The sequence below is a fragment of the Nuphar pumila genome, chromosome 4, assembly GCF_984573655.1.
Source record: "Nuphar pumila chromosome 4, dmNupPumi1.hap1.1, whole genome shotgun sequence".
Classification (NCBI taxonomy): domain Eukaryota; kingdom Viridiplantae; phylum Streptophyta; class Magnoliopsida; order Nymphaeales; family Nymphaeaceae; genus Nuphar; species Nuphar pumila.
Window position 1 is genome coordinate 38,945,398 of NC_143252.1, and position 72,089 is coordinate 39,017,486.

Here is a 72,089-nt window from a genome sequence, read left to right on the forward strand (position 1 = left end):
AAAATAGAATGGAGCTCGAAAATCTAATTTTTTTGTATTTTTAAATATGGAAATTCAAATAAAAACCCTAAATTTCATGATTTTTGCCTAAAATATTGATTCTAAAGGAGATTTAGGATATCAAACTTCCATAAAAATTTCCCAAATTTTATGGGATGATAGAGGACAGTAAGACAAGGATTTGTTCCTTTGACACTTTCTGGTTTTGACCTATGGTCGGAGCTGTACCACTCCGGCAAGTCGGATCGGAATCCGGCGACTCTAGTAAATGAAGGAAACAGATAGGTTTTGGTAGAAAATGTGGTAAAAATGGCAGAAAGATGGGAAAATGGCTGAAATTGTGGGAAAATGTCCCTGACAAACAGAGAAAGATTTGATATTTTGACACTATTAGGATTTGGGTTACGGTTTGGAAAAAGCCATACTGTTATCAGAGACCTAAATCTCTGAGATTTCTGGACATTGGAATCTGTTAGACAGAAATAGAAAATCCGGGAAAAATACTGGAACAGATCTAAAAATTCCCAAATTTTGGGAAATGACAGGAAATCATGTTAGGCACAATTTTCATGTTGAAAGTTTTTGCAGAAGGACTACAGATTTGGAGGAGTCGGTGCATTAAGATCTGTCTATATCCTGACAAAAGAAAATCGAGATTTTCCCAGGGGTCTGAGAAATCCGATTTTTTACAGAGGTCAAGACTGACTGGAAAAACCTCAAAATTTCCAAATCATTAGTAGATTCAATCATGAATCTACTGTGATTTTTGGAGGACGATTTGGATTTCTCATGAGGGTGGTGCTGGAGGTTCTTGTCTGCTAAAGCGCAAACTGGAAATTTAAAAAGACAGAAAACCCGATATAGGGTTTGATTTGTTTAATGGGGATGTAAAGCTCAAATGGATTTCAATTTTTTGCAGGATATTACAGACAGATAATTGTAACTATCACAAAAATTTTAGGATTTTTGAACGAAAAGTTTTATATGAAATCATAGCTAAAGTGGATATCTAAAATAAAACATGATGAACTATCAATTAAATTGAGCTAAATAACAAGAAACGGAGAAATGAGACTAAATGCAATACATAAAACATAAAATTTATCTAAAACATGGAATGAAACATGAAAAATTCAAGGAGACACAAATCATATTTATTTTTATGGCTATGAGAAGGGAGGATCTGGTCCATTGATTGGACGGATCATTTTCCCTCAATAGCAACAACATGAAACAAGGAAATCAAATGAAAATAATAATAATAAAAAAAACAAAAACAAAATGAATATCTTACCTTGGGTTAGTTTGGATCAATTGAAGGAAGATGACACCAACTGAAAAGGGATGCTTCCTTGTATATGCTGGACCAGCTATTGGGCGTGAAGGTGGTTGAAGTTGGGTAGGGGTCCGGCTAGAGGAGCTCTTGGAAGAGGTGGCTGTTGCAAGATGAAGTTCGATGATGGCTGCTGTGGAGGTGGCTGGAACCGATTGCAGAGAAGGCTTCCAAAGTGCTGGGGGTGTTGAAGCTGTGGTGGAGATGTTGGAGCTGCTATGCTGCTGTGGAGGTGGAGCAATGGAGGTTGATGTTGATAGCTCAAATCCGAAGGAGCTGCCAAGGAAGCACCGGCTGGGAAAGATGGGGGTGAAGGAGGAAGCTTGGTTGCTGTGGTGGCTGAAGCTAAGGTGCTGCTGGAGGTTGGAAGGCTGCTGTGGCTGTAGCAGCCAAGGAGAGAAGAAGATAGCTAAAGGGAGAGAGAGAGAGAGAGAGAGAGAGAGAGAGAGAGAGGGAGATGGGTTAGAAAGATGGGGGCAGCCGTATGGCTTTTTTCCTTCTTTTTTTCTTTTTGTTTTTAGAACTTAGGTTTTAATTCCTTCCATACTTAGGTCTTTCTAGGTTTAATGAAAAGAAATCTCAAAGAGGTTTACGTGAATGGCTGGGCAAGAGGGAAAGGAAGGGAGGAATGAAGGGAAGAAGGAAAGAAGAAAGGGAAGAAAAGAAAGGAAAGGAAGAAGAAAAAGAAAAGGAAAGAAAGGAAGAAGAAAGGGAAAGAGAAAGGGGAAAAGAAAAAGGAAAGGAAGGAAAGGAGAGAGGGCTGGAGGTTTGGGTGACCACCTTGTGGGTCCCACCTCCTCTCTAAAAAAATAAAAATAAAAATAAAAATAAAAAAAAATAAATAAAAATCAATAAAAACAACAATAAACAAATAAAAAGAAGCATTTTTTTTTAATAAAATAAAAATGCAAATGAATGGGCCATCTCAGAGCGGGTCCAAATTTTGATTTTGAAATTCATTTTGACGATTTGAGGGGTAAAATAGTCTTTTTAGAAAATTTCCAGATGAAACGAGCTATTTTTGGCAGTTTTTGAAACGAGCTCCGATTTTAAAGTTCAATACCTCGTTGCGAAGCAAATCCAATGTAGAATTTGAAAATGTAATTTTGAAAGAAATCCAAATTGTTTTTCTCGAGAAAATGCTTCCAACAAAATGAGCTATTTTTGGCAGTTTTTGAAACGAGCTCAGATTTTGAAGTTCAATAGCTCATTGCGAAGCAAATCCAGTGTAAAACTTGAAAATTTGATTTTGAAAGAAATCCAGATTATTTTTCTTGAGAAAATATTTCCAAATTTAGACTCCCGGGGTGAAAATGTCAATTTTGGAAACCCGAGGTTTGAAATTGATTTCTGAAAACTTTTAAAACTCAATCTGGATTGAAATTTATAAAACTGGAGTTCTGGACTTCGAAAATGAAATGAAATGTGATGAAATGTTATGAAATGCTAAGAAATGATATGAAATGATGAGAAATGACATGCGAAATGCAGACCCTGAATGGAGAATTTTAGATGTTAGACCCCGATTGGCAGCTGTACCAGTTTAAAAAGCATTAAAATTGATAAAATTTGCAAAATAGCTCAAGAAATGGTTTTCGGGACTCTACTGGATCAGAGTGACACTGAAAATTGAGGTTCGAGCTGGATTGAACTGAAATGAGCTGGATTGAGCTGAGTTTTAGAGTTTCAGAACTCAAATGAACTGACCAGGCACTGACTCAACTGACCTTTCCGACTGAATTTTCAAGAAAAGCTGTCATTTTTAGAGAAATGGTACGGAATGGTCACTGGAGTGAAGTGAATTACGAACTTGAGCTGACTTTGAGCTAAAAAAAAAGGTCAATAATACTGACATGAACTAAAATCGAAGCTCGAACACTAGCTCAATTGGCTGAACTCAGCTCAATTTCAGCTGAAAGAGCTGAAATGGACTAAAATGGGATCCTAGACACTTGGAAAGGCTTTTGAACTGAAATTGGAGCGCTTGAACTCGTGGTGAGCTCAAGTTAGACTCTGGGGAATATGACTGACTATGAATGACTGACTCAGAGACAATTGGCCTGGATTTGAGTGAGAAGTAAGCTCATTTCTGAAGAAATGATCCCATTTTGGCAGGAATGGTCAGAAATGAAAATGGTTTATTCATTATGAGCTCAGATGAGTTTGAAATGATTGATATTCTAGATGTTCTGAACTAACCAATGAGCTTGGTTGACTCCGACTGACTGGGGTCCGGGATGACCTAGGGGTAAATTGGTAATTTTTCCTAAAAAAATGGGTAAAATGGTGATTTTCTAAAACTGACTCAGGGTTTGACTCCTACACTGACCTAACAGGGTTGGCACTGCACGAGGAGGGTTATTTAAGAATGGATGAGGAAATTTTGGGGTGTTTACAGATGCCCCTCTTTGCTACTAAGCCGGCTTGAAGACGAGCTTAGTGGCAAAGAAAAACACACCAAATTTGGGCTATAAAAATGCCCCAGTTAGAAGGATCTGACTGGGTATAAAGAAATTAGCCTTAATGAAAATGGTAGATATGAAATGGAGAATAAAGAAGAAAAAAAAAAAATTTGCCTCAAAAGAAGTGAGATTCAGGTTTTTACCCTTAACCTGGATGAGACAGGAAATACCTCGTGTAGAAACGAAGCTCAGGTTTAACCCTTAACCTGATCGGGAAAATGAAATACCTCATCAAAGGAGGCTCAGGTTTGTACCCTTATCCTGATTAGGAGGAAAATGAAATACCTCATCAAAGGAGGCTCAGGTTTGTACCCTTATCCTGATTGGGCAGAAAATGAAATACCTCATCAAAGGAGGCTCAGGTTTGTACCCTTATCCTGATTGGGTAGAAAATGAAATACCTCATCAAAGGAGGCTCAGGTTTGTACCCTTATCCTGATTGGGTAGAAAAATGAAATACCTCATCAAAGGAGGCTCAGGTTTATACCCTTATCCTGATTGGGCAGAAAATGAAATACCTCATCAAAGGAGGCTCAGGTTTGTACCCTTATCCTGATTGGGAAGAAAATGAAATACCTCATCAAAGGAGGCTCAGGTTTGTACCCTTATCCTGATTGGGCGGAAAATGAAATACCTCATCAAAGGAGGCTCAGGTTTATACCCTTATCCTGATTGGACAGAAAATGAAATACCTCATCAAAGGAGGCTCAGGTTTGTACCCTTATCCTGATTGGGCATAAAAATGAAATACCTCATCAAAGGAGGCCCAGGTTTATACCCTTAACCTGATCGGGTAATAAAATACCTCATCAGAATGAAGCTCAGGTTTGTACCCTTATCCTGATTGGGCGGAAAATGAAATACCTCATCAAAGGAGGCTCAGGTTTGTACCCTTATCCTGATTGGGCGAAAAATGAAATACCTCATCAAAGGAGGCTCAGGTTTGTATCCTTATCCTGATTGGGTATAAAATGAACGGAATCCTCGAAAGAAGAGACCGTGATGGCACCTTCGGATTTCCGCACAATGAATCCGATAGGGGTTTTGCAAAAAGAAGGAAATTGGGGTCCCTAAAGTTTGAAAAGGGATTGATTTTGGGCGTCTCATTGCTGAGACTAAATAACTTTTGAAATTGCCTTTTGCTGAAATTGGTGGCTTAACCTCAAGCCGAAATTGGACTGTCTATGGTGGGACAGTGGGGACACAGGGAAGTGTGCGAATCTGAGAGCCCGTGCGCTCAGATTATACCAAAGAAGGGAAGAAATCTTGACAACTCCCGTTATCAAGTCCTAAAAGGGATAACAACTGATGTCAGGATGTGCCAAAGATGAACCTCAAGCTCTCGCTTCACGCCAGGATAGCTAGAAAATATTGTCAAAATGTTGAAAATTGTTGTTGATTCAAAATAATTGAAAATGATGCACATTGTTTTGAAAGTATCCCTCTTTTCTACCTGAAGTATTATCTCCGATTGGACTTAACTTCGTAAAATCAAGATTCGAATTCAAATTGCTTGCAATTGGCTTTCTTTCAAGGAAGCTATCAATTTCCCTGATATGAGCAGAAAAGAGAGTATTCTTGATATTGTGAAAGCAATTTGTGAAAGAATATTGATAATAGAATTTCACAAAATTTAAAGAGGATTCTTTGGCAGATTTGGCAGTCTGATATCCTGGAATTCTTTCTCATGACGATCTTTCTGCCTACTATATTTTTTTTTGGCAGAATTAGAGCTCTCTTGGGTTTTTGGAGATTACATCATCCTTCATTTTGGAGATGTCTTGACTTTTCTCTCTCTTTTTTTTTTGGAAGGGTACGTCACAAACTCCTTCATCTTGGAGATGTTCCGATCCTTCTTTTTCTCTCAGGGATTATATCGACGGTTATTGGCTCATTGGTTGGAAATCTCTTGATGATAGCGGAAATTAAATATCCTTTAGGGTTTGTCGGGAGGCTCATCGCAGTCGCCTTCATCTTGACGGTGCTCTGAACTTTCCCTGGAAGGATCCGTCACAAACTCCATCATCTTGGAGATGATTCAAATCTTCTTTGGCCCCGGGGGTCTACTCGCCTAATTCGCCTTCATCTTGACGACAGTTGAGAGATCCCTTTTGCAGATATTTAATTGCAGCTTTAGGTGATTGAGGAGATATAGGGATTGAATGGATTTTCCTGTATCACCCAGGATATTTCGACTGGTTTATTTTCCAAGAATGATCTTTAAAAATGTGCCATTGACTGCGATCAATACCGATCACTTATGGCTTTGCAACAATATTGAATTTCCTTTGCTGGCCATATCGGGGATTTATTCTTCATCCTTTTGGTTGGCCAATAGAAAGAATTTGAATTTTGAATCCTTCTTTGCGAAAGCTTTGTCCTTTCGAAAGTAATACTGAAGGTATTCTGAAGTAATGTTTTTGTACAATAAAAATTTTGAAATCAACAAATATTTAATGACAAATTGGCAAAATGTTCTTGAAATCCTTGGTGAGAGCGAGCATCTGAAGTACAACGCAACGCACCCATGACAAAAATTTTCTTCTCCTTTCCCCAAAGAAGAAGATTCAGAAATTGGAAATAGGAATTACTCCTCTCTTCCCTGAAGAGGAGGTGTTTGCAAAACGAACTTTCGAAGAGAAATTAAGCTTTCGTCAAAACTTCCTAACATTAGGCTTCTCTTATGGAAAGGGGGCCAGAATTGGTGAGGTTGGTAAATTGGTCATGAAGGAACGAGTTCATCACACTCTCCCTGAAAAGAGGGTCCTTCATGATGAAATGGCCTAGTACGAAATTATGGTCACAAGGAAAGCGAACTTCCGTCGAAGCTCTCCCTGAACTAAGGGTTCCTTGTATGAAATTGGAATTTTGTTTTGCAAACGGTTCACAAAGACACGAGTCCCTTCAAACTCTCCCTGAAAAGGGGCTAAGTGAACGAATTGGATAGCATGCGAAAAGAACGAGCTCCCTCGAACTCTCCCTATAAAAAGGGTCTCTTGCAAGAGAAATTTATTGGAATTGGTATTGGATGACCAAAAGGGTCAAATTTTGGAAATTGGAATTTTGAAATTTGATATTTGAAATTGGAAATTGGAAATTGGAAATTGGAAATTGGAAATTGATAATTGGAAATTGGAAATTGGAAATTGGAAATTGGAAATTGGAAATTGGAAATTGGAAATTGGAAATTGGAAATTGGAAATTGGAAATTGGAAATTGGAAATTGGAAATTGGAAATTGATTGGCTAAAAAGGTCAAAATTGTGAATTGGTTTACTGAGAATGACATGGGTTCTATAGGGATTCCTCCTAAGAACGACATTGGTTCTATTGAGAACGGCATTGGTTTCGCAGGGGTTCGACCTGGGTTCAATAGGGATTCAGCCTAAGAACGACATTGGTTCAATTGAGAACGACATTGGTTCACTAGGAACGACATGGGTTCGATAGGGATTCAGCCTAAGAACGACATTGGTTCAATTGAGAACGACATTGGTTCACTAGGAACGACATGGGTTCGATAGGTATTCAGCCTACGAACAACATTGGTTTAATTAAGAACGACATTGGTTCACTAGGAACGACATGGGTTCGATAGGTATTAAGCCTACGAACGACATTGGTTCAATTAAGAACGACATTGGTTCACTAGGAACAACATGGGTTCGATAGGTATTCAGCCTACAAACAACATTGGTTCAATTGAGAACGACATTGGTTCACTAGGAACGACATGGGTTCGATAGGTATTCAGCCTACGAACGACATTGGTTCAATTAAGAACGACATTGGTTCACTAGGAACGACATGGGTTCGATAGGTATTCAGCCTACGAACGTCATTGGTTCAATTAAGAACGAGAACTATTATATAGACTTGGATTGCTTCTATGAACGGTTTCAGGATTATCCCCTTATCCTGAACGGGGATAGAAATTGGATGACTTGGCGGTCGAAATTGAGAATTTTGGTAATTTGAAAATTGGAAATTGGATGACCCGGAGGTCGAAATTAAAGAATTATGGAAAATGATTCAGGTTTATCCCTTAACCTGAAGGGGAAGTTCAGGTTTATCCCTTAACCTGAAAGGGAAATTCAGGTTTATCCCTTAACCTGAAGGGGAAGTGAATTTGATGCAAATGAATGTAAATGGATGCAAATGAATGCATGTAAATGTAAATGAATGCAAATGTATGCAAAATGATGTAAATGAATGCACATGTATGCAAAATGAGAGATTTGTTTGATCCTGCCTGCATACAGAATGTTTTGAAGACAAATTTTCAAAATAATGCCCCAGTGTAACTGGGAAAGAAGGATTTGACCATTATTGAGGAAAATATATTGAGGAATTACAAAGGATGGAATAGAGGATTTAAGTATAGAAAATTTTCACATGTTGAGCATTGATGGGGTCTGATAATTCCACACCATCGGCATTGATGAGCAGATATGAATTGTGAGGTAATGCTTCCTCGACAATATAGGGCCCTTCCCAATTCGATGACCATTTGCCACCCGGGCGGTGCTTGAGATAGGTCGTTGATCTGATCACTAGATCATTGACTCAGAATTTCCTTTGAATGACAAATTTTGCATATTGCCTGGCTATCCTCTGACGATATGATTGAGCATGCTCTACTGCTCTGAGTCTTCTTTCATTGAGCAAATCAAGTTGTACCAGTCGCTGCTGCTAATACTGATCAAGCGGTAACTCCAGCAGTGATGCGAAATTCAAGGTAGGTTTCTGAACATGTAGAGGCAGCACTACTTCAGTTCCGTAGACAAGTTCTGACGAAGTAGCATTAGTTGGATTTCGAATGATGATTTTGTATGCTCACAATGCATCATGGATCTTCTCATGCCAGTCACGAACTGTTTTTAAAGTTCGCTCCAAGATTCTAATAAGAATCTTACTGGTGGCCTCTGCTTGACCATTCCCTTGAGGATAATAAAGAGCGAAGAAATTATGATGGATTCTGATTTTTGAGCAAAATGTCCTCATTCTCTCATTCTTGAAATAACTGTCATTGTCTGACACGATATTGTGCGGTATGCCGAAACGACATAGGATATTCCTATGGATGAATGAGACCACATGTCGACCTTCTACTGTGCGTAGAGTGACTGCTTCTACCCATTTAGTAAAATATTTTGTTGCAGCAAGAAAATATTTATGGCCATTTGAAGCAGAAGGAGTAATGGGGCCAACAACATCAAAAGCCCACATAGAAAATGGCCATGGTGAGACGACAGATTGCAAATATGTCGCTGGCGCATGAATGGAAGGTGCATGCATCTGACATTGAACGCACTTCTTCACAAAACGATAACAATCTTGTTGCATAGTTCTCCAGTAATATCCTGCTCGGATGATTTGTTTGACAAGAGTTTGGTAGCCGACGTGACCATCGCAAATGTCTTCGTGTACCTCCCGCATGACTTCTTTGGCTTCATCTTGATCTAGGCATCTGGCATATTTAGAACTGAATCCACGATGATAGAGGACATCGGCAATAATAAAATATCGGGCAGACACATGCCAAATCGCTCGTTACTCTTACCAGTGATATTCTAAGAGAAGGAGACAGATGTCTTCTTTTTTATGGGAGCCTTTCTGAAACAGTCCTTAGCTTGCTCAGACATCATCCTAATCATCATTTTCTTGAACATCTGATATGTAGTAGGATCAATGTCATCCCTATCATTCAAACTCTGTCTTCTGGCAAATCTTGGAGAATCCATTTCTTCTTGCCTGCTTCTAAAATCACTGATGCCCTGATACAGTGGTGTCTTCTTGCTTGATCTGATCTGAACCACTTGGGAATACTGATGCTCTTTGTAGAATGGATGATTAAATTTCGATGATGAAGATTCAAGATAGAAATGAATATAATAAAAATATTTGATGAGAATTTGATAGATAATTGAAAGAACATCCCATTACTAGGGATTGGGTCGCCGCTGGAGTCACGACAATTATGTTGTCATTCTTTACAAGGAGAACGAACAACTACAAATATGCCTTGTCACCTAGGCGAGGTTATCAAACCATGATAGAATGAAAATTGAAGGATTTTTTTTTTTCTTTATTGAAGGAAAAATATGATTGCATCAATAGTGGACTTGAGAAAGAGGGAGTATATAGACAGTCTGTCACCACTCTTAACGATCAACAGAGACACGAGGACCAAGGAAAAGAGTGAGAATGATGAAAGAATCCCAGCCATATATGGCAGAATGGTATGCTCCGGACCACTGTGCTGATGTAAGGTCGAACTCTGGCACGACTCCAGATAGCAGCCGCATCTCTATGTGCTTCTGTCTCTGAGAAAACTGTCGAACACACCGCTCCGGATGATAGTAAGCACAGAAGAATGGACCAAGCAACTTGAATCTCTTGCCATATGCATAGGTGTATCTGGGAGGCGATAATTCTCGATCAAAATAGTCTCACACCACTTCTTCTTCCTGCAGATAGTCGATCAGGAATCGGTACCGCGCAACTGGAAGGAGCTCCTTACCGTTGTATCTGAATGAACTAGCTCTGGTTGGTACATGCTGAACGAACCAAGATTGAAGAGCATAAGTACATCCCTCGACTAAGATGGACTCTCCAAGTGTGAAGCGGGTCAGTCCTCTGTATAGAAAAGCAAGCGCAGCCATGGCTATCGAGAGACGGCTGGTCTGTCGACTTCCTCATCTTCTCAAAAGCTGAACTATTCTGACATCCACTTAATTCTGTCCATCTGGAAAGAAAGCAAGTCCCACAGTACATAGAACCATCGCATGTTGAATTCTCTCTTGAGCTGTTCTGGACAGCGAGTTGACTTCTGCAAATTTTCCATGCTGTCGGTAGATCTCGATCAGGCTCACGTACTCATTCTCGTTTTCTTCAATCAGTGGCAAAGACTTGCCCCCTGTCATGCGAGCTACGACATCTTTGGGGTCCAGACCCTTGACATTGATCAGAAATTACTGCTCTAATGGATCTCCAGGCTGATCGACTGGCTCGGGCAGTCCCACAATCTCTGAAAATTCATCCATCAGTATTGTCATCTTGCCCCACGGGAACCAGAACGTGCAAGTGCGCGGATTCCACCGCTCCGCCAGTGCATGAATCAGATTGCCGTTGACTGTCAACTTTCCCACTGCAGATGCCAATTCCAACCCACAATCGCTCAAGTGGTCCGGAAACATACGAGAGAAATTTTTGAACCAGACATAATACCACCGGGGGAAGAAGGGTCCGGTGCTAAGAGATTGATGCTCAGGAAGACTTTGTCGCACCTCATAGGAGATGTGACCCTCAGGAAAAACAGAATCGAGCTGACTGGATGCCATTGGACTGAAAGACAAGAAGACTGGAATTAGACTTTGGAAAAATATAAGAAATTTGAAAATTGCAGGCAGGATAAAATGAAAGCTGGAAATTCGAAGTTCAGAGGAACGAAAGAATGGAAAATTTCCTGGAGTTTTGAAGGAAAAGGTGGATAATTTAGAAAAATCATCCAGGGTTTTTGAGAAAAAGGAGATATTTCATAAAAGATGAAAAATGAGGTATTTTGGAAAATTGTTTGGTATTTTGGAAAACTTGGGAAAAATATGAGAAAATAAGGCGAAAATGAATATCATATATACAATTACAAACAATTATGCACATACAGCAATCCCTAGGAAGCCAACTCTAAATGCATTGATTTTGAAAGAGCTTTAGGACCCTAATCCTGACTCTAGGCTTAGATCAACTGTGTCCAATCATGCTATGCCGATATACTCGAGCCGAGGCTCGATGTACGTGGCATAAAACTCATCTCCGGGTCTAGGCTTGTGTTTTCCCAACATCCTTGAGCGCCTGCCGATATACGTTGGACTATGGCCCTTGGTACGTGGCAGGGGGGCGTTAGCCCAAATAAGTGGCCCAGTTGTGAGGCTCTGTCCCGAACTATGGTTCTGGAAGAGAGCCCAGCAACGTGAAGACCGGGTAGACATAGGTGGGGTGGTTTTTGAAATATGATCACATGCAGGCAAACAGAGGGCTCTAAGTCCTAAAGAGATAGAATTTTGAAAACTTTTGAAGAAGCAAACATTGTTTTCATACAAGTCCTAGATTGAGGAGTGTTGTATTTCAGACCTAAGTCTATGTGAGCATGCATAATTCTCCTCAATATGGTCATACCAAACCATGCCTAGTCTACATGCAATCCATGTCAGCTGGGTTCAAGTCTAGGCTCCTAGGTTCACATGATATCAGAAATTAAAGCTGACATTTCATAGAACATAATTTTGACAATTGGGCTAAGTTAAAGCACATAATTGATCAGGCGAGGACAGTTCCCATCTCGGTCGCCAAACCTGTTATCATCGCAAAAATTTTTCCCCTCCCTTGCGAGAGAGAAACGAATTTGCGAGTCAAACTCGACCAAAGTTTTGAAAATTGTTTTGAAAATTTACTCGCCTCCGTTTTGAAAATTTGCGGGAAAATTCCATGGAATGGGATCCGCCTGTCGGTACGAGGTTCAACCGTTCCTGGCACCTTTACCAGGGGTAATTGAACCAAGGATCAATTATGTGCTCTAACTTGATTCAAGTATCTAAATTATGCTCTATTTTTCCTAGAATGCACAAAGAATCAGGCTTGTGCTATGGATTTTTAAAAAAATGCAAGTTTAAAAAATATGATGTTTGCTTTGAAAAATTGAAATATGCTTGAAAATTGATTGAAAAAGTACTTGAGAATTGTATTCCTGGGAAAATCATTGAATTTCATTGGAAATCAGAAATTTGCATTGGAAAGTGATTTCTCAGGAAAACTGGGTTCTCAGGAAAATAGGAAGTCTGAGAAAATCGATTTTTTTGAAAACTTGGGATTTTGAAATTTGAGAATTTTAAAACATTGGAAAATCTTGGTTTAAACTTGGGAAATGCTTTGAAATCTCTTTTGAAAACTCAGGATTTTGAGAAAATCAGATCATGAGAAAGACTTGAAAATTCTTGAGAAAGCTGAATTTTCTGAAATTGAAATTGGAAAATGAATTTGAGAATAATACAATTTGAATGATATGAATGAATGAATATGAATTTGAAAAGGGAATTTCAATTAAGAAATTGAGAAATCCTTTTGAAACTTTGAAAAATGCAGTGCATTTTGAAGTTAGCCTAAGTGTGTAGGCTCAATGTGGCTAATACGAAGATCATAAATCTTGGTTTTCTTCGTATTCTGACTATGGCCATAAATACAAATCCCACCGAGTTTATAAACTCCATAAGAGCTTGTGCACGTGCCATTCGTGTAAACCATAGTGAATTTGAAATAATGTGCATGAATCATACATCACATATTAAAATTTTGCAGAAATTTAACTATATGCAATGCAACCCTATTCTAAGCAGAAATGTAACTCTTATTCCAAATTATTACATTTGATGTTACATTGAATTGAAATAAAAAGAAAAATAAAATCTAAGTCTTCTTCTTGAATGTTCCTGCAAAACTAGAAAACAAGGTTAGCACAAAAATGTAGGTTTTTCTGAATTTATCCGAAAATATGGGAAATTGTCGGACATTATTCAGATATAAACCCAAAATCATACTCCCTTTGATATAAACATGAGAAATAATGAATAAATTTTGAAAATAAACTTGAAAATTCGAAATTGGGGTCAAAATGACCAAAATACCCCTGATGACCTTGAAATCAGGGTTTTCTGAAAGAATTTTTGTAAATTTTGGAAATTTGAAAATCAAATGAAATAAATCAAACATAATATGATGAAATATGATGATATTCATGAAATTTTGGGAGAATTAGAAATTGAAATTTCGAAATTTAGGTCAAAATGACCAAAATACCCCCAATAACAAGACTATGGCCTTGAAACCGCAAAATTGAAAAATATGAAATGCAAAGGAGATTAAAATTAACCCTAATATGATTCTACATGCTTATGTACATTATAAAAACCCTAAAATGGCGAAAATATCATAAAATATCGAATTTAACCTGATTTTCGCTTGATTTTCGCTTCTGAATTTAAAGATAAACTAACACATGAAGCAAATGAACTTGGAATTAAACCAAATTTGGCATGGACACCTAAAATAACCGTAAAAATAGAATGGAGCTCGAAAATCTAATTTTTTTGTATTTTTAAATATGGAAATTCAAATAAAAACCCTAAATTTCATGATTTTTGCCTAAAATATTGATTCTAAAGGAGATTTAGGATAACAAACTTCCATAAAAATTTCCCAAATTTTATGGGATGACAGAGGACAGTAAGACAAGGATTTGTTCCTTTGACACTTTCTGGTTTTGACCTATGGTCGGAGCTGTACCACTCCGGCAAGTCGGATCGGAATCCGGCGACTCTAGTAAATGAAGGAAACAGATAGGTTTTGGTAGAAAATGTGGTAAAAATGGCAGACAGATGGGAAAATGGCTGAAATTGTGGGAAAATGTCCCTGACAAACAGAGAAAGATTTGATATTTTGACACTATTGGGATTCGGGTTACGGTTTGGAAAAGGCCATACTGTTATCAGAGACCTAAATCTTTGAGATTTCTGGACATTGGAATCTGTTAGACAGAAATAGAAAATCCGGGAAAAATACTGTAACAGATCTAAAAATTCCCAAATTTTGGGAAATGACAGGAAATCATGTTAGGAACAACTTTCATGTTGAAAGTTTTTGCAGAAGGACTACAGATTTGGAGGAGTCGGTGCATTAAAATCTGTCTATATCCTGACAAAAGAAAATCGAGATTTTCCCAGGGGTCTGAGAAATCCGATTTTTTACAGAGGTCAAAACTGACTGGAAAAACCTCAAAATTTCCAGATCATTAGTAGATTCAATCATAAATCTACTGTGATTTTTGGAGGACGATTTGGATTTCCCATGAGGGTGGTGCTGGAGGTTCTTGTCTGCTAAAGCGCAAACTGGAAATTTAAAAAGACAGAAAACCCGATATAGGGTTTGATTTGTTTAATGGGGATGTAAAGCTCAAATGGATTTCAATTTTTTGCAGGATATCACAGACAGATAATTGTAACTATCACAAAAATTTTAGGATTTTTGAACGAAAAGTTTTATATGAAATTATAGCTAAAGTGGATATCTAAAATAAAACATGATGAACTATCAATTAAATTGAGCTAAATAACAAGAAACGGAGAAATGAGACTAAATGCAATACATAAAACATAAAATTTATCTAAAACATGGAATGAAACATGAAAAATTCAAGGAGACACAAATCATATTTATTTTTATGGCTATGAGAAGGGAGGATCTGGTCCATTGATTGGACGGATCATTTTCCCTCAATAGCAACAACATGAAACAAGGAAATCAAATGAAAATAATAATAATAAAAAAAACAAAAACAAAATGAATATCTTACCTTGGGTTAGTTTGGATCAATTGAAGGAAGATGACACCAACTGAAAAGGGATGCTTCCTTGTATATGCTGGACCAGCTATTGGGCGTGAAGGTGGTTGAAGTTGGGTAGGGGTCCGGCTAGAGGAGCTCTTGGAAGAGGTGGCTGTTGCAAGATGAAGTTCGATGATGGCTGCTGTGGAGGTGGCTGGAACCGATTGCAGAGAAGGCTTCCAAAGTGCTGGGGGTGTTTAAGCTGTGGTGGAGATGTTGGAGCTGCTATGCTGCTGTGGAGGTGGTGAAGGTGGAGCAATGGAGGTTGATGTTGATAGCTCAAATCCGAAGGAGCTGCCAAGGAAGCACCGGCTGGGAAAGATGGGGGTGAAGGAGGAAGCTTGGTTGCTGTGGTGGCTGAAGCTAAGGTGCTGCTGGAGGTTGGAAGGCTGCTGTGGCTGTAGCAGCCAAGGAGAGAAGAAGATAGCTAAAGGGAGAGAGAGAGAGAGAGAGAGAGAGAGAGAGAGAGAGAGAGGGAGATGGGTTAGAAAGATGGGGGCAGCCGTATGGCTTTTTTCCTTCTTTTTTTCTTTTTGTTTTTAGAACTTAGGTTTTAATTCCTTCCATACTTAGGTCTTTCTAGGTTTAATGAAAAGAAATCTCCAAGAGGTTTACGTGAATGGCTGGGCAAGAGGGAAAGGAAGGGAGGAAGGAAGGGAAGAAGGAAAGAAGAAAGGGAAGAAAAGAAAGGAAAGGAAGAAGAAAAAGAAAAGGAAAGAAAGGAAGAAGAAAGGGAAAGAGAAAGGGGAAAAGAAAAAGGAAAGGAAGGAAAGGAGAGAGGGCTGGAGGTTTGGGTGACCACCTTGTGGGTCCCACCTCCTATCTAAAAAAATAAAAATAAAAATAAAAATAAAAAAAAATAAATAAAAATCAATAAAAACAACAATAAACAAATAAAAAGAAGCATCTTTTTTTTTTTTAATAAAATAAAAATGCAAATGAATGGGCCATCTCAGAGCGGGTCCAAATTTTGATTTTGAAATTCATTTTGACGATTTGAGGGGTAAAATAGTCTTTTTAGAAAATTTCCAGACGAAACGAGCTATTTTTGGCAGTTTTTGAAACGAGCTCCGATTTTAAAGTTCAATACCTCGTTGCGAAGCAAATCCAATGTAGAATTTGAAAATGTAATTTTGAAAGAAATCCAAATTGTTTTTCTCGAGAAAATGCTTACAACAAAACGAGCTATTTTTGGCAGTTTTTGAAACGAGCTCAGATTTTGAAGTTCAATAGCTCATTACGAAGCAAATCCAGTGTAAAACTTGAAAATTTGATTTTGAAAGAAATCCAGATTATTTTTCTTGAGAAAATATTTCCAAATTTAGACTCCCGGGGTGAAAATGTCAATTTTGGAAACCCGAGGTTTGAAATTGATTTCTGAAAACTTTTAAAACTCAATCTGGATTGAAATTTATAAAACTGGAGTTCTGGACTTCGAAAATGAAATGAAATGTGATGAAATGTTATGAAATGCTAAGAAATGATATGAAATGATGAGAAATGACATGCGAAATGCAAACCCTGAATGGAGAATTTTAGATGTTAGACCCCGATTGGCAGCTGTACCAGTTTAAAAAGCATTAAAATTGATAAAATTTGCAAAATAGCTCAAGAAATGGTTTTCGGGACTCTACTGGATCAGAGTGACACTGAAAATTGAGGTTCGAGCTGGATTGAACTGAAATGAGCTGGATTGAGCTGAGTTTTAGAGTTTCAGAACTCAAATGAACTGACCAGGCACTGACTCAACTGACCTTTCCGACTGAATTTTCAAGAAAAGCTGTCATTTTTAGAGAAATGGTACGGAATGGTCACTGGAGTGAAGTGAATTACGAACTTGAGCTGACTTTGAGCTAAAAAAAAAGGTCAATAATACTGACATGAACTAAAATCGAAGCTCGAACACTAGCTCAATTGGCTGAACTCAGCTCAATTTCAGCTGAAAGAGCTGAAATGGACTAAAATGGGCTCCTAGACACTTGGAAAGGCTTTTGAACTGAAATTGGAGCGCTTGAACTCGTGGTGAGCTCAAGTTAGACTCTGGGGAATATGACTGACTATGAATGACTGACTCAGAGACAATTGGCCTGGATTTGAGTGAGAAGTAAGCTCATTTCTGAAGAAATGATCCCATTTTGGCAGGAATGGTCAGAAATGAAAATGGTTTATTCATTATGAGCTCAGATGAGTTTGAAATGATTGGTATTCTAGATGTTCTGAACTAACCAATGAGCTTGGTTGACTCCGACTGACTGGGGTCCGGGATGACCTAGGGGTAAATTGGTAATTTTTCCTAAAAAAATGGGTAAAATGGTGATTTTCTAAAACTGACTCAGGGTTTGACTCCTACACTGACCTAACAGGGTTGGCACTGCACGAGGAGGGTTATTTAAGAATGGATGAGGAAAATTTGGGGTGTTTACATCCCAGTAGAGCAGATAAACCAGGCTGAGCAAAAGAAGAAGCCCTGGTATCATGATATCAAAAATTTCATTAAAACTGGCGAATTTCCTCCAGAATTATCAAAGAGAGAGCAGCGAGCAATTCAACGCATGTTTGCTCGATATTTTATTCTTGCTGACGTCCTTTATCGTCGTGGATTCAGTTCTGAGTATTCCAGATGTTTGGACGAAGAAGAAGCCGAAGAAGTTGTGCAAGAAGCACATGAAGGCATTTGCGGTGGTCATGTTGGCTATCAGACTCTCGTCAAACAAATCATCCGAGCAGGATATTATTGGAGAACTATGCAACAAGATTGCTATCGTTTTGTGAAGAAATGCGTTCAATGTCAGATGCATGCGCCTTCCATTCATGCGCCAGCGACATACTTGCAATCTGTCGTCTCGCCATGGCCATTTTCCATGTGGGCTTTCGATGTTGTAGGCCCCATCACTCCTTCAGCCTCCAATGGTCATAAATATTTTCTTGCCGCAACAGAATATTTTACTAAATGGGTAGAAGCAGTCACTCTACGCACAGTAGAAGGTCGACACGTGGTTTCTTTCATCCATAAGAATATCCTTTGCCGTTTCGGTATACCACATGATATTGTGTCGGATAATGGTAGTCATTTCAAGAATGAGAGAATGAGGACATTCTGCTCAAAGTTCAAAATTCATCATCATTTTTTCGCTCCTTATTATCCTCAAGGGAATGGTCAGGCAGAGGCCACCAACAAGATTCTGATCCGAATCCTGGAGCGAACTTTAGAAACGGGCCGTGACTGGCATGAAAAGATTCATGATGCATTATGGGCATACAGAACCACCATTCGAACTCCAACGAATGCTACTCCGTCAGAACTTGTCTACGGAACTGAAGTAGTACTGCCTCTACATGTTCAGAAACCTGCTCTGAAATTTGCATCACTTTTAGAATTACCTCTTGATCAGTATCAACAACAGCGACTGGTACAGCTTGATTTGCTTGATGAAAGAAGGCTCTGAGCAGCAGAGCATGCTCAATCCTATCGCCAGAGGATAACCCGACAATATGCAAAATCTGTCATTGAGAGAAAATTTCGGGTCAATGATCTAGTGCTCAGATCAACAGCTTATCTCAGGCACAGCCCAGGTGGCAAATGGTCGCCAAATTGGGAAGGTCCTAATGTTGTCAAAGAGGCACTACCTTGCAATTCATATCGGCTCATCAATGCTGATGGAATAGAATTACCAGATCCCATCAATGCTCGACATTTGAAAAAAATCTATACTTGAACAATTTCCTATTCTTTGTAACTCTTCCAAATTTTCTTCAATAATGATCAAAATTCTTTTTTCCAGTTACACTGGGGCATTTTAAAATTTTGTTTTTATCTACAAATATCCCGTATGCAGGCAGGATAAACAAATCTCTTATTTCACGCACTTGTGCATTCATGTGCATCAATTTGTATTCATTTGCATTCAATCGCATTAATAACGATCTCGTCAGTATTGAGATTTCTACTATCAATCCCATCACAATTCCTAACGATTCAAGATTGAAAGACAATCACCAGAACTGAACCAAAATCCAGTATCCAAACTGGTACATTTTTAAACCGGTATGCATACCGGTATCCTTTCAAAATTGAGCACTCGTGTTAGTGTTCCACTGAATGGTCATGTCAGTCGACCTCTTGAGCTCAGTCTTCGTGCTGATCACTCATCCAATTCCCAATTTCCAATTTCCAAATATCAATCTCCAAATTCCAAAATTCCCAATTTCCAATTTCCAATTTCCAATTTCCAATTTCCAATTTCCAATTTCCAATTTCCAATTTCCAATTTCCAATTTCCAATTTCCAATTTCCAATTTCCAATTTCCAATTTCCAATTTCCAATTTCCAATTTCCAATTTTCAAATATCAATCTCCAAATTCCAAAATTCCCAATTTCCAATTTCCAATTTCCAAATATCAATCTCCAAATTCCAAAATTCCCAATTCCCAATTCCCAATTCCCAATTTCCAAATATCAATCTCCAAATTCCAAAATTCCCAATTCCCAATTCCCAATTTCCAATTTCCAAATATCAATCTCCAAATTCCAAAATTCCCAATTCCCAATTTCCAATTTCCAATTTCCAATTTCCAATTTCCAATTTCCAAATATCAATTTCCAAATTCCAAAATTCCCAATTTCTAATTTCCAATTTCCGAATATCAAATTCCAAATTCCAAATTCCAAATTCCAAACTTCCAATTTCTAATTTCAAATATCAAAATTCCAATTTCAATTTCAAAAATTCAAAATTCAAAATTCCAAATTTCGACCTTTTGGTCACCCAATACCCAATTCCAAAAAAAAAAAAATTCTCTTGCGAGAGACCCTTTTTATAGGGAGAGTTCGAGGGAGCTCGCTCTTTTCGCATGCTATCCAATTCGTTCACTTAGCCCCTTTTTAAGGAGAGTTTGAAGGGACTCGTGCCTTTGTGAACCGTTTGCAAAACAAAATTCCAATTTCATACAAGGAACCCTTAGGTCAGGGAGAGCTTCGATGGAAGTTCGTTTTCCTTGTAACCATAATTTCAGACTAGGTCATTTCATCATGAAGGACCCTCTTTTCAGGGAGAGTGTGATGAACTCGTTCCTTCATGGCCAATTTACCAACCTCACCAATTTCGGCCCCCTTTCCATAAGAGAAGCCTAATGATAGGAAGTTTTGACGAAAGCTTAATTTCTCTTAGAAAGTTCGTTTTGCAAACACCTCCTCTTCAGGGAAGAGAGGAGTAATTCCCAAATTCCAATTTCTGAATCTTCTCCTTTGGGGAAAGGAGAAGAGAATTTCTGTCATGGATGTGTTGCGTTGTGCTTCAAATGCTTGCTTTCACAAAAGGATTTCAAGAAAGTTTTGCCAATTTGTCATTAAATATTTGTTGATTTCAAAAATCTTTATTGCACAAAATTATTACTTCAGAATACCTCCACTATTACTTCCGAAAGGACAATGCTTTCGCGAAAAAGGATTCAAAATTCAAAATCTTTCTATTGGCCAACCAAAAGGATGAAGAATAAATCCGCGATATGGCCAGCAAAGAGAATTCAATGTTGTTGCAAAGCCGTGAGTGATTGATATTGATCGCAGTCAATGGCACATTTTTAAAGACCATTCTTGAAAAATAAAGCAATCGAAATATCCTGGGTGATACAGAAAAAATCCACTCAATTTCCATATCTCCTCAATCACCTAAGCTGCAATTAAATATCTGCAAAAGGGATCTCTCAATTGTCGTCAAGATGAAGGCGAATTAAGCGAGCCGACCCCCGGGGCCAAAGAAGATTTGGATCATCTCCAAGATGACGGAGTTTGTGACGGATCCTTCCAGGAAAAGTTCAGATCACCGACGAGATGAAGGCGAGTGTGATGAGCCTACCGACAAATCCTAAAAGATATTTAATTCTAGCTATCATCAAGAGATTTCCTACCAAAGAGCCAATAACTATCATGATAATCCCTGAGAGAAAAGAAGGATCGGAACATCTCTAAGATGAAGGAGTTTGTGACGTACCCTTCCAAAAAAAAAAAAAGAGAGACAAGTAAGGACATCTCCAAAATGAAGGATGATGTAATTCCCGAAAAATCCAAGAGAGCTCCAATCTGCTAAAAAAAAAAGAGTGCAGAAAGATCATCATGAGAAAAGAATCCCAGGATATCAGACTTCCAAATCTATCAAGAATCTTCTTTAATTTTGTGAAATTTTTTTATCAATATTCTTTCACCAATAGCTCTCGCAATATCAAGAATACTTTCTTTTCGGTCCATATCAAGGAAATTGATAGCTTCCTTGAAAGAAAGCCAATCGCAAGCAATTTGAATTTGAATCTTGATTCTACGGAGTTAAGCCCAGTCGGAGGTAATACTTCAGGTAGAAAAGAAGGAATACTTTCAAAACAGTATGCATCATTTTCAATTATTTTGAATCAACAACAATTTTTCAACATTTTGATAATATTTTCTAGCTATCCTGGCATGAAGCGAGAGCTTGAGGTTCATCTTTGGCGCATCCTGACACCATCCCTTTTTAAGGACTTGATAACGGGAGTTTTCAAGATTCCTTCCCTTTTTTGGTATAATCTGAGCGCACGGGCTCTCAGATTCGCACACTTCCCTGTGTCCCCACTGTCCCACCATAGACAGTCCAATTTCGGCTTGAGGTTAAGCCACCAATTCCAGTAAAAGGCAATTTCAAAAGTTAATTAGTCTCAGCAATGAGACGCCCAAAATCAATCCCTTTTCAAACTTTAGGGACCCCAATTTCCTTCCTTTTGCAAAACCCCTATCGGATTCATTGTGCGGAAATCCGAAGGTTCCATCACGGTCTCTTCTTTCGAGGATTTTGTCCATTTTCATTGCCCAATCAGGATAAGGGTACAAACCTGGGCCTCCTTTGATGAGGTATTTCATTTTCTGCCCGATCAGGTTAAGGGTATAAACCTGAGCCTCCTTTGATGAGGTATTTCATTGCCCAATCAGGATAAGGGTACAAACCTGGGCCTCCTTTGATGAGGTATTTCATTTTCCGCCCGATCAGGTTAAGGGTTAAACCTGAGCTTCACTTTGATGAGGTATTTCATTTCCCGGTCAGGTTAAGGGTTAAACCTGAGCTTCATTTCTACACGAGGTATTTTCTGTCCCATCCAGGTTAAGGGCAAAACCTGAATCTCACTTCTTTTCGAAGTAAAATTTTCTCCTTATTCTTCATTTCATATCTATCATCATCACTTGAACTAATTCTTTCATACCCAGTCAGATTCATCTAACTGGGGCATTTTTATAATTCAAATTTGGTGTGTTTTCTTTGCCACTAAGCTCGGCTTTCAACCGGCTTAGCAGCAAAGAGGGGCATCTGTAAACACCCCAAATTTTCACCCTCATCCAGTGTTTGTCCATTTCATGTGTCATTGCAAGTATTCTGCATATCATTCCATCGCATTGCATAGCATTTCATGTCATTGCATTTCATTTTTGAGATCCAGCACTCCTATTTCAAAACATTCAATCCAGATTTGAATTTTAAAGCTTTTATTTCAAAATCAATTTCAAAACCTGGGTTTTTATTCAATATTCTCTCATTTTCCAACCCCAGGACTTTATATTTCGAAATATTTTCTCAAGGAAACAATCTGGATTCATTTCAAATTCAAATTTTAGTCGATTTCAATTCACAGATGAGACCCATTGAGGTGGTGTCGCTTCTGAATTCCTCTATTCATCAAATTTCTCAAAGTTTTGAAAGTTTCAGTCTGATCAGGACTCTGTGTTAGAGTCCTAATCCGGTCAGGAGTCTATTTTGAAATCTGTTTTACTTCCATTTTCAGTCTTTTTCGATTATTGTCAAAATTTAGGTCATTTTACAGAGTCTAGTTAGTTCAAAACTCTATTTTAGAGTTCGGTCGAGTTAGGAGTCTAACCCTGACTGTGTTTTCTGACTTATTTCATCATTTCTTGGTAAAATCTTTCAAAAATTTTTACATTTGAATTCTAAAATTTAAAATCCCAGAGTCCTAAGAGTTCAGGACTCTAACTCGGAGTTCCAGTTCGCTTGAGACCCTATTTTCAAAGATCTTGAATTTCAAATGTCGATTTTAACCCTTTTTCAAAGCCATTTTTAGTGTTTATTTCAAAATTCTTCAAAATTCGATGTGGGCCCACTCAGTTGGCACCATATCCAGAGGAGTTCTGACTTGGTTAGAACCCTATGCCATTTCAAAAATTCTAATTTTAAGATTGCTTTTGAAAATCCTTTTGAAAACTCCTTCAATTTCAAGTTTTAAAATCGCTTTTTGAAAAACTCAAGTAGGGCCCACTCGGGGTGGTGCCATATTCGAGTCAGTCAGGGCTAGACTAGGGTTAGTTGATGTCTTGGTTAGTGTTAGAGGTTTAGAAGAGTCAAAACCATTTTGAAAAACTCGTTTTTGAAAGTTAGTTTTTAAAACTAGTGTTTTTAAAGGTGTTTTAAAAAGCCAAATGTAGAAAATGCCAAGTGGCATTACATTTGGGGATTTTTTAGGAAAGTCTAGGGGTTAATTAGGCACCAGTTTAGATAATTTAGGCTAGGGGTAGTTAGGTCTTTCCACCCAAAAATCGCCCCCCCTTGTTAGAATCCAAAAAATTCAAAATTCCCAATTTTTAAACCTAAAAAAAATCTATAAATAGTCTCCATAGGGGGTCGATTTTTCCAACTTTCTTTCCTTGGGATTCTTGGAGCTTCTCTCTCCTCTCCAGCCCTTCTTCCATTGCAACCACCACAAGGTAATTATTTTGTTTAATTTTTAGCTTTTATTTCATGTTTTTAATAGTTTTAAATCAATTTTAGCCATTAATACCTCCTATTTCATGGATTCAACCATGGTTTCACCTCAAGAACCATCAAGAATCAGCAAGAACGATCCAAGAAGGTGATCTAACCCTGTTTTGGGTGATTTACAGGGATTTTAATCCATTAGAATTGATTTTAATATGATTCTTTACATTATTAACCAATAAAATATATGATTTACCCTTTTAATGGGTTAAATCTATGTTTTAAAGGTGATCTCAAATTCCAGCCATTGATTTCCTGTTTTTATTTTATTTTCATGGTTTATTCATGTTTGTTTTACGTTCTATAGCATAGAAATAATTTTTATTTACTGTTTTATGGTTTATTTTATTGATTTACATTAGTTAATGCATGGTTTTCCAAGTTTCTTAAATTTCTGTGTGTTTTAGGTTTAGAACAGTAAAGATAATGTTATTTCGGATTGAAGTACTCATTGTTTATTTCTGATTTTTTTATATGTGGTGCATGCATGAGTTATTGAGTTACTGTAGAAAAATCAGAGGTTTTGGATCTCGGGAACTCTGTCAAAAAAATCAGACATCAAATCGGGTTTTTAAAGCTTTAAAATCGTGGTTAAAATCAAGAAGGTAACTTGCTGTTATGATATTTCTCTCATCTTATATCCGATTTTAGATCTGTAAAGTGCTATGGATTCACATTGAGTAGATATGTCTGATGTGAAATGTTCGGATTTTTTTATTACTGTTTAGTATTTTTCCCCTTTCAGAGAATCTGTTTTTAAATTTAAAACTCATTAGGGTTTACCAAAACCCTAATCAGACTTGTGTTAGTCATAAATCCCAAACCACAGATCCGATTCATGATTTGTAAAAGATGAGTATTGTTATTTTTTTGTCTACTGTTCACCACTAAAATGTCAGAGATTTTTGTTTAGGATTGCTATTTATGTCTGTATTTTCAATCTGAAGTAGCCGTTTTAATCCCTGTTAAAAGTGATATATTTTAGCTCAGATTGCCGGAAGGGTTTCTCCCTAATCGGAGATGATTTTTCCAATCTGTAAATTGGAAAATCTCTGTTTTTCTTATTAGTTAGTCTCTGTAAAATTTCATAAATTTCCATGGAGATTTGACCCCTGGTTTAGGTCTTGGAATGAGACTGGTTGGTGAATTAGGTCGAAAATAGCATAGTTTTAGATTTTAATGCAATTTTCGGATTAATTCAATGTCAAAAAATTATTTTTATAATTCCAATTCGACATTAGGGTTATAACAAGTGCAGGTACCAATTTTTATGGATTTTGGAATTCATTTGATCTCTGAATTAATAAAATTGCAAAACCGGGTTCCTGAAAGATCCAAAAACACTGCTAAAATCACAGTTTTTGTGATATTATTGGATTTTCGTGCATAAGCATATATTTTTAGGGTTTAATCATGTTCATAATCATATTAGGATGCTTGAGGTTTAATTTTGTGCTCATTTGATTTCATTTAGTGCATAAAACCTAAGTTTTTACCAAAATCTATTTCTAAAAACCCTGATTTCAAGGCCATAGTCTTGCTATCAGGGGCAATTTGGTCATTTGACCTAAATTTCGAAATCCCTAACCCTAATTTTCACATATTTAAGCATGTCACATCATATTTAGATTAGTTTATTCCATTCAAATTTCAAAACTTGCATTTTATCAAAATATCTTTCATTTTGACCCCAATTTCGAAATTTCATATCTTCTCTTCCTTATTTATTCCAGTTTATTTCATACTTTATCACTTTTGATTTAAGGGAATCATGGAAAAAAAAGGCTTATATCTAGCAAAATCCAACAATTTCCTGATATTGTTGGATAAATCTAGAAAAGCCAACATATATTCATTAACAAGTTTTCTAGTTTTGCAGGTACATTGAAGACTTTATTTTTCATGTATTTAAATTTCAATAGTGATGTAACTTGTAATTAAACTTTGGAATAAGAATTTACATTTCCTGCTTAGCTTAGGATGCATTGCATATAGTTTATTTTTTCTAATAATGTTAATGTGTGATGGATGATGATTCATGCATATTCAAACTCACTATGGTCTACACGAATGGCACATACACTAGCTTCTATGAAGTTTATAAACTTGGTGGAATTTGTATTTATGGCCATAGTCAGAATACGAATGATACTTAGATTTATGATCTTCACATTAGCCACATTCAGCCTACACTCTTAGGCTAACTTCAAAAATGCACTGCATTTCTCAAAAAAATACAAAAAGTATTTCTCAATTCCATATTCATTCATTTCATGCATTTGCCAATTCCAATCTCAATTCAAAGAAGTTCATTTTCTCAAAATCTCCTAAGTCTTATAGCAAAATCGATTTTCCCAAAAGCATTGAATTTCAAAGAATATTTCAAGTGTTTTTTCAAGCTCATAAACTCAATTTTCCAAGTTATGCAGTCAATTTCAAAGTTTGAAGTTAGAGAAATCAAAATCTTTCTAAGTCTTATTCAAAAATCAATTTTCTCAAAATATGGATTTGCCAAAGAATATTTCAAGTATTTCCCAAGTTCCAAATTCAAATTTTCTAAGTTAGAATTTCAATTTCAAAGTTTAAATTCAGAGAAACCCAGTTTCTCATAATCGATTTTCACCAAATGTCAAGGATTCCTCAAAATCGATTTTTATTTCTTTCAGAAGTACATTTCAAATCCCAATTCACGATTTTCCAAGATTTATATTTTCTAAATATTTCAATCATTCAAAGCAAACATCATGTTTTCAAAATGTGCATGTTCTGAAAATTCATAGCACATGCTTGATTCTTTGTGCATTTAGAAATTAGAATATGATTTAGACAAGTTGAATAGAGTAGAGCATAAGATTGATCCTTGGTTCAATTACCCCTGTTAAAGGTGGCAGGAACGGTTGAACCTCGTACCGACAGGCGAGTCCCATTCTACGGAATTCTCCCGCATTTTAAAAACGGAGGCGAGTTATTTTCAAAAACTATTTCAAAGGTCAGTTTGACTCGCAAAACTAAAAATTTTGCGATGATAACAATCCTGAAGAAGAATGAATAAAGGTTGATATGAATTGAAGAGTTTATGGGAAGTAGTTCAGGTTTTTATCCCTTAACCTGAAAGGGATGTAAAATAAAAGATCGATAAAATTTAAAAGTTTGATAAAAACTTGACAAAATCATAAAAATGGATAAGAAATCGATGAAAATTCAATTAAATCGGAAAATGAAATAGATGCAATTTAAATAAAAATAGATTAACTGAAAAATTGATAAGTTTTTCATAAAAAGAGTTCGTCTAATCCTGCCTGCATATGACGAAGGAAGACAAGTATAGATCAAAATAAAATGCCCCAGTATCAGGGAGAAAATGTGAGAATGTAATAGAAGATCATTGCTTTATTGAAGAAGACATTTTGAAGAGTACAAAAAGGCTCAGAATGAACAGTTTAAGTGAAAAATCTCTTCAAATGTAAAGCATTAATAGGATCTGGCAGCTCCACTCCATCTGCGTTGATCAGACGATAGGAATTACGAGGCAACGCTTCCTTAACCACATAAGGGCCTTCCCAATTAGGTGACCACTTGCCCTTCGGCCGATGCTTGAAATGAGCTGTTGATCTGAGCACAAGATCATTAACTCGAAACCTTCTCTCAATAACTGACTTGGCGTAATGTCGAGCTATCCTCTGACGATAAGCTTGAGCGTGCTCTGCTGCCTTGAGTCTTTTCTCGTCTAATAGATCCAGTTGCACCAATCTCTGCTGTTGATACTAATCAAGCGAAAGTTCAATTAGTGACGCAAACTTGAGTGCGGGCTTCTGAACGTGTAGAGGTAATACTACCTCTGTCCCATAAACAAGCTCTGAAGGCGTAGCATTGGTTGGGGTTCGAATGGTGGTTCGGTACGCCCAAAGTGCATCGTGCATCTTCTCGTGCCAATCACGGCCTGTCTCCACAGTTCTTTCCAGAACGCGGATCAAAATCTTGTTGGTGGCCTCTGCTTGGCCGTTTCCTTGGGGATAGTAAGAAGCTGAGAAATGGTGATGAATCCTGAATTTCGAGCAGAAAGTCTTCATCTTCTCATTCTTGAAATGGCTGCCATTATCTGACACAATATCATGTGGGACGCCGAAGCGGCAAAGAAGATTTTTATGAATAAACGAAACCACGTGTCGGCCTTCTACTGTTTGCAGAGTTACAACCTCGACCCATTTGGTGAAGTATTCTGTAGCTGCGAGGAAGTATTTGTGGCCATTAGATGCAAAAGGAGTGATCAAACCCACCACGTCGAAGGCCCACATTGAGAAGGGCCAAGGAGAGACAACGGATTGCAAGTATGCTGCTGGCGCATGAATGGAAGGTGCGTGCATTTGACATTTGACGCACTTCCTTACGAATTGATGGCAATTCTGCTGCATAGTTTTCCAGTAATATCCTGCACGAAAAATCTGCTTGACGAGTGTTTGGTAGCCGACGTGGCCACCACAAATTCCCTCGTGTGCCTCTTGGACAACTTCCATGGCTTCGTCCTTATCTAAGCATCTAGCATACTCAGAACTGAACCCACGACGGTAGAGAGTATTGGCAAGGATGAAATAGCGAACTGACATGCGTTGAATTGCACGTTGCTCCCTTCTTGGCATGTCTAGTGGGAATTCACCAGTTTCGATAAAGCTTTTGATGTCTTGATACCAAGGCTTTTCCTTCTGAGCGGCCTGGTTCACTTGCTCAATTGGAATGTAGGCAGGTTGATCAAGTCTGCCGATCTCGAAGGAACGACAGGACTCACTATCCTTGAAAGACAGAATAGAGCCTAAACAGGCTAGGCCATCTGCTATGTGATTGTATTCCCTCTTGACATGATTGAGCTGAAATTCTTCAAAGTCGCCTATGAGAGCCAAGGCGATCTTCTGATAGGGAATTAACTTTGAGTCTTTTACTTGTCATTCTACATTAACTTGGTTAACAACAAGCAAGGAATCGCCAAAGGCGTGTACTCTCTTGACATCAAAGTCTTGCAAAATCTTGAGGCCTTGTATTAGAGCTTCATACTCAGCCATGTTGTGAGTACATTGAAAATTGAGCTTGAGGGAATAAGGGAGCATCTCATTTTCAGGAGTGATCAACAAGATCCCAATCCCTATACCAGACATATTTCTGGCTCCATCAAAGAATAGAGTCCAGACTGGAGATTCCTGAATACTGCAAATTTGATCGTCAGGAAAATCATCTTCCGCCTTGATTTCTTTTGTCAACGGGAAATCTGCCAACTGATCTGCGATGGACTGACCCTTGACTGATTTCTGAGAAACGTACTCCAAATCATACTGCATCAGGAGGACTTTCCATTTCGCAACCCGTCCAGTAAGGAAAGGTTGCTCAAGGATGTACTTGAGAGGGTTAAGTCTTGACAGAATTTTGATCTCTGAGGCCATCAGATAATGCCTCAGCTTCTGGCACATCCATACTAAAGCTAGACATGTCTTTTCCATCTGAGAATATATCTTCTCATAATCGATGAAAGTCTTGCAGATGTAGTAGATGGCATGCTCTATCCGGCTGCCTTCCTCATACTGCGCAAGAAATCCGCCACAAGCATTGTGGTTGACGGAAATATATAAAAGGAGCGGTTTTCCAAGTTCTGGTGGCTTCAGAACAGGTGGATTGAGAAGATACTGCTTGATGCGCTTAAATGAGAGTTGGCATTCTGGTCCCCATTCAAATTTCACTTCTTTTCTTAATAAGTGATTGAAGGGCTCGCATCTCATGGCCAAATTTGAGACGAAACGTCGAATAGACTGAATGCGCCCCTGAAGGTTCCTTAATTCTTTGAGGTTGGTGGGAGGCGACATATCAATGATCGCCTTTGCCTTGGCAGGATCCACTTCTATGCCTTTCTTGCTGATCATGTAGCCAAGTAACATGCCTGACTCTACCCCGAAGACACATTTCTGCGGATTGAGCCTCAACTTGTAGAGAATAAGTCTTTCGAAGACTTGGCCGAGAGCATCAAGATGATCCTCTCCTTCTTTTGATTTGACCAGGATGTCATCTACATAGGCATCCATGTTCTTGTGCATCTGGTCATGGAAGATAACTGCCATTGCTCTCTGATAGGTTGCCCCAGCATTCTTGAGTCCAAACGGCATGACTGTATAGCAAAATGTACCCCAAGGCGTAGTAAAGAAAGTTTTGGATTGGTCACGAGCGGCCAATTTGATTTGATTGTAGCCTGAGTATCCATCCATAAAGGAAAACATGGCGTGTCCCGTCGTGCTATCGATCAGAAGATCGATGTTGGGGAGTGGATAATTATCCTTTGGGGTGGCTTTGTTCAGATCTCTGAAATCAATATAAATCTGAACTTTGCCATTCTTTTTGGGAACTGCCATGATGTTCGCCAACCAATCTGGGTATTCGATGGTCCGAATGAACCCTGCTTTTAATAACTCTTCAAGTCCTTCTTTAACTTGTGGTGCCACTCGAGGATCCATTTTTCTGAGTTTTTGTTTGATTGGTTTGCAATCCGGCTTCAACACAAGACGATGCTCGACTAACTTGGAGTCTAAGCCTGGCATATCCTCATAAGTCCAAGCGAAGACTTCCTGATGTTGTTTGAGGAAGTAGATGAGCTTTTCCTTCTCATCCAGACTTAGGCTGGAACCAATTTTGAGGATTCTTGGATCGTCTTCCGAACCAATATTGACATCCTCTGTCGGATCCTGAACCAACGGCGATGGTTCACCCTGCTTCTGAACACTGGTAAATTCTGGCAATTCTTGAATTGCTGGATCGAATTCTGCTATTTCTCTGATCTGCCCTGTCACTTTGCTGACTTTTGTTCCTGCCTTCGCCTTGCATGTTCTGGCCGGTTTGTTTTAAAAAAGGTTGGTATTGATAATGAGCCTTTTGAACAATTTAGGAGCCATGATTCCAGCAATCCTGACAGTGAAAAGAAGGCCTTTGAGAAAAAGGTAAAATGTTCGAAAAATAGCCTTTTGTACAGCAACAGAAAATGACAACATAGACAAGAATATAAGCAAAGAATTCGTGTACACCAAGATGAATAGAGCAAACAAACTATTCATTGATTAAGCAAACTTTTGATATTTACAAGCGATTGTTGAAGAAAAGAAAGAAACTGGGGCGGATCTTGCCCTTACAAGATGACAGAAAGGAAAGAAAACAGAAAACACTGGCATTGTCTTCATCACTGGGCTCCCTTGACGAAGATGGTCTTTCTGCCGGATGACTGACCTGTGAAACCCAAGTCTGTGCCGGTGACATGTTGAGCAGGGATGATCGGCTCTAGGATGTTGTCTTCATCTTTGCCCAGGCCCCTGAAGGGCTGATACCCGTGCTTCATCAGAAGATCAAACCCCTTCTTAGCTTTTGAAAACTGAGGAAACAGAGGGTGATCTTTGAATGAAGTGCAATCGAGGCGTCCTCCTAGCTTGAAGAAGCGAGGTCCCTGCCACTGAACTACTGCAGTGACATTTTCTATTGGCTGGACTTCTTTCAAATTTAGCATATCCAGACTTTCACTCAGATCAATTTCTTCGGCTTCCCGGATGCTCGGGATGTCGGCAGTGAAAGTAGGACGGGGAATCATCGGCTGCGGGAGTCGTTCTTCCGGGTCCTCTCCTAGGACCGTAGTGATCATGCCTCCCTTCGACCACTTGATGCATTGGTGCAAGGTTGATGGAATGGCATTGGCATTGTGAATCCAAGTGCGTCCAAGCAATAGATTGTATGTTGGCGGTACATTGACCACATGGAAGAGTACAGTATGCACCGAATAGTTGATGAAGATCTCGAGAAATATCTTCCCCTTGGTTGTCTGCCCATGGTTATCAAAACTGTAGATCGTGATCGGATCCGGGGTATATTCCTCTTCTTTTAGGCCCAATGCCTTGGCCGTCATCTCAGGACAGATATTGAGGCTGCTGCCTCCATCAACGAGCACATGAGGGACTGTCATGCCCCTGGTTCGCACGACTATGTAAAGTGTATTGTTGTGGAATGAATGAGGTTTTGGCAAATCGTCATCCGAAAAGGTAATTGGCGCATTCGTCATTGCTTGATTGACGATCTGAGCCATGTCTTGCAGTGTTGTGCTAGGTTTGACTTTGATCTTTCTGAGCAGATCTTCTAGCACTTGCTGGTGCTCAGGTGAAGCGTGGGTCAGGTCTAAAATAAAAACATTGGATAAAGCAGTGATCGGCTTCTGAACTGACCCTGAAGCTTCTTCTTTCTTCGAAGCTACCTTGATAAAGCGCTTCGGGATTCTGGGGACCATCTTGGCCATTTCTGATGTTGCCTTTGTTGGTTTACTGGAAAATGCGGTGACATCCGCCCTCTTGGCAAAAGACTGTGCTTGGCGAAGGACTAGGACCTGATGTTGATCCTGAATGTCCTGCCTAGAACATGGCTGGATACTGCCTTGCAGAGAAAATACTCGCTCTGTAACGACTGAAGCTGAATGTTTAGGAAATGGTTTGGACAAGATTTCTGGCTGTTGCTCATCCTCGTCCTCAATTAGCATGTTTTTGTCAATACAATCCTGAATGATGTTCTTGAGGACAAAACAGTGTTCAGTGTCGTGTCCGACAGTCTGATGGAATTTGCAGAATTTATCAGTCCATTCACTCATAGCGACGGGAGGATCTGTCACCTTGGGGAGTTTGATCATTCCTTTCGACATCATATATTCTAAGATGTCTTCACGGGACTGTTCTAAAGCTGAAAACTCTCGATCATAACTCCAACCCTCGTGCTTTGGCTTATCTGACTACTTTGCTTCAGGCTGAGGCACTGATTGAACAGGCTGTGGCTTAACAAATTTTCCTTTCTGGGCTGCAGAGTTTGTTCTTTCGGCCCTGGGATGCCCTGAGTTCTTGCTGTGGCTCTTCTTGTTCTTCTTTCTGCCGGAACTGCTGCTGCCCTGATTTGTCAATTCTGCGGCATAGGCGACGTGCGCCTTTTTCTTTTGGTCAGGATTTCCTCTGACAAAAGGATATCCTTCGTACAGACCATTGTCTAGGCCGGTCTCGAGCCACTCGGCTCTCTCAATCAATTTGATGAATGACTTGGCAGGCGAAGTGGAAATGAGGTTCCTCAGAGGCTGGGCGAAATTATTCAGAATAATCTGCAGGGTGTGCTCCTCTGGGATGGGAACCTTCATTCTGTTACAGGTGCTCCTCCACCTGTGGATGAACTTGCTGGCTTTCTCATTCTCCATCTGTTTTAAATTGTACAAATGATTAAGGGTTGGTGAGGCTTCGACGTTAAACATGAAGCGCTCAATAAACAAGTTCACGACCTTATCGAACTCTCGTAGTTTGATAGGATTAATGTGGTTTGCATACCACCTGGCTGCTACCCCTTCTAAGCTGCGAGGAAAGCAGATGAATAATGCCCGGTTGTCTTTCCTGAAACGGCCGCATTCGGCATAAAAGGTGGCCAAATGAGCCTTAGGGTTGCTAGTTCCGTCAAATTTAAGGAACTTGCGGGGGAGATTTTCTAGATTGTCATCCCCGTCCAGACCATGATAAAAATCTTCGCCAGAGTAGGTCTGCTTGCCCTTGCTTTTAGCCTGGATATCTTTGATAGCCCGATTAATTTCTTTCATCTGTTCTTGCATTGGGTCATTAGCCGGAACGGGCTTGTTTATCGATTTGGGCTCTGCAGCGGTCTTTGCAAACAGCAGCAGAGGATTCTGATGATAAACAAACTGCTCTTCCTTTTCTGACTCCTCTTCTACTGACTCTATTTCTTCAGAAGTGGTGTCGGACTGGACTTTCTTCTTGACGATCCTGATTGGCCTTTTCACAGCTTTCTTCTTTGGCTTGCTTTTTGGAGCAACTTCTTTCTGACTGGCCTCCGCCTGTTCTGACATCATTTTGGTCATCATCTTTTTGAATAGGTTGTAGATCGCGGGGTCTATATCATCAGCCTGATTCCTATTCTGCCCTCTGACTGACTTAGGAGAGCTGACCGCTTCGACTTCACTGTCGCTGTGGTGAGGAGCAGTCTCTTTTCCAGCTCTGGTTTGCACCATTTTCGACAATGCCAGATGATTTCTGTGAAAGTAGAACGGTTAGAGCCTGGAGGAGTTTTTTTGAAAAATGCGACTTTTTAAGAAAAAGACATGAAAGAAGGAATTGATAGACAATTTAGATAAGTTCACCCCATCACCAGGGATCACAAATTTTTGCAATGATTGTGTCACCCATTTGTGGCAACGAAAATGCGCCTTATGACCTAGGCGAGGTCGTCCATCATGACGAGAGATAATCAAAGAAAGAATATATAAAATGGGTCTCATAATTGGGGATGAATTCGTAACAAAAATAAGATTTGGCCATAAAAAAGCTTTTTATCAGAACAAAAGTTTGCATTTTCATTGATAACAAAATTTAAATACAAAGAGAAGGGGGCAGATAGTTTGCCACCATTCTCGATACTCTGATGATACATTAGGACCAGGAAATATAGACAAAGGAATGAAAGAGTCCCAAGTGTATTTGGCGACGTGGTATGCTCCAGATCACTGATCCGACCGTAGATCGAACTCTGGCATACGGCCTGTCGGGAAGCGAGTGTTGACACGAATTTGCCGCTGTGAGAACTGTCGAAGACACCTCTCTGGCTGATAGTCGACGCAGAAGAAAGGGCCGAGCAATCTGTAGCGCTTGTCACGAGCATAGGTCTATCGAGGAATGGTCTCTCTTCTGTCGAAGAAGTCCCAAATGATTTCTTCCTGATGCAGTTTCTCAATCAAGGCTTGATACTGAATGGCTGACTTTGGCTGCTTACTGCTGAATCTGAAAGAACTGGCTTTTGACGGCACATGTCGCAGGAACCACGACTGTAAGGCATACGTGCATCCTTCTACCAAAATGGTTTCTCCGAGGGCGAAACGAGTTAAACCTCTGTAGAGAAAGGCTAGAGCTGCCATGGATACTGAAAGCTGACGGGTCTGCTACTTCCCCATCTTCGAAAAAGTTGGGCGACTCTGACATCGATGAAATTCTGACCATCCTGAAAGAACGACAGCCCCACTGTGCATAGGACCATGGCATGCTGAATTCTTTCTTTTGCTGCCTGGGACAAGGTATCGACTTCTTCATAGGATCCATACTTGTTGTAAAGTTCGAACAAATCGATGAACTGACTCCCGTTGATCTCCGTGAGAGGCCAGGATCTGCTCCCTGTAGCTCTAGCCAATGCTTCTTGAATATCTATCCCTTTGACATTGATCAAGAATTGCTGCTCGACCGGGTCGTCTGGCTGACCGGCTGGTTCTGGCAACCCCATGATGTCACTGAATTCGTCCATTAGCAGAGTCATCTCTCCCCATGGAAACCAAAATGTGCAGGTACGTGGATTCCACCGCTCTGCCATAGCTTGGATCAGACTGTCGTTGATGGTTCGCTTGCCCACTGCCGATGCCATCTCCAATCCACAATCATCCAAGTGGTCTGGGAACATACGCGAGAAGGCAGTGAACCAAGAATAGTACCACCGAGGGAAGAAGGTACGAGACTGGATGACCCGATGATCTGCGGTTTCATCCCTTATTTGATAGAAGACATGATCCCAAGGAAAGATAGCATCGAGAGATTCAGATGCCATTTGGAATGATACTGAGGCAAGAGAGGAAAAAGAGTCAGATAGAATGCAGGACTTACGGATAGACTTTTGATGAAAGAAGAGAGATAGACATAATTTCCTGGAATTTTTTGGAAAAGACAAGGAATTCTGAAAAAGACTTTCCAGGGTTTTTAAGGAAAGTTTTTGACACACAAAAAGAGAAAGAATGTAGGTAAAGGAAAAATATACACCTGGTGTTTTTTTTTTTAAAAAAAATAGAGGAAAATTTTGAATAGTATACACCCAAAGTTTTGAAAAAAAGGTTCGACATATATAAGAGAATACAATAAAAAATTACACAATCATAGTTGCACAAACAAGGATGCGCACACAGCACTCCTCTAAAGGCTGACTCTATACGCAATATTTGAAATAGCTTGTAGGACCTTAATGTTGAGAAACTCTGTTTTGATGTCACATAATATGATACACTGTCTCATTTGATTTTATATGATATGATAATATGTCCTCTTGAAAAATGTTATATTATGACTGAATATGTTTTGCCATAAATCTAACGAGTATTTGATGCAAGGATATCTCACCCAATAAGGATGGAGACTTCTTGTTCAAGTACAACTATGGTGCAATCATACTCCTTGAAGAAAAAGCTTGATGAGTCATGCATTCCTAAAGTTCAAATAAAGAGACCGGCTACCTCAAGATGAAGACTTTTTTCTTCTTTAGAGTCATATGTAACAGAACCTTCAGGAACTTGCATATTGCATATTACATACTCATTCATAAACACTATATCATAAAAGTATACGATAGTTTCAAAAAGCTCTTTTTTGAAAACCAATAATTGTACCTTCTTACAACCCTTTATGTAAAAGATATTTTGTCATGTAATAATTGTACCTTACACTATATACAAGACAATATGAAAAAGAAATGTAGGAAAAAGACAAAAACATAAAATCGGCTACATAAGAAAAACAAATATAATATGTTTTTGAAAAGACTTTAGTTACCTTCTTTAAAGAAATGTTTTTTAATATAAGAAGAAGACAAAAACATAAATCGGCTACACAAAAGAAAAACAAATAAAATATGTTTTGAAAGGACTCTAGTTACCTTTTTAGAAAACCATAGAATGTCGACTTACTTGAAGTCACCATTCTCTTTACAAAGCATTAAATACCTCCTGTAACAAATCCTTGTTAATATCCTTCTCAAAAAATGTCGACCTTCTTTTGGTCCTCATTCTCTCTGAAGACTTTGTAAAACACAACATAAAGAAAACACTTGACATGACTATGTACAAATAAATATCTCAAAGCACTCATTGTACTTACACTCATTTAAAGTAAAGAAGTACTTATGTACCTCAAATCATTAATTAGAATAAAGACAAAACTACAACCCAACGTTCAATGTACTATTGTAAGAAATAGACTTTTTACATAAAATATGTATTACCTAAAAATTTACAACGACTAGTGTACCCTCTATTTTACTTTTATGGAAAAAGGCATTCTCGAACTTCTCTAAAAGATATTTTTGAAATGACATAACATTTCACATTTCAAAAAGTTACAATTCCAAAATGTAACGACTACTTTTTAAAAGCTATATAAACACACTCAAATAAACTATTCAAACAATGGAATGGAATAGACGTGTGAGCTTACAACGAGAAAAATTCCTATTCGATATTTGAAAAGAGAGCCTTGAAAAAGAAAGAGAAAAAGAAAAGAAAGAAAAGAGAAAAAGTCAAGTCCAGCTCTTTGACAAAGAGTATCCTCTGAGTGACAAACAGAACATTCTGAGAATCCTTCATTCGTGCATTCATATCATTCTGAAGGTTCTATAGGAAGTATTGTAACTCTGTTATTCACTGTATTCCTTCTTTGTTGAAAGAAGTAGACCTCTGTGAAAGAGGGTGTTGCCCTTCTCTATTGAGAGAAGAAGACCTCTGTGAAAGAGGGTGTTGCCCTTCTCTGTTGAGAGAAAAAGACCTCTGTGGAAGAGGGTGTGCCCCTTCTCTGTTGAGAGAAGAAGACCTCTGAGGAAGAGGGTGTTGTACTATTTATCCGGTGACTCGGATGTTATAGTGGAAAGCTCAAGTGGTTTGCTTGGGGACTGGATGTAGGTTTGGATACTGACCGAACCAGTATAAATTCTGTGTTTTATGTGTTGTGCCTTATTGCCTGATTATTTTATTTTATCGATCTTTATCGTATTTCACTATTCACCCCCCTCTAGTGGAATTTTATTTGGTATCAGAGCAGGTTTGCTGGTTTCGACGTAACAAGTCTTCCAGCACAAATGGCATCTACCTCCTATGCTCGTGATATTGAAGGTCAACACGCATCTTGTCCACCTTTCTTCAATGGCTTCAACTATGGATACTGGAAGTGCAGAATGGCTATATTTCTCAAATCCATAGATTTTGCTGTATGGAAAATTGTTGAGCATCCATACACATCTCCATCCGCAGACTATAGCTTATGGTCTGATGAAGAAAAGAAAATGGCAAACCTAAATGCAAAGGCTATGAATGCCTTATATTGTGCCATTGATCAAAATGAATTCAATAGAATATCTATATGTGAATCTGCATATGATATTTGGCACTCTTTGGAAGTTATTCATGAAGGAACCAACAAAGTGAAAGAAGCCAAAATTTCATCTCTTGTTAGAAAATATGAGTTGTTCAAAATGAACAAAGATGAACCCATCACAGAGATGTTTACCAGATTCACCAACATCACCAACGATCTGAAATCTCTAGGTGTAACATATTCCCAGACTGAAAAGGTGAAGAAAATCTTGAGATCTCTCACAACTGATTGGGAGAAAAAGACTACTGCTATTGAAGAAGCTCAAGATTTATCTAAGCTTACTTTGGACGACTTAATAGGCAATCTTATGGCCTATGAAGTCCACATGAAAGAAAGAAGGGAAGAAGAGCAACCAGTAAAGAAAACTCTAGCTTTCCCAGCCCTATCTGAGAATGAAGACTCAGATAAAGAATCCGAAATTGCGCTACTTACCAGAAAATTCCAGCGCTTCATGAGAAGGAACCGGCTTCCAAACAGGCACAAGGAAAGAAAAGATCCTAAAGAAGATCCCATGTGCTTTCAGTGTAATAAGTCAGGCCACTTAAGACGTGACTGTCCCCTTCTCAAAAGAAAGTCCAAGACTGAGGAACCAAAGAAGAGGTTCTTCAAGAAAAAGGCTTTGCATGCTCAATGGGATGATTCAGAACCATCCACTAGTGAAGAATCAAGTGATGATGAAGCCGAAACTGCAAATATGTGCTTCATGGCAAACGAAAGTTCGGCTCCAAAGAAGAAGAACAGATGGATACTAGATAGTGGATGTTCAAAGCACATGACAGGACATCCAGACCTTTTTGCTGTTCTTCATCATAAAGAAGGAGGAACCGTCACCTTTGGAGATAACAACAAAGGTTTGATAATTGGTATTGGAAATATTGGTAACATAGATAAACCTCTTATCAAAGACGTTCTCCTTGTTAAAGGCTTAAAACATAACCTACTAAGTATCAGTCAAATGTGTGACACAGGTTATAATGTTAGCTTTAATCATGATGCATGCCTCATAGCAGACACCAATGAAAACATCATCTTAAAAGGTATAAGAAAGAATAATATATATGAACTATACCTAGAAAACATCACAGAACATTGTCTTATAGCTAATAATGACTCTCAACATTTATGGCACTTGAGAATGGGTCATGTAAATTCTAAGTACATGTCTAAATTAGCTAAAAATAAGTTAGTACGTGGGTTACCCAAAATTTCTTTTAAAAAGGATTACTTTTGTGATGCATGTCAATTAGGAAAATTATCAAAATCATCTTTCAAATCAAAAAATATCATTTCAAGTAAAAGACCTTTAGAGCTTCTCCACCTGGATCTTTTTGGTCCTTCTAGAGTAGCTAGTCATAATCACAATAAATACGTTTTTGTTATTGTAGATGACTACTCAAGATTTACTTGGGTAATATTTTTGAAAAACAAAAGTGACACGTTTTGTCAATTTGAAATCTTATGTAAAAAATTACAAAACGAAAAATCTTGTTCTATTGTTAAAATCCGTAGTGACCATGGAGGAGAATTTGAAAATGAACTTTTTGAAAATTTTTGTAACTTGCATGGTATTTCTCATAACTTTGCCTTTCCTAGAGCTGCACCTCAAAATGGTGTAGTAGAAAGAAAGAATAGAACCCTTCAGGAATCTGCCAGGACTATGCTCCAACACAATAATCTTGCTAAATCTTTTTGGGCAGAAGCTGTTAATACTGCATGCTACATAACAAATAGAGTTCTCATTAGACCCTTATTAAATAAAACTCCCTATGAACTATTCTATGACAGAACTCCAAGAATAGACTATTTCAAAGTCTTTGGATGTAAATGCTTTATCCTAAACACAAAAGATAGTCTGGATAAGTTTGATGATAAATCTGTTGAAGGCATATTCTTAGGATATTCGAGTCATAGTAAAGCATACAGAGTTTTCAATAAGAGTCATAATACTATTAAAGAATCTATGCATGTTAGTTTTTGTGAATCTATTGATCAATTTGTTCATAAACAAACTAATGATGATGATGTTGAAAGTACAGATTTATTTTTAGATAACACAGCTAAGTCTAATGAAGATGATCATCAAAGAACCTTTGTCGATATCAAAGATCATCCTCAAAAGCAGATTTTGGGAGAACTAACAAAGGGGGTTCAAACTAGAGCTCGGCTAGAACGGATTGCAAACATGGCATTCATTTCTCAACTTGAACCAAAGAAGATTGATGAAGCCATCATTGATGAGTTCTGGATGCTAGCCATGACTGAAGAACTGAATCAATTCCAAAGAAATGATGTTTGGGATCTTGTACCTAGACCAAAGGATCATCCAATCATTGGGACAAGATGGATCTTCAGAAACAAGCTAGACGAAACAGGTAATGTTATAAGAAACAAGGCCAGACTAGTAGCTCAATGATACAACCAGGAGGAAGGTATTGATTTTGATGAAACATTTGCTCCTGTTGCTAGACTTGAATCTATTAGAATGTTTTTAGCATATGCAAGCTATATGGATTTCAAATTATATCAAATGGATGTTAAAAGTGCTTTCTTAAATGGTTTTATAAATAAAGAAGTTTATGTAAAACAACCTCCAGGATTTGAAAATGAACAATACCCAGATCATGTTTTTAAACTCAAACGTGCTTTATATGGTTTAAAACAAGCACCTCGTGCTTGGTATGATAGACTTAAAACCTTTCTATTAAAAACTGGTTTTTCTGTTGGCAAAGCAGACTCTACATTATTTGTTAAAGTAGTGAATAATCATACCCTAATTGTTCAAATATATGTCGACAATATCATCTTTGGATCTTCTAACAGCACTCTTTGTGAAGAATTTTCTAAGTCCATGCAGAAAGAATTTGAAATGAGTATGATGGGAGAACTCACCTACTTTTTTGGACTGCATATTAAGCAAACCAAGGATGGAGTTTTCATCAATCAATCTAAGTATGCTCGTGAACTTCTGAAGAGGTTCAACATGAACTCAACTGCTTCAAAATCTACTCCTATGAGCACTACTACTGTGTTGGACAAAGATGAAGATGGTAAGTCTGTTGATACAAAGGTATACCGAGGTATGATAGGATCACTTCTTTATTTAACTGCTAGTCGTCCAGATATTATGTTCAGTGTTTGCTTGTGTGCTAGATTTCAGTCAAATCCAAAAGAAACACATCTTAAAGTTGTAAAAAGAATAATGAGATATTTAAAAGACAGTTGATTTTGGATTATTCTATTCAAAATCCTCTACATTTGATCTAATCTCATACAGCGATGCTGACTTTGCTGGAAGTAAATCTGACAGAAAAAGCACAAGTGGAACATGTCATATGCTAGGGCACTCACTAGTATCATGGTTCAGTAAGAAACAAAACTGTGTATCCTTATCAACTACTGAAGCCGAATACATTGCTGCTAGCCTAGCTTGTACACAAGTTATCTGGATGAAACAAACCTTAAAAGATTTTGGTTTAAATTTTGAAAATACAACTATTTTCTGTGATAATACGAGTGCTATAAACTTATCTAAGAATCCTATTTTACACTCACGAACTAAGCACATTCAAATAAGACACCACTTCTTAAGAGAACAAGTCTTAAACAACATAATTAAACTAGAATTCATACCCACTAATCAACAGTTAGCAGACATATTCACTAAACCATTGAAACATGAAGACTTTACACGAATTAGAAGAGAACTAGGAATATGCAAACTAAGTGACTTATAAATTAATCACACTTATTATAATACTTCTTATAAGTTTTGTTAAAATCTTATTTTAAATAGCTTTTCTTCTTATCGATTTTTGTTAGTCAAACTAGGTTTCCATATTCACGTATACATTAAACTCTTATAAGACACATTCTTTATGTCTTTCAACTTGTCATCTTTCAAGTACACATCCATTATGACTCCTTGTCCTATCTTCTTTCACTCATATCCATAAAAACTAATTATATTAAAAGCTATCACAACATCTCATAACTCCTTTATTATTTTTGTCCTTTTGTGAAAACTTCTCTTACGATAAATTGTTTCACCTTTCTACTTGATAACATATTAGTTTATGAGATCTCATGCTTTTCATTAGTTAAAATCGAATGATTATTTTTTGGTTCTTTTACCTTTTTCTAAAAAATCTAGTTGCTATGTTCTCACGTAAATTTTTTACTATATCATTTGTTATATCATAGATTACGTACACTATATTATATCTCACGTAAATTTTTACTATATCATCTTCTATATCATAGTCTAACGAACTATCTATTATCATCTCTTCATGATTTACATCTTTTACAAAAAGTATCATAAAAACACTTGTACTCCACCCATTAGTACATTTTATATCACCTTTTTTATCTATCTATCTCTTTTTATATTATACGTAGCTCCTTCTCATGTATTATATCTCTCTCCAATCGAGTTTCTTTAAAAATATGTTTATCAAATAAACATTAATTCATGTCAATCATAACTTTATTTTATGTCTTTCATCTCATATCAGTCATGAATTTTTCTCTTGTTTTTATTCCTATCCTACTCGAAAATCCATATATGTCATCTCACTTTTCTTTATGTCTACTTTTACTCCTTCCACGCATATCCATAAAAATACTTCCTATAAAAAGAATTATTACTCTTCACTCATGAATATCTTTTTGTCTCATCATCTCTCTTACCACTATTCAAAGTCAAAGTGTGTCTTTCTCATATTTACGTATACTCATAAAAAAAAAATTACAAATATGAAAACACATTAATCATGACACATTTTTTTAAGTCATTATTTTCTTTCAAAATGTCATATCTTTCAAAGTACACATCACATGATCGCCCTATGACCTATTTCCATAAAAACTATTTCTATATTAAATAAGCAATCATGACTTTTCTTTCCATCAGTGACCATGCCTCTCTCTTATATTGTATATCTCTCTAAAATCGAGTATCATTAAAGTCTTGTCTCCAAGCAAAACTTTATTTATTCTAACTCTACTTTATGTCATATCTAAATCAAGTAAATGTTGTCCTTTATAACCAATCTCTCTTCTTATCTACGCAATTTTTTCTTCGCTTCCGATAAACTGGTCATCCATTCTTTTCGACCTTTTTATTCGTTATCAAAAATTCGAGCCTCTTCTTTTTGGGTGTTTCATAACTCCCATTCTCAAATACTTCAAAGTACCCCTTCACAACGAAGTCATCCTCCGTCCCTCTCAAGTCCTCGATGATACCACCTTCAATCTAAGGTCCCTACACATGCTCGGCTCTGATGAAGCAGATCCAACATCCTCCTTCAATTACTTTTCTGCTATGATGGATATCGAGCACTCTCAGGATCGTATCCTTCGTAATCAAGCCCTGTTGCAGCAGACTCGCAAGCGGAATCGTGCCGACCGAAAACATTCACCTCCTCCACCTTCGAGATAAACTCTTTTTTTTTTGGTCTGTAATAACTTTTAATTACTTTTGGACTGTAATATTTGGTCTGTAATAACTCTTTTACTCTGATCCCTTCCTTTTTGTCCATAACAAAGGGGGAGAAAACCTGTCTCCATTATTGGAGAAATACTCTCTTTAAACATTTTTTTCAAATTTTTTATCATATTATTATTTCTATGCATAATGTCTTTTTGACAGAGGGAGCATATTTTGTCATCATCAAAAAGGGGGAGAATGTTGAGAAACTCTGTTTTGATGTCACATAATATGATACACTGTCTCATTTGATTTTATATGATATGATAATATGTCCTCTTGAAAAATGTTATATTATGACTGAATATGTTTTGCCATAAATCTAACGAGTATTTGATGCAAGGATATCTCACCCAATAAGGATGGAGACTTCCTGTTCAAGTACAACTATGGTGCAATCATACTCCTTGAAGAAAAAGCTTGATGAGCCATGCATTCCTAAAGTTCAAATAAAGAGATCGGCTACCTCAAGATGAAGACTTTTTTCTTCTTTAGAGTCATATGTAACAGAACCTTCAGGAACTTGCATATTGCATATTACATACTCATTCATAAACACTATATCATAAAAGTATACGATAGTTTCAAAAAGCTCCTTTTTGAAAACCAATAATTGTACCTTCTTACAACCCTTTATGTAAAAGATATTTTGTCATGTAATAATTGTACCTTACACTATATACAAGACAACATGAAAAAGAAATGTAGGAAAAAGACAAAAACATAAAATCGGCTACATAAGAAAAACAAATATAATATGTTTTTGAAAAGACTTTAGTTACCTTCTTTAAAGAAATGTTTTTTAATATAAGAAGAAGACAAAAACATAAATCGGCTACACAAAAGAAAAACAAATAAAATATGTTTTGAAAGGACTCTAGTTACCTTTTTACAAAACCATAGAATATCGACTTACTTGAAGTCATCATTCTCTTTACAAAGCATTAAATACCTCCTGTAACAAATCCTTGTTAATATCCTTCTCAAAAAATGTCGACCTTCTTTTGGTCCTCATTCTCTCTGAAGACTTTGTAAAACACAACATAAAGAAAACACTTGACATGACTATGTACAAATAAATATCTCAAAGCACTCATTGTACTTACACTCATTTAAAGTAAAGAAGTACTTATGTACCTCAAATCATTAATTAGAATAAAGACAAAACTACAACCCAACGTTCAATGTACTATTGTAAGAAATAGACTTTTTACATAAAATATGTATTACCTAAAAATTTACAACGACTAGTGTACCCTCTATTTTACTTTTATGGAAAAAGGCATTCTCGAACTTCTCTAAAAGATATTTTTGAAATGACATAACATTTCACATTTCAAAAAGTTACAATTCCAAAGTGTAACGACTACTTTTTAAAAGCTATATAAACACACTCAAATAAACTATTCAAACAATCGAATGGAATAGACGTGTGAGCTTACAACGAGAAAAATTCCTATTCGATATTTGAAAAGAGAGCCTTGAAAAAGAAAGAGAAAAAGAAAAGAAAGAAAAGAGAAAAAGTCAAGTCCAGCTCTTTGACAAAGAGTATCCTCTGAGTGACAAACAGAACATTCTGAGAATCCTTCATTCGTGCATTCATATCATTCTGAAGGTTCTATAGGAAGTATTGTAACTCTGTTATTCACTGTATTCCTTCTTTGTTGAGAGAAGTAGACCTCTGTGAAAGAGGGTGTTGCCCTTCTCTGTTGAGAGAAGAAGACCTCTGTGGAAGAGGGTGTTCCCCTTCTCTGTTGAGAGAAGAAGATCTCTGAGGAAGAGGGTGTTGTACTATTTATCCGGTGACTCGGATGTTATAGTGGAAAGCTCAAGTGGTTTGCTTGGGGACTGGATGTAGGTCTGGATACTGACCGAACCAGTATAAATTCTGTGTTTTATGTGTTGTGCCTTATTGCCTGATTATTTTATTTTATCGATCTTTATCGTATTTCACTATTCACCCCCCCTCTAGTGGAATTTCACTTAATTCTAACTCTATGGTTCAGATCATCTGATTCCAATCAAGGTATGCCGATATACTCAAGTCGAAGCTCGAAGTACGTGGCATAAAAGATATCTCTCCGGTTCTAAGGTAAGGCTTCTCAACATCCTTGAGCACCTACCGATATACCTCGGACTATGGCCCTTAGGTACGTGGTAGGGGGGCGCAAACCCAAATAAGTGGTCCAGTTGTGAGGCTCTCTCCTGAACTATGGTTCAGTGAGACAGCCCAGCAACGTGAAGACTGGGACAATATAGGTAGGGATGTTTTCAAAATATGATCAATCATGCAATAAAATCAGAAGGCTCTAATGCAAGTCCTAAAGAGATAGATTTAAAATAAAGAGAAGCATACACTTGCATACATTGTTTTGCATTCAATCCCTAAAATTGAGGAGAGTTGTATTTAAGACCTAAGTCTAATGTGAACATGGATATAATCTCCTCAATATGGTCCTACCAAACCATACTTAGATCCTATATGCAATGATGTCAGCTTTAGGACAAAATCTAGGCTCGTAAGGTTTGCATGGAAAATATAGCTGACATATGTTAGAATAAAGACTTAGATTATATAGAAGCAAAGCAAAGGCATAAATTCAATCGAACGAAGACAAGGTTCCATCACGGTCGCCAAACCTGTGATCATCGCAAAATTTTTCTTCTTTATAATATTCTCTCTCTTCCTTCTCTTTTCCTTTTCCAACCTTTATTTTCCTCCTTTTTGAAGGGAGAAAAATAAAAGAGAGAAAAAGAAGAGAGAAGAGAAGAGGAATTATTTTGCGGGTCTCACTTGACCTTAATTTTGAAAAGTATTTGAAATAACTCGCCTCCGTTTTGAAATATTTGCGGGAAAACTGGGAGACGGGATCCGCTCGTCGATACGAGGTTCGACCATTCCTGGCACCTTTACCAGGGGTAATCGAACCAAGGGTCGAATTTATGGCTTTTGTTTTGCAAAGAATTTATCTAAGTATTTATCCTAAGTCTAAATGCACAATGAATCATGATTGTGCAAATGCAAAGATGTATGCTCCTTTTGAAAAATGTTTTGAAAAAATTCCAAGTGAATCTAATAAAGTGAAGAAATGATTTCTAACTTAGAACTTAAGATTAAAGTTCTAAGTCTTTAGAATAATCATGAGCTTGGGAAAATAAATCTTGATTTTGGAAAATGATTTTGAAGTTTTGAGATAAAAGAAATTTTCAAAGTCATAAATGGACTTTGAATAGAAATGAAAAATGGAATTAAATCAGAAGGAAAGATAGAATTGGGAAATTTGAACAAAATTGAGAAATGGAATTGATTTAAAAGTTGGATTTTCAAGATGAAATCCGAATCCAATATCTAGATTCTGGATAGAATGCAAAGTTGAATTTTGAATTTAGGATCTGAAATGAGAACCTGATTTGAAATCTGGAAATGAAATGGAATTGGTTTTAAGGATTGGGATTTAAAATGGAACTTTGGATTTGGAATTTGGAATGGAATTAGATTCAAGATTTGGAATCCAAGATGATATTTGGATCCGAAATTTGAGATCCAAGATAGGGTTGGACTCTGGATCCTAAGAATTGGAATTTGGATCTGAATCTGAGATCCAAAGTAGAATTGGATTTTGGATCCTAGAATGGAGTTGGATTTAAAGTCTGAGATCCGAGGTGAATTGGGTTCTGGATCCTAAAATGGATTTGGATCTAAAGTCTGAAATCCAAAGTAGAGTTGAATTCTGGGTCCTAAGAATTGGAATTTGGATCTGAATCTGAGATCCAAAGTAGAATGAGGATCTGGATCTTAAATGGAATTTGGATCTGTAATTGGAGATCCAAAGTAGAACTAGGTTCTGGATTCTAAGGAGGATTTGGATCTGAAGTCTGAGATCCAAAGTAGCATTGTATTCAGAAAACTGGATCCAAGTTGATCCAACTTTTGATTTGGATTTTGAAAGTCCAAATGGGACTTTTGAAGATGGATCTCGGTTTTGAAAACCCAAATTGAACTTAGGAATGTTTGGATTTTGAGATTCAAAATCAATCTCAACTTTGGTTTAAAACTTGAAGAAAACTTGATTTTGAATCAGAGGATGAATCAGAAATTTCAAAGTTAAATTGAACTTTGAAATTGGATTTTGAATTGAGTTGGAATTTTGGAATTTCAAAATTGATTTGAGAATTTGAATTTATAGATGAACTTCAAAGTCAACTTTGAATTTTGAAGCTTGAATTTGGAATGAATAAAGATTGAATTTTGAAATTTCAAAGTCAAATTGGACTCTGAACTTGGAATTTAAATCTTTAAACTAAGATAGAAGAATGAATTAAACTATAGACTTAAGAAAGATATTCGAGATCACTTGGGGTTTTGAAAAAGAATTTTGAAAATATGATGCAATTCTACCCTAAATGATGAATGAATTTGAATAAGTTTGAAATTGGATTTTGAAAATCATATTTCATTCTTCAAACGAATTTAAATAGGATTAATGATATAATACACTCCTGACTATGATCATTGAACGTATTATATAATAGTCATATCTAATTTCAAATGAAGGATAAAATACCCTTTTAGTGCTTTTATAGAATTTAAAATGAAATTAACCCTCAATATACCCTGACTATGGCCATTGGTATATATATGGAGTTAATTTTAGGTTAAATTCTGATAAAAGAAAAATATTTAAGAAAATATGATGAATTTTGAAAATGGATCCAGTGCGGATCCAGTGTTATTTCATAAAAGATAAAAATACTAAGTCTTGTTTACACCCCGACTATGGCCGTTGGTGTAAATCATCAACTTAGAATTAACTTACCTCTTATGAAAAAGTGCACGTGCCATTCATGTTTTACCATTGTGAGAATTTGAGAAAAGAAAAAAAATGCATGAAAACAAGCAATTCATGATATTTGCAATGCTCATTCATTCTACCTAAAGCAAGAAATGTAAATTCTCATTAGAGTCTAACTATTTACAATACACAAATTTGAATTTACAACTCCCAATGATGACATTTTCCACATATTTCCTGCAAAAACACTTGATTAGTATAAAAATAAAAGGAAAAATGGCACATATATGCAAATATATACGTACACATATATACATATATATATATTTATATATATATATATATATATATATATATATATATATATATGTATGTATGTATCACATAGAACATGTGCTTAATGTAGATAAATGAGAATGTTCTCAACAAGTACAGCCAACTGAGTTTGCAGTAAGCTTGATTCGTGATTTACAGCAATGAGGCTGTAGCCACATCAGGGAGTTGCTGTGGGTGCAGAGGGATCATTGAAATGATGATTGTTTTCGGTAGATGAAAGGAAGTTGCAACACTGCTGGGTGCTGAATGGGAAGTGAAGGGATATGACACATATGACATAGGTAAATGCATGTAGGTGATATTTACAGAAAATGCAAGAAAACATCATTCAGCATGTGCACTGTGTAGGAGTGGATGATTACATGGAGATGCAATGCTGAAAAGTGTAGGCAATGGTGGAGATGTGTATAGGGATTGGGAGCTACAGCAGGAAATGGAGGTATAGTGGGGTTTTGGAAGACGAACTACAGCAATGCCTTAGCACTGTTGCACAACAGTGCCAGGCACTGTTATGGATGCAGGGGAAAATATTGGCAGCAATGTGTTGGCACTGCTGTAATCTATGAAAGGCTACAGCAGTGCCAAGAGCTGTTGTATGTGAAGGCACCTGCAGGCTATAATGTAGATGAAAGGGGAGGTGAAGACAACAACATGATTGTTGTATGTTGGTGTCGTGGCTACTACGACTTGGTGTTTTTGTGGCTGTTTAGCAGCAAGGGCCGTGAGCATGAGGTTAGGCCGACTACCATGGCATGCCTATATGACAATGACTGATGAAGGTGAGTAATGCTTTCAACAAATGTGCACAGCAGGACTTATGTTGTGTAGGTATGAACCCGATGAGATGTATCGAGCAACTGTTGTATGTAAATGAAGACACTTACGGGAAATGATGTTTGTAGGGTACTGTGAAGGTGGCTGTATGAAACTGTTCAGTATGTTGGTAGATGCTGCAGTGAGAGAAGGTGTGAGATTGAAGACAGTTGAGACCTGTAATGGAGAAAGATGGCCAACAAATGAATGTTGGGCCACCTAGGTGTTATGGATGGTCAGCACCCCCACGGATGCCTGGGAGTGACGCTACAGCAGTGCCTAAGCACTGCTGTAAATACTAAAGAGGGGAGGAATGTGACAAGTAACGTGGGACATATTACAAGGGATATGCATAAAAAAATGTAAAAGCTATAAGAAAGGGGATGACAAGTAGAGAGATGCAGAGTGAAGTACTCCATCTATGATAACCCTACAGGGTATGGTTACGAATGAGCTATCAGCGACAGGTTAGTTTTTGTAAAAACGAATCTGGTGGCCATGAGATCTGATAACGTCTATCAAATGATTTTCAGCAACAATGTGCTGAGACGATAATGTATCACAAGGTGATTTTATACAGTCAATGCAGAAAAAAAAATTTGCGGTGATGCTGAGTGACATGATATGGTCTAACTACAGCAAATAGTGGAGAGATAGAGGAATGTAGTGGAAGCGTAACAGAATGCCACAGTGTGTATGTGCATTAGCTCCATCATTGTTCAAATGCCTACGAATTAACTCATATATTGGCAATAACCATGTAATCACATATCATCAGAACCCATCCTTGAGGACCGCATCTTTTCAAAGAATTCCTGGTATCTCCACGAATCTGCCCTACTGAGAGCATTCAGATTTGTGATATAACATCTTGCTGAGGAAGGTGGTCAGGGATAGCTTCATCTTGAGCTCAGATTTCCAAACATTAGAGCTTATTGGCAGAAACTTGTCTCCACCAAACCTCCATAGTGAGCAACCTTCAACCGGGGACAATGTATGGATTTATTCCATTGAGTGAGCAATGATTCCATCTCTCTGAATCCCATGGATTCTTGTACCAAAACACAAAATTAAGCAAAATTTCCTATAGCATTATGATAAGTTGATTATCTTTGAACAAGCTATATAATGAAGATTAACCAGGTTTTATTGAGATAGGACCATCATGCTGTAAGCACCAAGTGGCCAAAATTGTAGAGAAACATCAAATGCATAGAACGCAAGAGCTTAACAACGAGCTTCTGCAACCAACCCTTTTCCCCTTTTTTTTATCAGAATTAAAAAAAGAATCAGTCCCCTTTCTGGCCAGACAGAAAGCAAGATAGATGATTATCTAACAACTTACCTGGACTGGAGGTCTGATGATGCAGGAGCGATAAGCAGAAACAAAGCGAACTGCTGCTATGATCATTTTGACGAAAAATGTACATATGGAAACATTTCTTCAAAGAGAAGCAGAGATATAGTAGTAGCAACCAGAAAATTAAAAAGAAAATGAAGAATCAGGATACGATGATTTATCAAGAAAAAAAAAATGGGATCACAAACAATGAAGAATAAACTATTCATGATAGGGCAATAAATCAGAACATAATGAACAACCGAAAAACTGATAGATGATCAAGTGATGTAAGAGATGCTACAACGGAACAACAAAAGAGAAATCAACAGGATTATAATGTTATAAACAGATCATAAAGAATACTAATTAAGAACAAATGCTAGCAACAGTTGGAAATATATTACAGATTCTGGAAATGGCAAGGAAATGTTTGAATCTAATTGTGCATGCAGATGTTCAAAGCAAGAAGAAACCAGCAAAAAGAAAAAGAATAGAAACGGAAGAAAAAAAATGAAAATAATAAAATAGAAGAAAAAGAAATTGTCGGAACATGATTGTCCCTCTTGCTATAGCACGGGGATGGGTTGGTGTTGCACAGGCAACTCAACACCATCCCTGGTGCGTAACTGGGGCCATGACTAAATCAGAAGAGATAAAGTGGAGGGTTTACAGAAAATAATTGAGGTTACGAGACTTACCGAAGCGTTGCGAGGGTCCTGGACGAAGGAGGTAGTTGGAGGCAGAAACAGGGTAATCCGGAGGTAGGTCGAACTTCGGATGTGATACTCCCAAGTTAAAGATGGGCGACCTCTTGCAAAGGAAATGCTTCAGAGAAGAGCTGCTTCGTAATGTCTTGCAGGGGATGCTCGAAATAAAGAAGTAGATGATTGTAAATGGGTTTTTGGCAGAGAAACTCAGTGATGAAGATGTTGATGGATGGCTGAAGATGGATTGCAAAAATGGATCGTTAAAGAAAAAGGTCGGATCGTCAAAGAGAGCGAAGAGGATGCTGGGGTGAGGATGGATGTTGCTCGAGGAAAATCTGATCCCCTTCTTCCTTTCCTGTGTGTGTTCTTATAGGAAAGCAAACGAAGGCTCGAGAAGGGTGCGGTCGTTGAGGATGAGTTGCGCGAGGGTTTTGGAGGAAGATTGCACATGGGGGCGTTTGGTGGAAGCTTCGTGAAGGAGGGCTTCTGTTGCAGATCAATGGTCCGAGTGAGAGGGCAGTGATCGGAGGGTGGAGCTTGATGTCACACATGGGGGCTGGCGGGGAGAGGAAGAAGGCCTGCGAGGCCGTTGGAGATGAACGGAGGAGGCCAATGGCCATGGCGATCGAAGGTGGCTGTAGAGGAGGGTTTTGGTGAAAGAGGGAGAAGCCACGGATGGGGGGGGGGGGAGGCGCCCTCCTTTACGAAAGGTCTTCAGAAAAAACCCTAAAAACAATTTTGCGAAAAGGGGGCTCCTTTCAAAAGATTTTCATAAAAAGTGTTTTTTTTAAATGAGGTTTTTAGCAAAAGTTGATTTTAAAAGCTTAAACTCATTTGTTTTTCTTGTAATTTTCCAAAAAAAAAAATTTTGGTTTTTATTTTTTTTTTTCATTTTTTGTATTTTTGGAATAAAAGTCTAAGACTTTACGAGAAAACAAAGATTAAAATACTATTTTTTTTGTATTTTTCTGAGAAATACTTACAAAAGTGTTTTTCCTAGAATTTCAGGCCATTTTGGGGAAAATTCTTCAGAAGAATGGGTTTTGACCCAAGTTTTGAGAAAATGTTTGAGTTTTGAAACCTGAATCGAGAAATACAACGCAATGGATCCAAACGGATACCGGACGAACTGTTTGAGCTTTCCTAGAAGTTATTTTTGGAAATTTTGAGAATTTGATCTAAATTGGATAATGAAGCTCTTTGACAATGGATCTGGGTCCAAAATTGAGTCAAATATATAAAATGAATTTAATTTCAGCAAAATTTGAGAAATAAAATGGCATTTAGATTTAAAACTGACTCAATTACCCAGAAAGTGGGGTCAGGGGCAAAAAGGAGAATATTTACAACATTTTGAAAAATTTGGGGTGTTCACACTGTCGCCACCTCATATGTTGTTGCACTTTTGACATTCCCTTATGGACAACCGCTTTGGGGATACTCTCCCCCGACATTTGCTTGTTCGGCCATCTGGCCCTCCTTGGAATGCGCTATATTTGGTTCTTTCTTGTCCATGTTGTACCTATCGTCGTTGACATATTTGCTTTTATATTCTGCCATGCATAGTGTTTGTTATCATCGCAAAATTTTCCTTTTGCAAATCAAACTGACCTTTGAAAAAAGTTTTTGAAAAATAACTCGCCTCCGTTTTTAAAATGCGGGAAAATTCCGTAGAATGGGACTCGCCTGTCGGTACGAGGTTCAACCGTTCCTGCCACCTTTAACAGGGGTAATTGAACCAAGGATCAATCTTATGCTCTACTCTATTCAACTTGTCTAAATCATATTCTAATTTCTAAATGCACATAGAATCAGGCATGTGCTATGAATTTTCAGAAAAACGCACATTTGAAAACATGATGTTTGCTTTGAAATACTTAGAAATACTCAGAAAATGTAAATGATATCACATGAAAAATCGTGAATTAGGACTTGAAAAATATTTCTGAGGAAAGCAAAAATCGATTTCTGGGAAAATCTTGAGATTTTATAAAAATCAATTCTGAGAAAACTTGGTTTCTCTGAATTCCAACTTTGAACTTGAAAATATAACTTGAAATTTTGAATTTTGAACTTGAGAAACACTTGAAACATACTTTGAGATTTTCATACTCTGAGAAAATCGATTTCTCCATATGACTTAGAAAAATTTGAGAAAATGAACTTCTGTGAATTAAAATTTGAATTGGAATTGGCAAATGCATGAAATAAATGAATATGGATTTGAGGAATTGGGAAATACTTTTTGCATTTTTGAGAAATGTAGTGCATTTTTTAAGTTAGCCTAAGAGTGTAGGCTGAATGTGGCTAATGTGAAGATCATAAATCTAAATATCATTCGTATTCTGACTATGGCCATAAATACAAATTCCACCAAGTTTATAAACTTCATAGAAGCTAGTGCATGTGCCATTCGTGTAGACCATAGTGAATTTATAAAAATATGCATGAATCATCATCCATCACACATTAACATTATAAAAATAAACTATATGCAATGCAACCTAAGATAAGCAGGAAATGTAAATTCTTATTCCAAAGTTTAATTACAAATTACATCACTATTGAAATTTAAATACATGAAAAAAAAAGTCTTCAATGTACCTGCAAAACTAGAAAACTTGGTTAATGAATATATGTTGGCTTTTCTAGATTTATCCAACAATATCAGGAAATTGTTGGATTTTGCTAGATATAAGCCTTTTTGCCATGATTCCCTTAAATCAAAATGATAAAATATGAAGAAATAATAAAGGTAAAATATGAAATTTCGAAATTGGGGTCAAAATGACCAAAATACCCCTAATAACAAGACTATGGCCTTGAAATTAGGTTTTTTAGAAAGATATTTTGATAAAATGCAAGTTTTGAAATTTGAATGGAATAAACTCAAACCAAGTATGCAATGACATGATTAAAAATATGAAATTAGGGTTAAGGATTTCGAAATTTAGGTCAAATGACCAAATTGCTTCCGATAACAAGACTATGGCCTTGAAATCAGGGTTTTTAGAAATAATTTTTTGGTAAAAATTTTTGGTTTTATGACCTAAATGAAATCAAATAACTACAAAATTAAACCTAAAGTATCCTAAGATGCTTATGAACATAATAAAACCCTAAAACCATATGCTTATGCACGAAAATCCAATAATATCACAAATTTTGTGATTTTTGCAGTGTTTTTGGATCTTTCAGGAACCCGGTTTTACAATTTGCTTAATTCAGCCATCAAATGGATTCCAAAATCCATAAAAATTGGTACCTGCACTTGTTATAACCCTAATGTCGAATTGGAATTATAAAAATAATTTTTTTGACATTAAATTAATCCGAAAATTGCATTAAACCCTAAAAATATGCTATTTTTTATCTAATTCACCAACCAGTCTCAGTCCAAGGCCTGAACCAGGGGTCAAATCTCCATGGAAATTTATGAAATTTTACAGAGACCAACTAGGAAGAAAAACAGAGATTTCCCAATTTACATATCGGAAAAAGCATCTTCGGTTAGGGAGAAACCCTTCCGGCAATCTGAGCTAAAATATATCACTCTTAACAGGGATTAAAACAACTATTCCAGATTGAAAATACAAACATAAATAGAAAACCTAAACAAAAATCTCTGAAATTTTAGTGGTGAATAGTAGACAGAAAAATAACAATACTCATATTTTACAGATCTAAAATCGGATCTGTGGTTTGGGATTTATGACTAACACAAGTCTGATTAGGGTTTTGGTAAACCCTAACGAGTTTTAAATTTAACAACAGATTCTCTGAAAAGGGAAAAATACTAAACTGTGGTCAAAAAATCCAAAAAATTCACAGAAAACATATCTATTCAATCCTAATCCATAGCACTTTACAGATCTAAAATCGGATATAAGATGAGAGAAATATCATAACAGCAAGTTACCTTCTTGATTTTAACCACGATTTTAAAGCTTTAAAAACCCGATTTGATGTCTGATGTTTTTGACAAGGTTCCCGAGGTCCAAAACCTCTTGTTTTTTTACAGTAACTCAATAACATATGCATGCATCACATATAAAAAAATCAGAAATAAACAATGAGTGCTTCAATCCGAAATAACATTATTTTTACTGTTCTAAACCTAAAACACACAGAAATTTAAGAAACTTGAAAAACCATGCATTAACTAATGTAAATAAATAAAATAAACCATAAAACAGTAAATAAAAATTATTTCTATGCTATAGAACGTAAAAAAAACATGAATAAACCATGAAAATAAAATAAAAACAAGGAATCAATGGCTGGAATTTGATATTACCTTTAAAACATAGATTTAACCCATTAAAAAGGGTAAATCATATATTTTATTGGTTAATAATGCAAAGAACCATATTAAAATGACTTCTAATGGATTAAAATCTCTGTAAATCATCCAAAACAGGGTTAGATCACCTTCTTGGATTGTTCTTGCTGATTCTTGATGGTTCTTGAGGTTGAATCCATGGTTTAATCCATGAAGATGATGGTACCAATGGCTAAATCATGTTTAAAACAATGAAAAACATTAAATAAAAACTAAAAATTAGAGAAAATAGTTACCTTGAGGTTGCTGCAATGGAGGAAGGGCTGGAGAGGAGAGAGAAGCTCCAAGAAGTTCCAAGAGGAGAGATGGAAAAATCGTCCCCCCCTATGGGGGCTTTTTATAGAAATTTTTTTTAGGTTAAAAATTTTGGAAAATTTGGACTCTTCTAAGGGGGGCGATTTTGGGGTGGAGTTACCTATCTACCCCTAGTCTAAATGATCCTAAATAATTCCTAATTAACCCCTAGCCTATCCTAGAAAACCCCCAAATGTGGTGCCACTTGGCATTTTCTCACATTGGGTTTTTAAAACTCCTTTAAAAACCTTTAAAAACACTAGTTTTAAAAACTAACTTTCAAAAATGAGTTTTTCAAAATGGTTTTGACTCTTCTAAACCTCTAACACTAACCAAGACATCCACTAACCCTAGTCTAGCCCTGACTGACTCGAATATGGCGCCACCCCGAGTGGGCCCTACTTGAGTTTTTACAAAAAGATGATTTTAAAACTTGAAATTGAAGGAGTTTTCAAAAGCTTTTCAAAAGCAAACTTTGAAATTGAAAATTTTGAAATGGTATAGGATGCTAACTGAGTTAGAATTCCTCTGGATATGGTGCCAACTGAGTGGGCCCACATCGAGTTTTAGAAATTTTGAAATAAACACTGAAAATGGCTTTGAAAAAGGGTTAAAATCGACATTTGAAATTCAAGATCTTTGAAAATAGGGTCTCAAGCGAACTGGAACTCCGAGTTAGAGTCCTGAACTCTTAAGACTCTGAGATTTTAGATTTTAAAAGCCAAATGAAAGAATTTTCAAAAGATTTTATCAAGAAATGATGAAATAAGTCAGAAAACACAGTCAGGGTTAGACTCCTAACTCGACCGAACTCTAAAATAGAGTCCTGAACTAACTAGACTTTGTAAAATTACCTGAATTTTGAAATATTATGGAAATAAATGAAAATGGAAGTAAAACAGACTCCTGGCTGGATTAGGACTCTGAGACAGAGTCCTGATCGGACTGAAACTTTCAAAAATTTGAGAAATTTGATGAATAAAGGAATTCAGAAGCGACACCACCTCAATGGGTCTCATCTGTGAATTAAAATCGATTAAAATTTGAATTTGAAATGAATCCAGATTGTTTCCTTGAGAAAATATTTCGAAATATAAAGTCCTGGGGTTGGAAAATGACAGTGTATTGAATAAAAACCCAGGTTTTGAAATTGATTTTGAAATAAAGCTTTAAAATTCAAATCTGGATTGAATGTTTTGAAATAGGAGTGCTGGATCTCGAAAATGAGATGCAATGACATGCAATGCTATGCAATGCAATGCAATGCGATGAAATGATATGCAAAAATGTATGCATTGATATGCAATTATCTGTAATGACTTACGAAATGGACAAACACTGGATGAGGGTGAAAATTTGGGGTGTTTACAGATGCCCCTCTTTGCTGCTAAGCCGGTTGAAAGGCGAGCTTAGTGGCAAAGAAAACACACCAAATTTGGATTATAAAAATGCCCCAGTTAGATGAATCTGACTGGGTATGAAAGAATTAATTCAAATGATGATGGTAGATATAAAATGGAGAATAAGGAGAAAATTTTACTTCGAAAAGAAGTGAGATTCAGGTTTTGCCCTTAACCTGGATGGGACAGAAAATACCTCGTGTAGAAACGAAGCTCAGGTTTGACCCTTAACCTGACCGGGAAATGAAATACCTCATCAAAGTGAAGCTCAGGGTTAACCCTTAACCTGATCGGGCGGAAAATGAAATACCTCATCAAAGGAGGCTCAGGTTTATACCCTTGACCTGATTGGGCAGAGAATGGAATACCTCATCAAAGGAGGATCAGGTTTATACCCTTGACATGATTGGGCAGAGAATGGAATACCTCATCAAAGGAGGCTCAGGTTTATACCCTTGACCTGATTGGGCAGAGAATGGAATACCTCATCAAAGGAGGCTCAGGTTTATACCCTTAACCTGATTAGGCAAAAAAATGAAATACCTCATCAAAGGAGGCTCAGGTTTATACCCTTAACCTGATTGGGTGAAAAATGAAATACCTCATCAAAGGAGGCTCAGGTTTATACCCTTGACCTGATTGGGTGGAAAATGGAATACCTCATCAAATGAGGCTCAGGTTTGTACCCTTAACCTGATTGGGTGAAAAATGAACGAAATCATCGAAAGAAGAGACCGTGATGGAACCTTTGGATTTCCGCACAATGAATCCGATAGGGGTTTTGCAAAAGGAAGGAAATTGGGGTCCCTAAAGCTTGAAAAGGGTTTGATTTTGGGCGTCTCATTGCTGAGACTAAATAGCTTTTGAAATTGCCTTTTGCTGAAATTGGTGGCTTAACCTCAAGCCGAAATGGGACTGTCTATGGTGGGACAGTGAAGACACAGGGAAGTGTGCGAATCTGAGAGCCCGTGCGCTCAGATTATACCAAAGAAGGGAAGGAATCTTGAAAACTCCCGTAATCAAGTCCTAAAAGGGATAACAACTGATGTCAGGATGCGCCAAAGATGAACCTCAAGCTCTCGCTTCATGTCAGGATAGCTAGAAAATATTGTCAAAATGTTGAAAATTGTTGTTGATTCAAAATGATTGAAAGTGGTGCACATTGTTTTAAAAGTATTCACTCTTTTCTACCTGAAGTATTACCTTCGACTGGGCTTAACTCCGTAGAATCAAGATTCGAATTCAAATTGCTTGCGATTGGCTTTCTTTCAAGGAAGCTATCAATTTCCTTGATATGGACGGGAAAGAAAGTATTCTTGATATTGCGAGAGCTATTAGTAAAAGAATATTGATAAAAGAATTTCACAAAATTAAAGAAGATTCTTGATAGATTCAGCAGTCTGATATCCTGGGATTCTTTTCTTATGATGATCTTTCTGCACTCTTTTTTTTTTAGCAGATTGGAGCTCTCTTGGATTTTTCAGGAATTACATCATCCTTCATTTTGGAGATGTCCTGACTTTTCTCTCTTTTTTTTTTTGGAAGGGTACATCACAAACTCCTTCATCTCAGAGATGTTCTGATCCTTCTTTTTTCTCAGGGATTATCATGATGATTATTGGCTCTTTGGTAGGAAATCTCTTGATGATAGCAGAAATTAAATATCTTTTAGGGTTTGTCGGTAGGCTCATCACACTCGCCTTCATCTTGACGGTGATCTGAACTTTCCCTGGAAGGATCCGTCACAAACTCCGTCATCTTGGAGATGATCCAAATCTTCTTTGGCCCCGGGGGTCGACTCGCTTAATTTGCCTTTATCTTGACGACAATTGAGAGATCCCTTTTGCAGATATTTAATTGCAGCTTAGGTGATTGAGAATTGAGTGGATTTTTCTGTATCACCCAGGATATTTCGACTGCTTTATTTTTCAAGAATGGTCTTTAAAAATGTGCCATTGACTGCGATCAATATCAATCACTCATGGCTTGGCAACAACATTGAATTCTCTTTACTCATCCTTTTGGTTGGCCAATAGAAAGATTTTGAATTTGGAATCCTTTTCCGTGAAAGCATTGCCCTTTCAGAAGTAATAATGGAGGTATTCCGAAGTAATAATTTTGTGCAATAAAGATTTTTGAAATCAACAAATATTTAATGACAAGTTGGCAAAATTTTCTTGAAATCCTTTGTGAAAGCGAGCATTTGAAGCACAACGCAACACATCCATGAAAAAAATTCTCTTCTCCTTTCCCCAAAGGAGAAGATTCAGAAATTAGAATTGGGAATTACTCCTCTCTTCCCTGAAGAGAAGGTGTTTGCAAAACGAACTTTCGAAGAGAAATTAAGCTTTCGTCAAAACTTCCTAACATTAGGCTTCTCTTATGGAAAGGGGGCCGGAATTGGTGAGGTTGGTAAATTGATCATGAAGGAACGAGTTCATCACACTTTCCCTGAAAAGAGGGTCCTTCATGATGAAATTGCTCAGTCTGAAATTATGGGGCCACAAGGAAAGCAAGTCTCCGTCGAGTCTCTCCCTATAAAAAGGGTTCCTTGTGTGAAATTTGGAATTTTGTTTTGCAAACGGTTCACAAAGACACGAGTCCCTTCAAACTCTCCCTGAAAAGGGGCTAAGTGAACGAATTGGATAGCATGCGAAAAGAGCGAGCTCCCTCGAACTCTCGCTATACAAAGGGTCTCTCGCAAGAGAAAATGATTGAAATTGGTATTGGGTGACTCAAAAGGGTCAAATTTTGGAAATTGAAATTTTGAAATTTGATATTTGAAATTGGAAAATTGGAAATTAGAAATTTGGAAATTTGGAAATTTGGAAATTGATAATTGGAAATTGGAAATTGGAAATTTGGAAATTGGGAATTTGATGAGTGATCAGCACGAGGACTGAACTCAAGAGGTCGACTGACATGACACGAGTGCTCGATTTTGAAAAGATACCGGTATGCATACCGGTTTAAAAATATACCAGTTTGGATACTGGATTTTGGAAGATTACCAGTACGAGCGCTGGATTTTGAATGGTTACCAGTACGAGCACTGGGTTTTGGAAATTTACCAGCACGAACACTGGATTTTGAAAGTTTACCAGCACGAACACTGGATTTTTGAAAAATTACCAGCACAAACGCTGGATTCTGAAGAATTACTAATTGATTTTGATGGAAGATTTTCAGTTTTCACCCTTACGACAACTTGGACAACTGTCGGGATCTCAGGATTTATCCCTTATCCTGAATAGGTAATTGATGCTAATGCAAATTGATGCAGATGAATGCATGCAAATGCAAATGAATGTAAATGGGTGCACATGCGTGCACAAGTGAGAGATTTGTTTATCCTGCCTGCATACGGAATATTTGTAGATAAAAACAAAATTTTAAAATGCCCCAGTGTAATTGGGAAAAGAATTTTGATCATTATTGAAGAAAATTTGGAAGGATTACAAAGAATAGAGAATTGTTCAAGTATAGAATTTTTTCAAATGTCGAGCATTGATGGGATCTGGTAATTCTATTCCATCAGCATTGATGAGCCGATATGAATTGCGAGGTAGTGCCTCTTTGACAACATAAGGACCTTCCCAATTTGGCGACCATTTGCCACCCGGGCGGTGCCTGAGATAAGCTGTTGATCTGAGCACTAAATCATTGACCCGAAATTTTCTCTCAATGACAGATTTTGCATATTGTCGGGCTATCCTCTGGCGATAGGATTGAGCATGCTCTGCTGCTCTAAGCCTTCTTTCATCGAGCAAATCAAGTTGTACCAGTCGCTGTTGTTGATACTGATCAAGAGGTAATTCTAGAAGTGATGCAAATTTCAGAGCAGGTTTGTGAACATGTAGAGGCAGCACTACTTCAGTTCCGTAGACAAGTTCTGACGGAGTAGCATTCGTTGGAGTTCGAATGGTGGTTCTGTATGCCCATAATGCATCATGAATCTTTTCATGCCAGTCACGGCCCGTTTCTAAAGTTCGTTCCAGGATTCAAATCAGAATCTTGTTGGTGGCCTCTGCCTGACCATTCCCTTGAGGATAATAAGGAGCGGAAAAATGATGATGAATTTTGAACTTTGAGCAGAATGTCCTCATTCTCTCATTCTTGAAATGACTGCCATTATCCGACACAATATCATGCGGTATACCGAAATGGCAAAGGATATTCTTATGGATGAAAGATACCACGTGTCGACCTTCTACTGTGTGTAGAGTGACTGCTTCTACCCATTTAGTAAAATATTATGTTGCGGCAAGAAAATATTTATGACCATTGGAAGCTGAAGGAGTGATGGAGCCTACAACATCGAAAGCCCACATGGAAAATGGCCATGGCGAGACGACAGATTGCAAGTATGTCGCTGGCGCATGAATGGAAGGCGCATGCATCTGACATTGAACGCACTTCTTTACAAAACAATAGCAATCTTGTTGCATAGTTCTCCAATAATATCCTGCTCGGATGATTTGTTTGACGAGAGTCTGATAGCCAACATGGCCACCGCAAATGCCTTCATGTGCTTCTTGCACAACTTCTTTGGCTTCTTCTTCGTCCAAACATCTGGAATACTCAGAACTGAATCCACGACGATAAAGGACGTCGGCAAGAATAAAATATCGAGCAGACATGCGTTGAATTGCTCGCTGCTCTCTCTTTGATAATTCTGGAGGAAATTCGCCAGTTTTAATGAAATTCTTGATATCATGATACCAGGGCTTCTTCTTTTGCTCAGCCTGGTTTATCTGCTCTACTGGGACGAAAGCGGGTTGATCAAGTCTGCCAATTTCAAATGAGCGACAAGGTTCTCCCTCCTTGAAAGACATGATGGATCCCAGATTGGCTAAGCTGTCTGCAACTTGATTGAAATCTCTCTTGATATGGAAAAGTTGAAATTCTTCGAATTTGTTGGCAAGAGCTGAGACAATCTTCTGGTAAGGAAGTAATTTCTGATCTTTCACTTGCCATTCGACCAGAACTTGATTGACGATTAACAAAGAATCGTCATAAGCATGCACTCTTTTGACATGGAAGTCCTGTAGAATTTTCAGACCTTGTATCAAAGCTTCATATTCGGCCATATTATGAGTGCACTGAAAATCCAGTTTAAGAGAAAAGTGAATCATCTCCTTCTCTGGTGTAATTAGTAGAATTCTGATTCCTATGCCTGCCATATTCTTGGAACCGTCGAAGAATAAATTCCAAATTGGGGGTTGTTGAATATTGCAGATCCGCTCATCGGGGAAATCATCCTCAGCTTTAACATCCTCTGCTAGAGGAAAATCTGCTAATTGGTCTGCAATTGCTTGGCCTTTGATAGATTGTTAAGAGACATATTCCAAGTCGTATTACATTAATAAGACTTGCCATTTGGCGATTCGTCCGCTGAGAAATGGTTGTTCAAGAACGTACTTGAGAGGATTTAATTTAGATAGAATCTTGACTTCAGACGCCAATAGATAATGTCTCAATTTCTGACACATCCATACCAGAGCTAGGCATGTCTTCTCTATCTGAGAGTATTTCTTCTCATAATCAATAAAGGTCTTGCTCACATAGTAAATGGCATGTTCTATCAAACTGCCTTCTTCGTATTGTGCCAAGAATCCGCCGCAAGCAACTTGATTAACTGAAATATATAGCAATAGGGGTTTTCCCAATTCTGGTGGTTTTAGAACGGGCGGATTAAGAAGATACTTCATGATGCGTTCGAACGACTGCTGACACTCTGGTCCCCATTCGAACCTCACTCCTTTTCTGAGCAAATGATTGAAAGGCTCACATCTCATGGCCAAATTAGAAATGAATAGCCGAATTGATTGCATGCGTCCTTGAAGGCTACGCAATTCTTTGAGATTAGTCGGAGGCGGCATGTCAATGATAGCCTTGGCCTTAGCGGGATCCATCTCTATCCCCTTCTTGCTGACTAAGAAGCCTAGCAACTTACCAGATTCGACTCCAAAAACACATTTTTGTGGGTTGAGTCTTAGCTTGTAAAGAATGAGCCGCTTGAAAACTTGATTGAGAGCTTCGATGTGATCTTCCTCTTCTTTGGATTTTACTAGAATATCATCAACATATGCATCCATGATTTTGTGCATCTGATCATGGAAAATAACGGCCATAGCGCGCTGATAAGTGGCTCCAGCATTCTTAAGCCCAAAAGGCATAACCGTGTAACAGAAAGTGCCCCATGGCGTGGTAAAGGATGTTTTGGATTGGTCACGAGCGGCCAACTTGATTTGATTATATCCGAAGTATCCGTCCATAAAGGAAAACATAGCATGTCCGGCTGTGCTATTGACTAGGAGATCAATGTTTGGGAGCGGATAGTCATCCTTCGGAGTGGCTTTATTGAGATCACGGAAGTCGATACAGATTCACACTTTCACATTCTTCTTAGGAACTGCTATGATATTCGCCAACCAATCCGGGTAATCAATTGCTCGAATGAATCCTGCTTTAAGCAGATCCTCAAGTCCTTCCTTGACCTGTTGCTCGATTCGAGGATCCATTTTTCTCAACTTCTGCTTGACTAGTTTCGCCTCAGGCTTCAAAATGAGGCGATGTTCCACCAATTTCGGATCTAAACCTGGCATATCCTCATAAGTCCATGTGAATACTTCTTCATGCTGTTTGAGGAAATTAGTGAGCCTTTCTTTCTCTCATGGGCTCAAACCACTGCCAATTTTGAGAATTCTAGGATCGTCTTCTGATCCGATATTGATATCCTCAGTCGGATCTTGAACTAAGGATGATGGCTCATCTTGCCTCTAAATCGATGCAAATTCTGGCAGTACCTGAAGAGCTGAATCGAACTCTGCGGATTCTTCTGACTGCTTTGCAGTTTGACTACATTCTGTTCTTATTCTGACCTCATGAATTACTGCTGATTTCGAACAAGCTTTTGGATTAAAGACGAGCTTCTTGATAGATCGGGAAGACATTCTAAAAATTGGAGGATAAATTGATTTAGGGAAATTGCACATCATGAAAAAAATTGCTTTTATTGAAAATAATTGGAAAGATAAAAGAGCAAAATGATTTCAATTTTGTGAAGATTTAATACTGAGGAATAAAGAGACAAATGGCACCAAGATAGACAAAGGAAACTGGAAACTTTATTGAAAGATAGAATTAATCAAAATGACAATGATGAAAATGAAATGGGATATCATCCCGACAAAAGAATAGAAAAAGAAAGACAAAAGAATTCTTCTAATGCGCTCCCTTAATGAAAACAGTCCCTTTCTGAGATCTTCGGCCATTAAAGCCCAATCCGGCCCTTTTAGGGCAATGCTGAGGAATCACTGGTTCAAGACGACCATCTTCATTTTTGCCTAGGCCTCGAAAAGGCTGGTAGCCGTGCTTCACTAGTAAATCAAATCCCTTCTTAGCTTTCATAAATTGGGAGAATAGCAGGTGATCCTTAAGTGTGCTGTAATCAATTCGTCCTCCAATCTTGAAGAACTGTGGACCACCCCATCGGGTCGCAGCCACTGTATGCTCGGGTTGCTCTGCCGTTTGCATTATTCCTGAATCATCTTAGAAGCTGACCTCTTCAATACCCCTAATGCTAGGGATATCGGTAGTGAAAGAGGGCCTGGGAACCATGGGCTGTGTTAGCCTCTGCTCCGGATCTTCGCCTAAGACTATCGTGATCATACCACCTTTTGACCACTTGATGCATTGATGCAGAGTAGACGGTACTGCGTTTGTGTTATGGATCCATGGTCTCCCGAGGAGTAGATTATAAGTGGGCGGCACATTGACCACGTGAAAGAGAATTGAATGGACCGAGTAGTCAATGAAGATCTCTAGGAATATTTTTCCTTTCGCTGTTTGGCCATGATTGTCGAACCCATAAATGGTGATTGGATCTGGAATGTATTCTACTTTTATGCCCAAAGCTTTGGCGGTCATTTCCGGACATATATTGAGGTTGCTGCCTCCATCGATCAACACATGAGGAACTGTCATCCCTCTGGTTCGAACCACAACATACAAGGCATTGTTGTGAAATACATGAGGTTTAGGGAGATCCTCATCGGAGAAAGTAACTGGAGCATTAGTCATGGCTTGATTGACTATATGGGCCATGTCTTCGGGAGTTATGCTTGGTTTCACCTTGATTTTCTGTAGCAGATCATTCAACACCTGCTGATGCTTGACGGAGGCTTGAGTTAGGTCCAAAATTGAGACATTAGATAATGCTGTAATAGGCTTTAGAGTTGATGTCTTGCTTTTCTTTGTGGTGGACTTAATGAGATGCTTAGGGAGCCATGGCATACTCCTGGCTACCTCGGGAGATATCCCAGTGGGCTTGTCAGATACTTTCAATTTGCCGAAGGCTGAAATAAGGTCCATCTTCTGGGCCTTGGACCGAGCCTGCTGCAATACCAGGACTTGATGCTGAGCTTGCATGTCATTTTCAGAGCACGACCTGATATGCTCCTGTGGTTGAAACGACTGCTCGGGATGATAGTATGCGCAGAAGAACGGGCCAAGTAGTCTGAATCGCTTGTCGTAAGCATAAGTGTATCTGGGAGGTGATTCCTGACGATTAAAGTAGTCTCATACGACTTCTTCCTCCTGAAGGTTGTCGATCAGGAACCGGTATCGCGCAACTGGAAGAAGCTTTTCACCATTGTATCTGAAGGAACTGGCTCAGACTGGCACATGTCGGAGGAACCAAGACTGCAAGGCATAGGTGCACCCCTCGACTAGGATCGACTCTCCGAGTGCGAAACGAGTCAACCCTCGGTATAGAAAGGCGAGTGCGGCCATGGCTATCGAGAGGCGGCTGGTCTGTCGACTTCCCCATCTCCTTAGAAGCTGAACTATTCTGATATCCATGTAATTCCGTCCATCGGGAAAGAAAGCCAATCCCACCGTGCACAGAACCATCGCGTGCTGAATTCTCTCTCGAGCTGTCCTGGACAACGAGCTGACTTCCACAAATGTCCCATACTGTCTGTAGATTTCGAGCAGGTCCACATATTCGTTTCCATCTTCTTCAATCAGAGGCCAAGACTTGCGTCCTGTCATGCGAGCTAAAGCGTCTCGGGGATCCAGACCCTTGACATTGATCAAAAACTGTTTCTCCAATGGATCTCCAGGCTGGCCGGCTGGCTCGGGCAATCCCATAATCTCTGAAAATTCATCTATCAGTACTGTCATCTCGCCCCACGGGAACCAGAAGGTAGAAGTGGTCGGATTCCACTGCTCTGCTAGTGCATGGATCAAGTTGCCGTTGACTGTCTGCTTTCCCACTGCGGATGCCAGTTCCAATCCACACTCGTCTAGATGGTCCGAAAACATACGAGAGAAGTTCTTGAACCATGAATAGTACCACCGGGGAAAGAAGGATCCGGTGCTGAGGATTCGATGTTCGGGAAGACTTTGTCGCACCTCGTAGGAGATGTGACCCTCAGGGAAGACTGAATCAAGCTGACTGGATGCCATTGGACTGGAAGACATGGAAATTGGAATAAGACTTGGAAAATACAGGAATTTTGAGGAAAATGCAGGCAGGATAAAATGAAGCAGAAAATTCGAGATCCAGAAGAAAGGAAAGATGGGGAATCACCTGGAGTTTTGAAGAAAATAGAGGAATTTCATGAAAATCGTCCAGGGTTTTAATATTTCATAAAATGGAGTATTTGAAAATCGTCCAAGGTTTAGAACATGGACAGTACATGGACATAGATTGGGGAATTTTGAGAAAATCGTCCAGTATTTTTAGAAAATTGGGGAAAATATGGAAAATAAAAGGAAATGACTATAACATATTCAATCACATTCTGCACAAACAAGTATGCACATACAACATTCTCTAAAAGCTGACTCTAGATGCACAAATTTTGAAATGGCTGTAGGACCTTAATCCTAACTCTAAGGCTCAGATCATCTGTATCCAATCCAGTTATGCCTATATACTCAAGCCAAGGCTCGATGTACGTGGCATAAAATCAATTTCTCCGGTTCTAGGTTCAAGTTTTCCAACATCCTTGAGCACCTGCCGATATACGTTGGACTATGGCCCTTGGTACGTGGCAGGGGGGTTTTCACCCAAATAAGTGGCCCAGTTGTGAGGCTCTGTCCCGAACTATGGTTCTGGAAGAGAGCCCAGCAACGTGAAGACCGGGACAATATAGGTGGGGTGATTTTTGAAAAACATGAGCACATGCAATCAAACAGAAGGCTCTAAGTCCTAAAGAGATAGAATTTTGAAATATTTGAAGAAGCAAACATTGTTTTCATACAATTCCTAAATTGAGGAGTGTTGTATTAGACCTAAGTCTATGTGGGCATGAATAATTCTCCTCAATATGGTCCTACCAAACCATACCTAGTCTATATGCATTCCATGTCAGCTGGGTTCAAGTCTAGGCTCCTAGGTTCACATGATATCATAAAGCAAAGCTGACATTCCATGGAAATCGATTTTGACAATTTGAACTAAGTAGAGCATTAGATTGATCAGGCGAAGACAGGTCCCATCACGGTCGCCAAACCTGTTATCATCGCAAAATTTTCCTTTTGCAAATCAAACTGACCTTTGAAAAAAGTTTTTGAAAAATAACTCGCCTCCGTTTTTAAAATGCGGGAAAATTCCGTAGAATGGGACTCGCCTGTCGGTACGAGGTTCAACCGTTCCTGCCACCTTTAACAGGGGTAATTGAACCAAGGATCAATCTTATGCACTACTCTATTCAACTTGTCTAAATCATATTCTAATTTCTAAATGCACATAGAATCAGGCATGTGCTATGAATTTTCAGAAAAATGCACATTTGAAAACATGATGTTTGCTTTGAAATACTTAGAAATACTCAGAAAATGTAAATGATATCACATGAAAAATCGTGAATTAGGACTTGAAAAATATTTCTGAGGAAAGCAAAAATCGATTTCTGGGAAAATCTTGAGATTTTATAAAAATCAATTCTGAGAAAACTTGGTTTCTCTGAATTCCAACTTTGAACTTGAAAATATAACTTGAAATTTTGAATTTTGAACTTGAGAAACACTTGAAACATACTTTGAGATTTTCATACTCTGAGAAAATCGATTTCTCCATATAACTTAGAAAATTTTGAGAAAATGAACTTCTGTGAATTAAAATTTGAATTGGAATTGGCAAATGCATGAAATAAATGAATATGGATTTGAGGAACTGGGAAATACTTTTTGCATTTTTGAGAAATGTAGTGCATTTTTGAAGTTAGCCTAAGAGTGTAGGCTGAATGTGGCTAATGTGAAGATCATAAATCTAAGTATCATTCGTATTCTGACTATGGCCATAAATACAAATTCCACCAAGTTTATAAACTTCATAGAAGCTAGTGCATGTGCCATTCGTGTAGACTATAGTGAATTTATAAAAATATGCATGAATCATCATCCATCACACATTAACATTATAAAAATAAACTATATGCAATGCAACCTAAGCTAAGCAGGAAATGTAAATTCTTATTCCAAAGTTTAATTACAAATTACATCACTATTGAAATTTAAATACATGAAAAAAAAAGTCTTCAATGTACCTGCAAAACTAGAAAACTTGGTTAATGAATATATGTTGGCTTTTCTAGATTTATCCAACAATATCAGGAAATTGTTGGATTTTGCTAGATATAAGCCTTTTTGCCATGATTCCCTTAAATCAAAATGATAAAATATGAAGAAATAATAAAGGTAAAATATGAAATTTCGAAATTGGGGTCAAAATGACCAAAATACCCCTAATAACAAGACTATGGCCTTGAAATTAGGTTTTTTAGAAAGATATTTTGATAAAATGCAAGTTTTGAAATTTGAATGGAATAAACTCAAACCAAGTATGCAATGACATGATTAAAAATATGAAATTAGGGTTAAGGATTTCGAAATTTAGGTCAAATGACCAAATTGCTTCCGATAACAAGACTATGGCCTTGAAATCAGGGTTTTTAGAAATAATTTTTTGGTAAAAATTTTTGGTTTTATGACCTAAATGAAATCAAATAACTACAAAATTAAACCTAAAGTATCCTAAGATGCTTATGAACATAATAAAACCCTAAAACCATATGCTTATGCACGAAAATCCAATAATATCACAAATTTTGTGATTTTTGCAGTGTTTTTGGATCTTTCAGGAACCCGGTTTTACAATTTGCTTAATTCAGCCATCAAATGGATTCCAAAATCCATAAAAATTGGTACCTGCACTTGTTATAACCCTAATGTCGAATTGGAATTATAAAAATAATTTTTTTGACATTAAATTAATCCGAAAATTGCATTAAACCCTAAAAATATGCTATTTTTTATCTAATTCACCAACCAGTCTCAGTCCAAGGCCTGAACCAGGGGTCAAATCTCCATGGAAATTTATGAAATTTTACAGAGACCAACTAGGAAGAAAAACAGAGATTTCCCAATTTACATATCGGAAAAAGCATCTTCGGTTAGGGAGAAACCCTTCCGGCAATCTGAGCTAAAATATATCACTCTTAACAGGGATTAAAACAACTATTCCAGATTGAAAATACAAACATAAATAGAAAACCTAAACAAAAATCTCTGAAATTTTAGTGGTGAATAGTAGACAGAAAAATAACAATACTCATATTTTACAGATCTAAAATCGGATCTGTGGTTTGGGATTTATGACTAACACAAGTCTGATTAGGGTTTTGGTAAACCCTAACGAGTTTTAAATTTAACAACAGATTCTCTGAAAAGGGAAAAATACTAAACTGTGGTCAAAAAATCCGAAAAATTCACAGAAAACATATCTATTCAATCTTAATCCATAGCACTTTACAGATCTAAAATCGGATATAAGATGAGAGAAATATCATAACAGCAAGTTACCTTCTTGATTTTAACCACGATTTTAAAGCTTTAAAAACCCGATTTGATGTCTGATGTTTTTGACAAGGTTCCCGAGGTCCAAAACCTCTTGTTTTTTTACAGTAACTCAATAACATATGCATGCATCACATATAAAAAAATCAGAAATAAACAATGAGTGCTTCAATCCGAAATAACATTATTTTTACTGTTCTAAACCTAAAACACACAGAAATTTAAGAAACTTGAAAAACCATGCATTAACTAATGTAAATAAATAAAATAAACCATAAAACAGTAAATAAAAATTATTTCTATGCTATAGAACGTAAAAAAAACATGAATAAACCATGAAAATAAAATAAAAACAAGGAATCAATGGCTGGAATTTGATATTACCTTTAAAACATAGATTTAACCCATTAAAAAGGGTAAATCATATATTTTATTGGTTAATAATGCAAAGAACCATATTAAAATGACTTCTAATGGATTAAAATCTCTGTAAATCATCCAAAACAGGGTTAGATCACCTTCTTGGATTGTTCTTGCTGATTCTTGATGGTTCTTGAGGTTGAATCCATGGTTTAATCCATGAAGATGATGGTACCAATGGCTAAATCATGTTTAAAACAATGAAAAACATTAAATAAAAACTAAAAATTAGAGAAAATAGTTACCTTGAGGTTGCTGCAATGGAGGAAGGGCTGGAGAGGAGAGAGAAGCTCCAAGAAGTTCCAAGAGGAGAGATGGAAAAATCGTCCCCCCCCCTATGGGGGCTTTTTATAGAAATTTTTTTTAGGTTAAAAATTTTGGAAAATTTGGACTCTTCTAAGGGGGGCGATTTTGGGGTGGAGTTACCTATCTACCCCTAGTCTAAATGATCCTAAATAATTCCTAATTAACCCCTAGCCTATCCTAGAAAACCCCCAAATGTGGTGCCACTTGGCATTTTCTCACATTGGGTTTTTAAAACTCCTTTAAAAACCTTTAAAAACACTAGTTTTAAAAACTAACTTTCAAAAATGAGTTTTTCAAAATGGTTTTGACTCTTCTAAACCTCTAACACTAACCAAGACATCCACTAACCCTAGTCTAGCCCTGACTGACTCGAATATGGCGCCACCCCGAGTGGGCCCTACTTGAGTTTTTACAAAAAGATGATTTTAAAACTTGAAATTGAAGGAGTTTTCAAAAGCTTTTCAAAAGCAAACTTTGAAATTGAAAATTTTGAAATGGTATAGGATGCTAACTGAGTTAGAATTCCTCTGGATATGGTGCCAACTGAGTGGGCCCACATCGAGTTTTAGAAATTTTGAAATAAACACTGAAAATGGCTTTGAAAAAGGGTTAAAATCGACATTTGAAATTCAAGATCTTTGAAAATAGGGTCTCAAGCGAACTGGAACTCCGAGTTAGAGTCCTGAACTCTTAAGACTCTGAGATTTTAGATTTTAAAAGCCAAATGAAAGAATTTTCAAAAGATTT